This window comes from Pomacea canaliculata, linkage group LG12, assembly GCF_003073045.1.
Source record: "Pomacea canaliculata isolate SZHN2017 linkage group LG12, ASM307304v1, whole genome shotgun sequence".
Lineage (NCBI taxonomy): Eukaryota > Metazoa > Mollusca > Gastropoda > Architaenioglossa > Ampullariidae > Pomacea > Pomacea canaliculata.
In genome coordinates, this window is record NC_037601.1 from 22,023,967 (window position 1) to 22,095,581 (window position 71,615).

The window sequence follows — 71,615 nt, forward strand, 5'->3', positions numbered from 1 at the left end:
GAGCTCACTTCAAGATGTTAGAGCCTACAGAGGAGCAGACGTTGCCAGTGACCACACTCTTGTGATAGCCACAGTTTCTCTGAAGCTGCGTCGATCACGAGGAAAACAGGCACGTCAGCAGAGAGTGGACTCTGGCAAACTGAAAAATCCAGTCATCGAAAGGGCCTTTGCTATGGAAGTAAAGAACAGGTTCCAAGCACTGGGAGACCAACAAGAGATGACCTTAGACGACTTCAATCGAGTCTTACAGGAATCAGGAGAGAAAATACTGGGCTTCCAACGGAAAAAGAAAGAACAGTGGATCAGAGAAGAGACATGGAAGAAGATAGAAGAGAGAAAAGTCAGCCAAACAAAGAATCAACAGCACCAGATCTGAACGCCTGAAAGAACAACTCAGACAAAGATATGCAAAACTAAACAAAGAGGTAAAGAGGATGGCAAGAACCAACAAAAGAGACCACATAGAGAAACTGGCAGATGAAGCAGAAAATGCAGCAAGTAAAATGACCTGAAGACACTGTACAAGATAAACAAACAGCTAAACAACGGGTTTAAGAACAGTGATGTGCCAGTGAAAGACATGAACGGTAATGTCATCGAGGGAGAGGCAGAAAAACTACAGCGCTGGAAGGAACATTTTGAGTCGGTTCTGAACAGACCAGATCCCCTCAGCTTGCAGACATCCAGCCAGCAGCTATAGACCTTGACATCTGCACAGACCCACCAAGCCTGGAAGAAGTGACAGCAGCAGTCAAGACAATGAAGAGCGGCAAAGCACCAGGGGCAGATGGAATAACAGCAGAGATGTTGAAAGCAGATATAAATGTGACAGCTCCCAAGCTGACTGAAATCTTCAAGCAAGTTTGGGAATCAGGGCAGCTCCCTGTTGCTTGGAAGACAGGGCTCATCTTCAAGTTACCCAAGAAAGGAGATCTTGGAGACTGCAATAATTGGAGGGGCATAACACTTCTTTCCCTCACCAGCAAGGTCTTCAGCAAGATTGTTTTGTCAAGACTGACGGCAACTCTTGAGAAAGACCTCCGACCACAGCAAGCAGGATTTCGCCCTGGGCGATCCTGCTCCGAACACATCTTCATTCTGCGACAGATTCTGGAGCAGAGCAATGAATGGAACACACCGCTGTACATCAATTTCATCGACCTGGAGAAGGCTTTTGACAGCATCCACCGCGAGTCCTTATGGAAGATCCTGAGGCATTACGGAGTCCCTGCAAAACTTGTTCAGGTCATTGCAATGCTGTACAGCGATTTCAAATCCCAGGTTGTCTGTGACACGGAGCTCACAGACCCCTTCAACGTCAGTACCGGGGTGAAGCAGGGCTGCATTCTGTCGCCGTTCCTCTTCATCCTGGCCATGGACTGGATCATGAAGACTTCCACCGACAGTGAGAGGAGAGGGATCAGATGGACCATGACTATGACAGCAACAACAACGCTGGAAGACTTGGACTTTGCTGATGACATTGCCCTGCTGTCACACCGCCACCAAGACATGCATGAAAAAACAAAGGCCTTCTCAGAAACAGCTGGAAACCGTGGCTTGAAGGTCAGCACAAAGAAAACGAAAAGTATGAGAGTGAACGCCAGAGTCCAAGACAGCATCAAACTAAATGGAGAAGAGATTGAGGAAGTTGACAGTTTCACCTATCTTGGGTCCAAAATGTCAAACACCGGGGATGCGGAGGTGGAGATTCGAGCCCGACTGGCGAAAGCCAGCCAGGCCTTCGCCTCACTCAGGAGCACATGGAAGGCAAAAAACATCAGCCAGAAGATCAAGCTGAGAATCTTCAAGTCAAATGTGATCAGCACCCTCCTTTACGGATCAGAATCCTGGAAGATGACCAAAACCATCAGTAACAAGCTTGACGTCTTCCAAAACAGATGCCTCAGGCGCATACTTAACATCTTTTGGCCAAACACCATCACCAACGAAGAACTCCACCGAAGAACTGAAACTGAGTCCATCACCACGCAGGTTCAACGAAGGCGTTGGCGATGGATTGGACATGTGCTCCGCCAGCAGACAGCAGACCTTTCCAGAGTCGCCCTACGATGGACTCCAGACGGCCGAAGAAAACGAGGCCGCCCAAAGGAAACTTGGAGAAGAACAGTGGAAAGGGAGATGAAGGGAAAGGGCTGGACATGGGGTCACCTAGAGCGGGTTTCAGCCGATCGACATCGGTGGCGGACTCTGGTTGAGGCCTTATGTGCAACCTGATGCACGAAGAGGAATAGATAGATAGTAGTTTGACTGACAAAGGACAGTCCTATATTGTTAACATGCCAGAAAATGTCAGAGTAGTTTCATGCTTGATTCGAATGAGAATTCAATTAATTAACGAACTTACACTTACTTAGTAGCTTGCTTAAAATGAACACTTTTTGTGTATTTTGCTTCAAAACACCTAAAATTATCTCCAATATCCCGAGCTTCAATATATGATAATAAATAACAGATTATCGGAGAGAGACAAGCTGAATATGAAAGATATTTCCACTAAAAGTATCGACACACTGCTTGTGTAGGTTTTATATTATGATAAGATTACTAGACAAGCCGCAGTTCTGCAGTGTTTAGTGCTGGAATTCATGTCCAGTCTGTAGCCAATGCCTGGGCTGGTCAAGACGATGACCTGCGTAGCAAGTGGTGCTGCCATCTAGAGCACGGTCGACACTGTGGGCTCGCGTATAGTGCTATTCACAAACATTAATACATAGGTTAAAGGTTGTCTATATGACAAGGCGTTAGATGGGTTACATCATCGGTAGAAATGTAGTCCAGAGGTCTTAACTGTGCAAGTTGACCTGATGGAGCGTGGAGCGGGGTTGCAGAAGGATCAGGGTGACATCACGTGTCATCTTGGTGACATCACGAATATTTAAAGTGTGCGTGCACGATACAATACAACTTTATTGATCCCCAGGAACAATTCAAGATAGTGCTCGTACCAGCAATAATATATAAATATACAGGATATAAAAGATGCACGTCATTAAAAGTATATTCTCTCTTTCTATAGAAAAACTTAGCAATATCTGTTTTTTCCACGGACTTACGGATAAATGTTGCATTAGAGTATGCCTGAGTGAGATGCTACACAGAAAAACCATAACAAATTGTTCTGTTTCCACGGATAGACTGCTGTGTTAGACAGTCAGGACGAACAACTGTCCTTTCTTGTAATTTGTCTTTGTTCTTTGTATGGCTGTTAAAAATATGTTATCAATACCATTTGTCTGCAAAATAAATTATAAAATTGCGGTGGGTCTGAATTGCGTATGTCTTACGACAAATATACCTAAGTCAATATTTAGAACAAAAACAATTTAAAGGCATACAGCTAGTTCACAACATTTTTCGGACTTAAAGAAAACTAGACAACATTGCGAATAGAAAAAATAAAACGTTTTTCATTTCCACAAGGAAGAGCAAAACTCTTCTTTGTCCTTTCATTAAACGGAACTTGTTGTGCGACACAAGCATTCTAAAGCAATTATTATTTTTGCGAATGATGTCAGAGATGTCAGAAAAGGAACAAGCTTTCATACCAAAAATTTTCGACATTTTCAGTGAGGTAGCCATGCCAGTGAAGGCGGTATCCAGCAGTCCTTGGTAAATACAAAACGCGCTGTAGGTCTCAACCTCATGTCGCTACCATCGTAGCTTTAATTTTATTTTAATTCTACTTCCTTCTCTCACTCTCATCATTTATTTCAATTATCAGACTGCACTTTCTAAGTCATTATAATCGTGTGAGCGTAGTATGTTTACATAGACCAGGTCGTTATTTGCTTCAGGAAGGGTTGGCAATGAGCAGGCGGCTAATGGCGCCCCTTAATTAGGTGTTAAACTCGGGAGACAACAGAAATTGATGAGTAAATAAGCTTTTGCGGAAAATATCGCAATATAACATTCATATTTATTGGCAATATGCAGCTAGTAACACTGTGGCTCGAACACAGGTCCTCCTGGTGCTGCGAGGTCATTAGACTGTCCGTACACATGGTGAAGCAGATATTTTCTTTATGTAATAATACGTAAACCGCTCTTAAAAGTCATGCAATTATCACTATGCAGGGTAATTTTTTTAAGATTATATATATAGTCACATATAATCTAGAGACTGATGAAGTTTTTCCAAACACGAGTCTTAATATCTTTATTTATCCCTGCATTGCATGACACTCACGTGATTGGTCAAACGTACAGGTTAATACCTTTGGCGGCACTTTTATGAAAAAGGTTCATCTAAATGATTGTCATCGAGTGGTTTCTAACATTTAATAAACATTTCAAAGCCGTTCTGATATAATTAAAATAATAAATTAAAAAAATTGGCAGGCGCATTGGCTAACCTAATAGTGATAATAAGATAGAGGAGCTCGCTGCTTTGTCGCGCAATAAAATATTAATTTTCATTTAGTCTTTTGTGGGGGAGAGAGACAGTGACATGCTCATTGTCGCTTGAGTAAACCCGGAGAGTGTTTGGATCTCGGTACCCATGCTCCTACTTTCCATAAGGTACCCTTTACTGTGTTTTGATTGAGATTCCTTTCCTTTGTGATGTTGGAATACGCGAGCAATCATCTTTACGAGTGTTGTACGATAAGAGGAGCTGAGGACGAGGAAGGTGAGGAGGTCAGTACACAGACTGATGCTGAAGGACAGCTGGCCCAGGGCGTGGACGGACATGAAGGTGTAGCGAAGGTTGGAGGTGTATCCGTAGGAGGGAACCAGAGAGTTGGCCAGTGCATTGCTGACAGGAAGCAGACTGAGGACCACGAAGACTAGACTGGAGGTCAGAACCGTCAGTGTCGTCTGCCGGACCTGTCTGAACATCCAAGTAATTTAAGGATGCTATAAAATGTATGATGAACAGCAATACTGTTAGAGATATGAGTTAGTTATATTTATAGTGTTAATATCCTTTTATTTAAAACGAATATGCAATATACCATTCCGCCTTCCGTATTCTGTATTATTCTAGCTTTGTTAAAGACAGAGCTGTTGTCAATAATAGAAAAAAATGTACCAACAATTTGTAGTGATATTGCTCGGGTAAATACACACTACTGTGGCTAAGCCATAACCCATCTGTCAAACAATGGAAACCATTTGGTTGCCAGGAATTTGTATATTAGGAACATTATAGTAACTTTCGACACATCACCAACTTTAAGAATCATGTCTGCAAGTCCATTTTTCTTGTACTACATATGATTGGCCGCATTAGACATCTATGTTTTGCTTCCATCAAGCCCTTTATGGTATTTGTATGCTCTTGGCTCGACTAACTCTCTGTTCGTTGATCTTCCTGACATGCTCCAGAGAGCTCAGACAAATGCAGAAATTTCATTATGTGTGTTTGTCTGATTGCGATGCGGAATCAACAACATATTAACATAATAGCATAAATATTGCTAAAAAAATTTCCAGCATAGGGAAGATATACAGATGATAGAGCACAAGATTTCGACCATATGATACACTGATTTATCAGAAGACAGAATAGAATCGGAAATATCAAAATCTGACAAACATCTAACTAACCCTAAACCTAACCATCGCTTAGGAGTATCACAAAGTCTTCAGTTTCTGCAACCTCTTTGACTTGCTGACCTCGGTGCCAGTGTCGGCAGGCATTTTTTTATCTACGATAGACTAATGGTTATGATTAGCGTAATACTGTTTGAAAACAGTACATCGAACACGTGGCCTTGTTTTCAAATCAGCAAAAGCAAAAACAGTTGGTGAGCCTACAAGGAAAACACATTTATGAAACCGCTTAGTTCTGACCTGTCTCGCTTGTCGCTGTCGCTGGTGGTGATGGCGCTACGCTGGCGGCTGTGACGCAGGAGGATGGCGACAAGCAGGATGTCTGTCAGCAGCCCCAGCAGCACTGCGATGTACACCCACACCACACCCGCCATCACTGACCACATCGCAAAGACACTGGGGTTGGCCAGGTACGTGCTGGTGTATCGCGAGGACCAAACAGTCTCACCTGTTCTTGAGGTAACGGTCTCAGCTCTGACAGTAGAACATGGGGACAGGGGGGCAGACACGGACCTCTGGGGCAGATACTTCGTATCAATACTAACATACCTGGGCGACTCTGATAAGGGGAGAAAACTACTTGCATCCGTGACACCGTCAGACAGACTCCATGGGGTTTCTTGCGAAGTTCCTCCATTCTTTTGTCTTGCGATGCCGAAGACAGTATCAACGGACGTATTAACTGGATCGGAGGTGACATCACAGTAAACAGGGGATATACTGATATTTGTACCCACCCCGAGATTCGATTCATAGACCTCATATCTTAAAGCCAGATAGACATGGGACACCACCACAAGTGAGTAAAGAACGAGAACAGAGATTACAGGTGTTTTGCAAACACGGAACAACTTGGATTTTAAAGGAAACGCTATTGCTAAAAACCTCTCGGTAGCTACAAGACAAATGATTCCATACATCGCACGATTGGTACTGATGGCGAGGAAGTGGCTGAATATCGAGTTGTAAACAACACAGAAGTAACAAGTGTTTGTCCACAAGTTAGCCATCGTTCCTATGGGAACCACGAGGTTTACGAGGATGTACGCGATCTGAGAAAGACTCATGGCCAGATGGTAGGTAGAGGTAGAACTGCGCATGTTCCTCTGCATGTAGACAAAAATGTTTAAGATGTTCATGGGCAGAGCAGTCAGGTGTAGCCCTAGTCTCAACCGATCTACAATGTCTTGAATCGTCTGGTAACCCGTGGGGCCAAATAAACCCAGACTAACCTCTGGAACAGACCCATTGGTCAACACCGCCTTTGTTGTAGCTGCTGTGTACCACTCGTTACTTGGTGTCATTGTAAAGGCTGACATGTTTACAGATTTATGTTGAATGTTTATATAATTAGTTGTTCTTGGTTTTTAGAGTTGCTAGACATAAACTGTCGTTTTAGTACCACACTCGCGACATGTTATATTATTGCTTTGATGAAATACCTCTGAGATATTCATCTTTCATGATCGGGAGAATGAAAAGACAAATAATTGACGAAATACTGAAATTTGAAGAACCTATAGTTTGGGAAAGAAAAGACTTGTTACTATTACGACGGAGATATAGTTTTATTTTCTAATCAGTCTTTAAATCAACAGGTACCGTTTACAAGACAAAGCAATATTGAGATCAGTATTCAAGCATTCAATGAATCAAAAGATTTACTGGTTTTCCTACAGACTTCCTTAAATTCACAACAATACTATTGCACTGGCCTTTTCCTAGGTTCATACATACAAAAGATGTGAAAGAAAAGTCAAGCAATTTCGAGAACAGCGTAAAACACAGATTCTTAAACCTTTTTATAACCATCATCACATTCGGCTACACGAAAATGTAAATACCTATTAATTAGGGAATAAAAAATTAACATCATAAAAATGTGGGACTTTTCCACTTAAAAGTATTAAAAATTTTTGCGCTTATAATTTTAGATAAAAAATTTACACTCTTCAATTTTTCTTTATCTTTTAATTCAGATGCATTTAAAATAAAAACTATTTTATTCTTTTATATTATTGTTTTAATTTCTGTAATATTCGTGTGCAAGAGAATAAATTTGTTTACCTGTACTCTGTGGAATTGACAGTTGAATTATGAACTCAATTAGTACATTGGGGAAAGTATACTACAGGCATTAAATGTGTGATCGCTGCTTGAATAAAATGTTATAATAAGGGAAAATAGTTGTGAAAAAACATCAGTGGTCGTTTATTTGAGAAAAAAATAGATAATTACTATGTGCTCTGCATTTAGCAACACCCCTCTTGTCAATTTTCTTCAAGAAAAAAACCGGCACAAATTACCTCTGAAACCCTGGAGTGTCTCGATCAAATATAAGATGACTCCAAGGACTACCTGCCGACTTGGCCGACAAACAGACGAGTTGAAGACTGACAGGTGAGCTGCCAGACACCACATCAACAAATGATTTCCAGGGATTTAAGGCTTCGGTGCGAGCTGCTTTGTTCAGGAGTCAATAATAATCATTTTATGAAACTTTTAATTTTAACTGAATGAAAATAAAGATGATGGCGGAGAAATGTCCGAGGATGTCGATGAACTAGAACGATTAGTGAAGTTTGTTTGTATCTTTAGAAGGTAAGTAGTGAACTTTGCTAGGTAGTTGGGGATACGGAGCAGACAGTATCACAGATCACCAGATCAGATCTCATTACTTCCAAGTAAATGTCTTTCAGCCAACGAATTAAACTTGATATAGAAAAGATGACTTAAGATGTATTGTGTATCTCCTTTATTTTTCTATTGATTGTTTACTTTCACCTAGCCTATTGATAAAGTTGTATTTTGTAAGAAATACTTTTATTTGCTCCGGTGTGTCTGTAGGTGTTGCATTACAAATATAGACAGTCGTAGGTTATTTGCCGGATTTTCAGCAAGTAAATTTGTTCTAGGGCAATTAATTTAGTCGATGATAATACACTTTCTCTGTTTTCATCATGATTTCTTTTTTTGCATTTTACAGAAGGACATATTAACTTAAGAGCATAATGCATGGCACATGTATGAGTGATGACATGCTGCACTCTCTCTTTCTCTCTCAGAATATATATATATACATGTGTGTGTTATTGAAATAAATCATTAATTAAAAATGACTCAGCCGTCCAAATAAACAATGTGAAATCTTTACCTAATTTGATTTTCAAAGAGCACAAGTTAGAAGTTGAAAATAGACATAACTAAACATTCAGTGTTTTCACATGTTTAATGACAGAAGGATCACGAACACAATAACTGTTGGGCCGTCACAAATGCTGAGACAAGAAGCCAGAGACTGGTTACTACCCAGACGGACGGATCATTCCGCTGGCTTCTACTTTCTTCTTTCATTACGTGGTGGCCGGACCCGGAGCAAGCACCACTCCTCGGGGACGGGACAGGAAGGCTCGCCATCTGGGGCTGGTCTTGTGCCGCCCTGAGAAGTCTCTAACAGGACGGTCAGTCTAATTCTTCATATTTATAAGCCAATTTTTCTTTTCCTTTGACCCAGCGGCGACCACCTTTCACTTCTTGCAGGACCCAATGGGCAACGTGAAGACTCAGCTCGGGTAGATCGGGTGGCGTTCGCCTTGACTTTGGTCTTCTCCTCGGTGACATTCATACTGTGAACGCTTGTAGGCAAACTCTTGTTAACTGGCTGTTCCTTCCCGCCATCAGATCGATGCCATCTCAAAACATGGAATCCAGAGCTCTTACCTCTGACTGACACAGAGGTGTGATAGTCCTGAAGTGTATGGCGCCTGAGCAATCCAGGTAAATGTTGAACAGCACTAGGGACACAGGTAGACTCGGGCGAACGCCTTCTATTGTGAGAAACAGATTACTCCTTTGGTTGTTTAAGAACACCTTTCTTTGAGAGGAGTATGGCCAGGGATTGCATCTATTCCTAAGGCCATTGTTATTTTATAAAATTTTCCGATACAGGGTGACAGGTTCTTTCACTATCTCTTCACGCGGTGTATTTGCCTCCAACCTGCGCCTCATAATGTCAGCCACACGACGGGCTCGCAGCCTGTCGACATCGAAGTGAATTCGAGGATTGTGTGTGTGTGTGCGAAGCTTTACATTCAGCTTCAGCCTCAGGCTTATCAAAACGAGATTGTAATTATTATTAATTTTGTACCTGAATAAACTCTTCGCTTCGCCTTGTTGGCATCTCTACAGCAAGATGAACTCGATCTGGTATGGTTAAGCCGAGGGTAAGAGACCTGTTATTTAACCGTCTGAATTATTTAAATATTAATGACAACAATCACTTTAAGTCAAACCAAGGCATCGATACAAACCAAAGTTTATAACCCATATATTAAATAAATGAAAATTAATAAATACCGAGAGAAGCTTCAACGGCTTATGTTGGCAAAAGACTAACAACGAATCTTGCTCTACATTCACGAAAAATGAAAGACCTGCTTACTTCAATGTTTCCTTTAATTAATTAGTTTTTCTAAAATAGAGGTTTGTTTAATAATCACAATCTTCATCTTTTTGTGCTGAGAAAAAGTTATTCAATTTTTCTCATGGAATAAGGGAAATTGTTAGTTTGGGAATCATCGGATACCGAGAAACTGGGAAATATATTGTGCAAGAGTATACTCTGGAAATTTATCCTATTCATTAACTAAACTTCTTAAAACTGCAGGATGCACTCCGAACACCGAAAATGTGGAGAGCAATACAAATATATATTTCAAGAAATACATTTATTGTGCAAGGAATTTCCACAGATAGAAGTTCTACTGGCAAGATTATACTGAGGTATTTTCATGTAAACACATGCACCAGGACATGCTGGTGTAGACAATAACACATCAGGAGTGTAGGAAGTATTTGCATTGGTTCTTACTGTCACAGAAAGGTGACATGAGGTTAGCGAGTCTGCACAGCGCGAGTGCTGGAGCAATAAATATTTTGTAGGTACCTGGGATAGAAAGGGTGAAAACAATATAATCAGACGATGCCGGCCTGAGATTGATTACTTCCCAGGGAGACACAGCGAACTGCCAAGAGACTACTTGTAGGGGAGCGGAGGCTGCGTTCTTCCTAGAATGATACGAAATCATTTTGTGCACTTCGAATTTTTGTTCATGTTGAATTTTTCGTGTATTTTTGTATAAATTTGTGTTAGTAATTTATTTTTGTTTTGGTAACTGTCAATAGGCGCAGTCTGGGACCGGGAGATGGACCATGGAGTATGCGGTCAGGAATGATGGGCTGGGAGATGTGTTTGGTCCTGGCTAATGGCAGGGTGGGATGGACTGGCAGATGCCGGGTATTCTGCTGGAGATGTTGGCCCAGGAGGGTTTTGGTCGCTCGTCCCCAAGAGGCTTTTTTTTAACATCGGACCCCCTCTAAAAGCTAGTATTCTTCTGTTGACAATCAAACTGAGAAAATAAAACTTTCTATTTGAATGTTTGATAATTTTAGTTCCTGAATAATTAGTGAATTTCGAATTGCATTTTTGTAAGTACTGTACCATATTTTTAGAAATAGAATTAAATATATACATGGCCTGCTTACAACCGAAGAAAAGAATGCGCAAATGTCGAGGCGACTACGTGAGTGTGAGCGTCTGTGACAATTAATTAAAGCAGTAAAAGATACAAGATGTTTAGGATTGTTTCTTTGAAGTTTTGGTGAACACATTCTGGGCAAGTCGAGAAAAAGTCGCAGTTCAATAGTTCGTGAAAAAGAGAAAGATTACAATGGTTCATGGTCTCGGAACTATTAAAAACAATAATTATTATTATAAATTTCATTCTTTGGTATTTTTCAAGATTATTCCTGTACTAAAGTATTTATCTCTTCTAATAGTATTCTTGTAGGGAAGTAATCAGCACCAAAGGGAATACATTAAATAGAATTAAACTAAAGATTTATTAGTTGCCTATCTCTGTAAAACTCACGAACTTCCAGAAGCAGGCTGATTTCTATGAGATCTTGTCATGAAGATTGTTACATTTCTCTTCTTTATTCTGTATTTTGAGCAATGTTCCTTGGAAAAGATTTTGAAACACTAGTGACAGACAAATAAAAAATTAACCGGAAATTTAAGTCCTTTTAGTGGATGGAACGAGAATTATTTCTAGTTCAGCTGCCAACAAAACAAATGTATTCTTCTCGCAAGTAAATGCTACAGAAGCAAAAGGCACAGTCTACCTACGGATGCCGAAACAACACCTGGAGTAAGTTTTGGTATATTATTAGGCATTTATTATAAAAATTAAGCGTATTTTTAGATTAAACATCTCACGAATTGTTATATCAAGAAGATGCTTATAACATAAAGCTCGATTCCAAAGTGTAAAATAATGACTGCCTTGACGAAACTTTAATCAGCTGCAAAATTTACAGATGTCATTTTTTGGTTTTGTTTTTGTTAAAGCATTTCAAAGACTCAGACTTTCTTGAATAACCGAGGAGAGTACCTGGCTTTGTGTATATGTCTCACTGCGTCCTGTCAAACTTTCTTTCTTCTTAGCATCCTGTTTGCCGAGGCTGCACACATGCTGCTAATCAGCTTCCGGAAGGCCATGCGATGTGTGGAGCTGAGGATGAAGAAGGTGAGGAGGTCAGAACACAGACTCAAGCTGAAGGACAGCTGTCCCCATGTTGTGGACGAACAGGTAGGTGTAGCGCAGTCCTGGCAAGCTGTTATAAGTAGGAACCAAAGAATCGGCAATGGAGTTGGTAACTTGAAGGAGATTAAGGAATAGAAAGAGAAGACTGGACACCAGAACCGTTTTGGTCGTCTGCCGAACCTGTCTGAATATACATTTGCGCAAGATATTGAAATAGCTTCAAAGCTCGTTAAAAATTTATAATCAATCATTTAAATAATCTGAAATATCCTCTAGCATTTTTTCGATACAGTAAGATGAAACTCATTTTATTTTCACTTTTATAGAATTTCCATAGAATTTTATAAATTCTGTCAAAGTATTTGAGAAGCTGGTTATACCAGGCTGGACGCGATAGAATACACTTATTGCCGTTCATTGCTGGAATCCAGTTTAAACACCAGTCTACAAGTTTCTAAATGAGAGAGACTGTGCTAAACAGAAGAGAAAGTTTAAATTACCACCTTAAATTTCTTATTCTAAAAATTTTCCTAATTACAGCTATATCCGCTTGTAACATGATTATAACGAGGGCAGTAGCATGATTAGCAGAAGAGATAAAGACATCTTACTTTACCTTTTGTGACAATATATTACTCAGTGACAGACGAGACAGTTGTAGACGGTGGAAAAATTTTTATTCCTTTTATTGATAATAAAAAGAAAAGCTGAGTCCTGAGAACTCACAAGAAAAGTACGTTTGAAATGTTGGTAGGTAAGCTGATCTTCCTGGGCCGTAGTTATGAAGTGAGGGTAAGTGAGGACAGCTACAGGAAAATAATGGAAGTTAGAAAGCTGTGTTCAAACCCCTCAGACGTTTGGCCACGAACCGTAGTTATAAAGCTGTGACAAAGATGTCCTAGAGCAAAGAAACACAGGGTGTCCGCTGCGACTGGACACCGCTTGATAACTTCGGAAACGAGACTCTTCTCCTTGAGTTTCCCATTTTGCCCTGGGGAAACGACTTACTCTCGGTTCATAACTACGACCATCGGGGTACTACGTTGAGCGGAGGGATAAAGGCACTGGAGTGAATCGTGTGCAGTTTGAAAAGCAAAATCAGACAACGCCAAATCACCTGTCTCGCTTGTCGCCGTCGCTGGTGGTGATGTCTTTGCGTCGGCGGCTGTGACGTAGCAGGGTGACGGCAAGCAGGACACTAATCAACAGCTCCACCGCCAAGACAGAGTACACCCACACCACGCCGGCGACCACCGTCCACGTGACAAAGAAGTCAGGGTTCATCTGGTACACGCTGCTAAAGCGCGACGCCCACACAGCACGCTGGGGGCCGCAGTCGAAGTATTTGATGTTGGACACGGAGACGAGGCGACAGGAAGTGACGTTTGCGTCAGGTGAAACACGTGACTGGTGAGAAAACTTAGCGGTCTGTAGTTAGTAAGAGTCGGTTTTGCTTCTGGTACTAGAAAGACTCCACAGCGGAGTTACCTGCGAGGTTGGGGTTGTCTTGAGTTACATTACCTAACCAATACGCAGGTGTGCTTAGCTTAGGTGGGTCTGTGGACGATCCACAGGAAACTGAAAGAAAACTATCATTATTCACCTGACCTGTGGATGCTATATAAATCTCGTATCTTAAAGCAATATATGTATGTGACAGAGACACTAACGACAAAATAAAAACAATTGACTTGACTGGATGTTTCGTAAAACGAAATTGTTTGGACTGCAAGGGGAAGGCGATGGCCAGAAGCCTCTCGAACGACACGAGACAAACCACTCCGTACATGGCGCGAGTACTGGTGAGCATGATGCAGTGACCTATGATTGTACTATACAGAGCACAGAAGTAACAGGAACTGGTCCACATGTTCGCCAGCCTCCCTACAGGGCTGACAAGGGCGGCCAAGATGTAGATGATCTGCAGCAAGCCCATGGTCACGTGATATGGTGACGTAGGCATCCGCGTGCCCTTGCGGGTGTAGACGTAGACGTTGATGGAGTTCAAGGGGAGAACAACTAGATGCAATACCAGTCGTATATACTCGACTATGGTTTGAGATGTAAGATATTCACTGACTCCAATCAGACTCCAAGAACGGGCAAGAGGAGTGGCATTCATTTTTCCAGTTCTTACGAAACTCATATCTCAGAGTTTTAGTTGATGTTGAACTCAAAATGACCAGGCCTCTTTAAAGTTTCTTTTGTACATATAGTATTATTTTTAGAACTTTTATCTAGCATAAACCTGCTACTGACTTTCAGTTTTGGCTGTTGTCATAACCAAGCTGATGTTCTCTTGAGTACATTCGGTAGAGATACTATTTTCTGTCCGTGATCGGGTATCTCATTAAATCTTTTAACTTTGCTTAAGGATTAACCTTCAAAACTGGAATAAGTCGGAGTTGATCAAAGGAAAAAACAAGCTGTTTTCATCGACTTATCTGTCTCGTGCAGATACAATTGTCAAGAGAAGCGATGAGTTGAGAACTACCAACACAACCAGATGGCGCAGGAGATGAACATCTGACAAGCTCCCTTTCAGTTTAAAGCATTATTTTTTTTTTTTTGTCAGACGACCTTACACGCAGCTCAACCAAATGAGCAGTCCTACAGGAGACTGGTTAAGAGTTCCTGTTTTATACCTTTCCCATCAAAATACAGACTAGCGAATGTAAGTAATTAGTAAGTAATTACAATACGCGTGCAGCGCAGTTCTCTTAGAAGTTTTCGACTTTAGTGTGGTTTGGTGACTTTTTTTTACATTTGTGTAATGGTTTAAATCGGAGCAAAACAAACTTTCAGTCAGTTGAATATTAAAAGCGCAAAAAGTAATAAAAGACTATTTCTTTAAAGGAAAAAAATCTTTATGATTTTTTAAAAAGAAAAATATTTTTCTCGCGACTGCTTAATAGTTCACAAACCTCAGCGTGACAGGTATTAATTATAGGAGGTTGGGAAAGTATTCAAAATTATTTCAGTTGTATACGGTAGTGTCTTTTTAAAGAATTAAAATAAATAACTTTTTTCTTCAGAAATACCAATTATTAGAAAAATGTTTTTTGTTATTCTTTCTTTTGACGCATCTTATCAGTTTGCGTGTGGAAATAAGACAGTGCCTACTTTTTTAATGGTGTGATTGAAGCAATTTGATCAAATACTTATTTCACTGAATTTTGAGGACAAAAAAGATAGGTAAAGGTTTTTATTAAAAATAATATAAGGCGAACTTTTATTAGCAAACTTTCCTGCCCATGAAGACGAATGAGGCATCCGAGATGTGACTTGACATTATGCAGCGATGTGGTTGAGGAAGATAAAATTGTTGGCAACAAAGGAAATGAGGCTTGGAGTAGGTAAATTAACTTAGCATACAGAATGAAGATGGAGATTGATTTGCAAGACAGCACACACATACAGCAAGTACACAAATCTCGGATCACGCGGCTCACACAAAGACAATAAAAGCTGCTTTTAAAGGTTTTTTGTGATGAGCAATCTGTAAGTTCGACATTGATTCTTTCAGCACCTTGCATCACATGACGGGACTACAGACAGAAAATCGAACCTCAGTGGAATATGAATGGTAATAGAAGGAGGAGGAGAAAGAGGAGGAGGAGAAGAAAAAGAAGAAGAAGAAGAAGAAGAAGAAGATGATGATGATGATGATGATGATGATGATGATGATGATGATGATGATGATGACGACGACGACGACGACGACGACGACGACGACGACGACGATGTCTATTTAATATATATCAATACAATTTCAAAGAGCTCCCTCCATACAAGCAGCAGGAAGAACATGTTTGATATTCTCAAAGACTTTTTTTCTTTCGCACTCACACGCACGCGCACACACACACTGGGCACTCACATATGACTACACACGCGCATGCACACACCTGAAAGCTTAAAGTCAAAATCAAACGATATTTATATATATTTTAAAATTTTTTGTACAATAATACATCAGATTATACTTCTCTAATCTGAAAGCACAGCAGTTGACAACCGTCTCTCCGAGTACCTTGTAACCGAAAGGCGTGGGGTGGTTCAACTCCGAAGTTGGAAGAGAAAAACTAATTAAACAGCTAAAAATAGACTGGTCAGAGCTGTCAACACGCGGACACCATTGTTAGCATCGCGGTTATCCACATCCTTCACAGTCAGCTTTCAGGGATGAATGAAATGAATGTAGCACATCAAGGAAGACAACAACATAGCTCACTCTCTTGGTCTCAACACGAAATCTCGAGGACGCGCACGTGATGACGCTCAGTGCACGTGACGACGCTCGGTGCACGTGATGACACTCAGTGCACGTGATGACGCTTAGATGTAGAGAGGGTGCACTCCTTCTTATCTTACTTGTTAAGAAAAGTGACGCGTCCCTTCGAAAAAAGATTGCACAGCACTGTTTATCAAACTAGGTGTTTGCTATCAAATGAAGAACCTCAGATCATGTATGACCAGATACCAACAGCACATTGTCTATTGCAGTTAAAAAACACATGAATATAAACAAGCCACATTCAGCTTGCTCATCTGAGACATTAGCAGCATGATGTATATAGTCATGAAAGATATAATTATGTGTCAGTAACAGGGACACACAACATGTCCACGGGTCATCAGGCCGTTAAGACATCGAAAATAACGTTTGTTCTGAATTACAAAATTAACACTGCCGGACATCACACGTCCGTGAAGATGAAAGTGGGCTTGAACAGACATGCACGTACAGATCACAGCAATAAGTACAGTGACACACACACACGCAAGCACACACACACCTTTTAAAGCAATTAGTCTTCTCCTTCTTCCAGCCCCACTAGCTTTCAGCAGAATCTGACTGGTTACAGGGTTTCATAACAAAAACTTATAATGACATGCACTAGTCTTACAACAAAACGAGAAAACAACTCTGGTGTATTGATGACTAGATATTCCCCTTCTACGAGTCTATATTGCTCTGCTTTTATTAGAAAAGCAAATCTTATTTTTTTAATGACTTATTTATTAACTTGTTAAGACAGTTCTTTTGTTTAAAGTGGGTGTTATCAAAATAAAATACTGCCTTCTTGCGTAGGACATTCTCAGTACCTTTAATATATTTGTATTTTTCCATAAAGCTTTTCTATCTAGTCATAATAATTTCAAGAACTTCTTTAAATAATTATTAACTGTAAGAAATGTTTGCAAATAGGTAAAAAACAAATTCAATTCTGTTTGCTGCCTGCAGATATGGAAAAGGACAAGGTTATTATCTTGTGACTTGTTTAAACAAGTTTACTCCACCGACCGCGATATCAACGATGAAAAAAAACAAAAAACAAGACCAGACAGGAAATAAATGAAAGAGGAAAACAAAAACAATAAAACGAGTTAATAGCATACGAAAGTCTTAAATGAAATTTACAAACGATTTTGATTATCAATCAACAGATAATAAATGTTATTTATATAAAATATGTGAACTTGAAAAATGTCAGCTTCATATGGAGTCACAAAGAAATTATTTTTATTCTAGATATAAAAAGCTTCACTAAATTCTAACGGATTTACTTTATCGTCACAGTCATTATGTTGGCAAATTTACATTTCGTTTGAAGAAATTTTCCTGAGTAAATTGAAGAATATCATAAAAAATTACCTTGCTTCTCACACAAACACTGCAAGACTGCATGCGTGCGTGTGTGCGTGTGTGCGCGCGTGGGTGTGCGAGAGAGAGAGAGATGGAAGGAGAATGGGAGACAGATTTTCCATTGATCTCTTTTATATTAAAGCTTATAAAACGACATTTCCTCAGTGCAGCGGACACAGGGGATGATAACTCCACACGACACCAATGGCAACAGGAAGAAGCCAGAATTATCCTCAGCTAAACTGACGGTCACACTCAGGGGTGAAAGTTCACAGTTATTTAAAATCTTTGATGATGCAAGAGTTCACGTTGTTATTTATTGATTTCTATCACAGGAATGAACGATTTCTCTTGTAAGCCATTCACAGTACGACTTCATGCTCAGCAGGAATATTTAAAGGTTCTCCAGCCATTTGACACAGCATTAGTTGTCTCTTGGAGATTACAAGTATGTCTCAGGGCACTCGTTCAGGGTCAAAGTGCATTATTCATCGCCCACTGACTTAAGTGACTGTTGGGTCATATTACCAACCACGTCCAAAATACACAGAGATATAAAGGAAATAGTCCTTCATGTGTGTATAAATAATCTAAAATTTGTAAGCTGGAGAAAGCTTAAAAATCTCGGCCAACAAGATCTTTCTATCTAATTGATATATTAGTCTTTTATTTAATTATCATAGTGTGCAATTGTTTCTTAGTCATTGACGCTAACACTGAAGCCTCCAGTTCAAAGATCCTATCTGTACTCGCTGCAATATAATGTAACAGACTTTTTTCCAAATAAAGATAAACACAGAGACAGAGATGTGAGTATAACTTGATAGTCGCATTTAATGTTGATGTAAAAATGTCGGCTACCCAAAACGAGACAAACAACATAGTTTTGCTGTCACGTGACTCGAGTCCAAGTTTGGTGAGCGGGGAGGTATATTCTGCGACCAATGTCATTTTTGAAAATATTCGGATTTCTGCGGTAGTGGCCGCCATATTTGTGAACGCCGTCAACGCTGTGGTGCATTCCCGGAGGTCGATGCGAAGTCCCACCTCGTCCTATCTCATCGCCTCGAGTCTGACTCAGATTGCCTACGCAGTCCTCTTCCTCATTTCTCCAACGATGAACGCTTTTGGTTTTGTGGACACTAACTCTTTGTTCAGTACGATTAATTCCATGATAATTAGAAACTACTTCATGGTATGTCTGGCAGGTGTATGTACAGTTTAACGTGTCTGGTGTCGATAGAAAGATGCCTGGCCATCGCCTTTCCTCTCAAAGCCAAACTGTTTCGCGTGTCACGATCTCCCGTATGCTTCATCTTCACAGTCATCATCTTGATATTTATATCGCATGTGTACATCCTTTCAAATTCACTATATACGAGGCAACCAGTGGCGTTGGTAGCGAAAAAATATATGTACTGCCCAAGCTGGATGATGAAGTAGTAAGTAAGCATCCAAGTACAATAAACCTGACAGTTGAGACAAACACAAGCGAACCAAAGGTGTCAAAGTATAGCATTTTATCTACAACTTGTGATAATTCAATATGGACGATCACGACTTCCAGAACCCTGCTTTCAAATTCTGTAACGGTCAAAACAATGTCTGCTTCGAAGAACGGTGTGGACGTTCGCCATCAGCGCCATGTTGACGGAGAATCCCGAGGTGTTCGAAGTGTGGTCGATGATGTCGTCAGTGATTTGGGTGTACGGAGCGCTGCTCCTGGGTCTGGTGATGAACATCATGCTTATCGTCTCTCTCAGCAGACACAGAAGACAGCGCCGCGCCATCACCACCAATGACGGCCACGACGGCAAAGAGAGGTGAGTGGTACAGCGTGCAAGCTGATTTAGTCTTCCTCTGCTTCAGTATCTAGTCCTGCCTCTTCCAGCCTTTGCATTCTCAATGTAGTTCTTCTCGTTATTATTAAGCATGTATTTAACTGCTGCCAGACGTAAAAGTATAACATATACCAAATAGATATCCTGTGAAGGTAAACCGAGCAATAAGGTGAAACTAAACGCTGAGAAAATGTTATCGAGATAACTTATTTTGCAGACAAGTCCGACAGATGACAGTCACGATCATGGTAGCCAGCCTCGTCTTCGTGGTCCTCAATCTCCCTCTGGTCACAAACGCCATTTTTACCTACCTTTACTCGGACTACGGTTACTTCGGACCCAAGCGCTACACCTTCCTGTTCCTGCAGAGTCTGGGCACCGCCATGTCTTGTATGAGTTTCTGCACCGACTTCCTCACCTTTGTCGCCCTCAGTTCCGCTTATAGGGCCACGCTGACCTCGCTCTTAGCTTCTCTTTGTGAGATCTTCCCTTTCAAGAAGAAAGTATTCATTGGTTGGGATAATAATGAGGTGACATCCTCATCACTTTCAGGTAGATGTACAGAAAAATCTGATGTTGCTCAGGTAGACGGTAATATGTAATTTGCGGCTAATTGGTCTCGTGTGTAGGTGGGTAGGTCCGAAGATCGGTTATAATTAATGCCCTACCTTGGGTCATTACCCGAGGGGGTAATATCGGTCAGTATTATGGACTGAATACCACCGTTTCCTTGATTTGAAGACTTTTACTGTTTGCCACTTGAGCTTAGACATAAGTTTTAAAACAGCAACAAACTTTCGTGCCATGTTATATTCTGTAATCATGATAAATTCACTTTGACACTTTGTAGTCACGTGGCTTTGCTTGCCACTCTGTACAATGCCCTCTTTCAAATTTTATTTTATAATGTGTATTTTAAAAAACTTGTGTAAACTAAAAGTGGGGGTTATGGACTAGATGAAGAGTTTGCCATAGACGCTAACCATCTCAATTCACCCCTTCCATCTATTCTTATCTCTGAGCAAGGAATGACAGCAATAGCTGTCTTGTAGACATGAAGCAACCAGAGTTTGACTTATTCTCAGATTTGGAGAAGTGTCTTGCGCTAAGTGTCAACCAATTATTAGAACAAAAGTTTTATCTACTAGTCTCTAACCACCACGCATGGAACACAAGGGTTTTCCCATACTCACCTCGCTTCAACAGCTTAAAAAAACTTAAGTTTGCCTTTATTGGTTTCTAAAATACACGTTACAATTAATACATGTATAAGGGGTTAGTCTCAATTAGAAATAGTCTGAAGCCAAGATTATGTAATCAGCCATGTATCTATTGTTTAGTACTATATGGTACTGAAAAAAATGCCTTAGACGAAGACATTAGAAAAATTAATATCTTCATCGTTATCGTCGTCCCCAGCAACACTGGTTTTGTAAATGTAGATAAAAAACAACTATAATCAAAGTAGCCACCACTATCGTCACAAACAATCGCCACCCCAACCACCGTTGTCGTCACCACCACCAGACCAGACTACCACAGCCATTCATTAAATAAGATCAGACTAAGACACGTGATTGACATTAACAGAAACATCCTTCTTATTGCTCTTTCGACCAACAACAGCGATTATGGCCTGGCCCTGAAAAATTACAACCGGTTACAATAGCCGCCATCATCATCGCCAAGCTTCATCACCACGACAAGAACTACCATCACTCACGCCGCAGAGATGCACAACTCTCCGTTGTTGTAGCCGCGGCAACAAATCAACGCCAAGTCTCCCACCACCTCACTCACAGCTGACACCACCAGCAGCTACTCCACCTTGTCGTTGATGATAAATGCCGCCTGTGTTTCGATGGTCGATGAAGACGCTGACCTCTGACCTTGCTGCGGGTCATCAGTGTAACTCTTTCTGTGTCGCCTACTGAAACACTCGCATCAAATGACAATTAGAGCTTTTTATTATTTCACTTTATGTTTTGATCAGAAGAAATTTTTTGACAGTAATTTTTTTTCTAAAACATTAACCTCCTTTAGAAGTGTAATACATTTTTCGTCCCCCTTCCTTCAATCTCAGGATATATATATATATAAATATTTGTGAAGATCTATGACAGCCACCATTTCTTTTGTTTTAGGAATAAGTGGAAATTATGCCAGAGGTTGAATGAAATAAAAATGCTTGAGATACTTTCGTCTGTTTAATATTGTGTCAGTAATAGTATTTGCCGATCACCGTAATATTCTGATGTAAGAGCATATCCGTGCTCAGTACTCGGTTGGCGAGGAGCTCAGTAGATGAACTGTAAGGGTGAGCACGTGACGAGGGTTACAGGTGGTAGGTTAGAGGTTAAAACACTGGCTTGTCACCACTGCAGTGAGAGGCCCTGGGTTCATATCTCGTCTCGAGTCAATCTCTGAATTGACTGTTTTGACTGCCTGTTTGCAGGGCCGGTGAACTTCTGTTATTCAGGCTTTCTTCCTCCCTTTTCCTTCATAGGGCGGAAGCACTTTCCCGCCAAAATCAACCAGAAAAAAAAAAACAACAAACAAACAAACTGAAACCTCGCTACAACAGTTTTTTTTTTCCTTCATGAGTAACTTTTTTTTTCTTTCTTTCTTATTGTTAACACATACACACACATGCGCGTAAACACAAACGCCTATTGGAAGCTTCCTTTATATTTTCATAACAGATGTTTCATGAGACTACATCAGTGACTGATTGAATTTACTGCCTTCCAACCTACATGGTCATTCTCTTAGCCTTCAAATTCACTTACAAACCTACCTGTTTCCACTTGTAAATGTGGCCCAGTCTTCTATTGTTTTGTTTAAGTATATGTGAAATATATCTAATGCTGTCATAGCTGGAGGGCAGAAGCTTCATCGCGATTTTTTGAATAATGTACAAGACTGAATGAGTGGGTCTGGTACTAGTTAAACAAACGCCTCATTAATGGTACTTATGATTATTCTTTTCAAAAACGCCCAAAGTACACATGATGTACTCAAGACCAATATTCTATCTCATTTATTTCCCAGAGTTGTTTATTTTTCACTTTAAGATGAATTACTCGCAAGGAGAGGAAACCCGACAAGAGACCAGCTGATTGACAAGCGTACAATTTTAAAAAATGGTTTTATGAAAATATATATATATAACTTAGGATTTTGTTTCAGAGAATCAGTGCAATTTTCGCTAATTGTTATGACAGATGAAGGCGAAATCAATATGTGGGCGTTTATTCTGCGTAACATTTAAATTTATTAAAAACTGGAACGGGTTCAAATTTTCTTTTTTTTTTCTCTCTGTGTGTGCCCGATGTCGTCGTGTGACTAAAAAAAAAAAAAAAAAAAAGAAATAAATAAAAATAAAATAGCCCAAGAAAAGGAAAGAAAAATATTTTTTTTTGTTTAATGACTGGCCTATTATTCGGAGACTATTAAAGAGCAAAGAAGAGGAGCAGTTTCACCTGTCACTAAAGCCCTTCATGGTGAGGCGATTAAAAACTTTCGCCAAAGGTGCTTTTGTTCGTGTGAACTTCAGAGTTCATTCAGAAACCTTCACTACAGCCAGCACACAAAAAAAAAAAAAAAAAAAAAATTAAATGAGAAAATAATATGGTACTCACGGTACTGACCCGTATGGCGAGGGAACCGCGAGGTCACGTGCTCAGGTCACCCTGCTTTTGTAGCGAGTTCCACTGTTTCCAGAAACACGTAAAACAGCTTGGAAACGCACATGAACTAGTATTTGTCTTTCCCATCATGCGTTGCCTTTAAATAACTTGATCCGAGATATGAACTGCCGTGGCTTCTTGTCCTTGTGGGGGCGATTTATGTAGAAACAAATAATCAAAATATAATTTATGCTTACTCTGACTGATAGCTGGAGTTTCACCACCGGATTCGATCCGACTACGAAATCAGGAGTCATTCATTTTCTAAGGCAGGACCGCAGTAGCCATTATTATATAACACTGATCTCGAGCGAGAACAATTATCTGAGAAAGAAACATCAAAAAGAGGTGTGACTGATTTAAAAATGGGACGAACCGAAAATGAGACAATGACCACGACCTCGTCATCACTCGATTCCAGTTTGGTGAGTGTGGAAATGTACATGAAAGCCGATGTTATTTTTGAACACATCAAAACTGCTTCACAGGTTATCAGTGTAGTACTGAATATTATCAATATAATCGTGTATTCTCAGCCAGCGATGAGGAGCCCCACCTCAACATATCTCATCGCCATGAGCGTGACTCAGTGCGCGTTCTCAGTGCTGTACTTCCTCTCTCCCATCGCCAATGGATTCGGTGCGCTGGGCTTAAACACATTCTTCGGTTTGTTCCATGCTTTGATTATCAGCAACTATTTCATGTTATGTTTGGGGAGGTCGATGTACAGTATCACCTGTCTGGTGTCTATCGAGAGGTTCCTGGCCATTGCGTTTCCACTGCAAGCAAAACTGTTTCGCGTGACGCGATCGCCCTTGTTGTTCACTTCCACAGTTGTCACCTTGATATTTATCTCTCATCTGTTCATCGCCATAAAATATTCTATATATCAGGTCTCGAGTGAAATTGTTAGCGGCAATATCGAAACAACACAGACTGTAGTGAATAATCATATATCTAGTACACAAGAAAACACCGTCTACCTGCAAAACCAAGAAGACAACAGCCGAGAGCAAAACATGTCTACTATGAACGCGTTTGTTGTGACATTTGAACATTCACATCTAATATCAACAGCTGCACAGGCGAGAATGGGGTTCAACACTCCAGCACCGATAAAATCCGTATCAGGTATGAAAACGGTTTGGACGTTTGGTCCCAGCTCTGTGCTCAGTAGGAACCCGGTAGTCCTGGAGACTTGGGGGATGATAGCGGCGATAGTGTGGGTGTACGGGGCGCTGCTGCTGGGTCTGTTGATGAACATCCTGCTCATCGTCTCTTTGACCAGACACAGCCGTCAGCGCCGCACCATCACCACCAGTGACCATGGCGGCGAGAAGGACAGGTAAAAATAACTCACCTTTTTTATTTCATTAGTTGCTGCTGCTGCTGCTGCTGCTGCTGCTGCTGCTGCTGATGCTGATGATGATGATGATGATGATGATTCGCCTTCTAGATGAGACGAAATAACAGTCGCCAAAATGCGAAAAAATGATCCCGCTTATCTTGCAGACAAGTCCGACAGACGACCCGGACGGTGCTGACTGCCAGTCTGATGTTTGTGTTCTTGAGCCTCCCTCTGGTCACTAACGCCGTGGTGACCAACCTCCACCCTAACTACGGCTACTTCAGCAACAACCGCTACACCTTCCTCTTCATGCAGAGTCTGGGGGGCACGTGCCAGTGCCTCAGCTTCTGCACCGACTTCATCTCCTTCCTCTTGCTAAGCTCCGCATACAGATCGACTCTGGGCTCACTTATAGTGCGGGCATGTTCTTTGTTCACATCGCCAGTTATACACCAATCGAAAAGACAATCGACTAGTACGCAGAAGCATTTGCAGGGTCAGAAGTCTTCGGTTAACAAGACAGAAACATCAAATGTAACCAAAGAAACCGGCGAAGACTAACTGTGGCCTGTATTGAACTTTTAATGAGTTATGAACACTGTCAATGCTATAGCTCAGGGCTGGGTGCTGTAGCACTTACCTTTTCTCTACAAGAAAAGAAAGGAAGGCTTTGTTTAACGGTAACTCTTGTTTCTATAATTTTTACTTTAATATACATAAGTATTTGAATTTAGAATGTAATTACTTATATGAGATATAGATAGGAAGGAAAGATGAAAAACTGTATGATCAAATTTAAGATTTGTAAGGCACAAAACGGGTGTGTCACTACTACTAGCTACACCTTATAGCCATGTACTAGCCGTCATAGTAAGAATCATGGACGTGCATAGGTTCGTGAGATGAATGCTAATCACAAAGGTGGAACACAACCTCCTGCCTTCATAGTCGGTGTCAGTCTTGCAGTGTTCCTCTGTTTTCTCGTCAAACATTGGCTTCGGGAGGCCAATTAATTTTATTCTCACCGCCCTACTGATGAGATGAGCATCCATTCCTGCTCTTTATTTTGAGGTATTGAAATTTTTCTGGGACCAAATTGTAAATTGCGAGTGTTATTGCCTGTTCAATTTAATTGAGATCCGCTTAATATACAAATTGCTTAAGGTCATTCTTAGTTGACCCTAAGTCTCAATGTATTGACAATAAGATTTAAAACTCAGCATGTCCACCAAAATTTAAATGTTACTTTACACAACTTTGCCAAACTTGGCCAAATGTTCTCTGATATTTGACTGGTGAAGAATAGCCTTTAAATATATTTACATTGCCTCATATATCTAGACTTTGCCAGTTTATGTCCTAGATGACATTTTGAAATTGTTAAATTATGGACATAAAACAATACTTATGAATACGGTTACTTGTCTTTAGAGGAAAAATCTTTATTTTGACAAACTTTCTTGGATATACCGCGAGACGAGAAGTTCACGACATGTACGGCCATTTCGTGACTTCTTGATACAGAAAGTGAATAGTAACAACCAGTTACTCATAAACAAGTAACAACCATCACTTATAAACAAATAACAACCAGTCACTCATAAACAAGTTTGGTGCAACTCACAGGTCTTGATGTCAAATAGAGTGAAGCTAGCAATAAACTTAAAATGTCATTTTTATCAGTCTGTACGAGCTGGCTCGCCGTCTGACGATTTTATTTTTCATCCGCCTTGAAAGGCGATGGATTAAAAAAAAATGAAATACTGACAAGTACAGTCAAGCTTCTAAAGTGTCTCCTGAAAAATGCTCTCAGCAACAGCTGCAGGACGATCTGTACAATCAAGCCGTTCACATCTCTACTAGTCAGGTATCACTATCGTGGCAAAGGTTTTCACAGAGAGGCTGGGAGTAGATGACCATGGAAATAGTTTGTTTTCTATCTACAGAAATGGAAAGCTGATTAATTTGATTAGGTATTTTCCTATCATTTAGACAAATAATTTAGAGGAAATGAACTTGTAAAACAGAAATGGAGCAAAAGAAGAGTACACACAAAGGTGTGTCCATCAAAGACTTACCGCTTCTCTTCTGTGGAGTTCTGCTAGCATCTATTATCATCTCTACCGTCCTTATCTACATCTATGACCAAGGTTTTAGAATCAGCGTTAGAGATGTATTCTTGTTGTACCACTATGGCATCCGAGGTTCCAGGAGTTGGCAGATGGCGGACAAAGACCATCTGAAGGCCTGCGAGGGCCCAGGAGTGTCCGAGGCTAAACCAAGCACAAAGTATGACTTGACACTGTTTGTGAGTATGTTGTCTGTCAAACAAAGATACGATAATTTGACAATGCTATTTCTGAGCATGCTTTTTCTCAAATATACGGGTTAGATATATAGAGAGACAAGATGCCTATTGCCTCACCTCCATTGATGGTTAAGAAAGGAAACTAAGGTAAACATTTTTGAAAACGCCTCGTGCATTGTGCAAACAGTACAGTAACCTGTACCGACACTGTAAGGCTTTTCTTACCTGGATAAATATGGATGAACATTTGATCACAGTTAGCAAAGATCTTGTAGAGATATCACCAGCTTGCATGTCTGTGTATTCATGAAGACTCCGCCATAAGAAGGTGTGTAAAGCGGCTTGATCACTGGAGAAAGGTGCTCTATAGATATGATGATGATGATTATTACTATTATTATTACTTATTATTACTATTTTTATTCATGTATGGTGTGCACAAGTAAGGGGATACATCTAAGTGCTCAAAAGCTCATTAGGAAAGTGGCAATAATGTTACTCAGGGGGGGAAGGGAGAAGAACTGTTTACATAATTATTAATACGCGCTGGAGAAAATCTATGTTTGCTAAGTTTGAAAGACGAATAAGTGACACTAAAGATACTTATTACCCTAAAAGTCACAATGACTACTCGGTCAAAATGTTTTATAGAAAAAAAAATCCTTGAATTTACTTGGCAGGCAAAAACAGAAGCAATACAGAGCTGATCTACTTTCAAACGGGTTTAAATAGCTTAATGGCTGCTTGCTTGTGATACTGCAAAACATTGCACAGTAAAATAAAAATTAAACCTCTAAAGCTTGGATATTTAAGCAAAATATTTGTATACGAAACACGGTGTTAATGACAGTATTAAAATCTAGAGAACAGACTATTTCTGGGCCATGAAACCACCTCTACTACAGTTAATGCAAATGTCCTCATGTTGCAATAATCGGGACATTGATGAAGAGCAGGATGATGAAACAGCAATAGTGCTCTTAAGAGAGTAATTAGTAGTTCAGTATTTCTGTATATTAAATATTCTTCTAAAGTAAAGGGAAAGTTTTGGTAGCTGAAAGAAAGAAATGTTGTAGAGTTCAACCAATGAATCGTCATGCACGTTCAGCTCGTGCCCATGGCTGTGTTTTTCAAATATGATATTCGTGTTCTTTCTGCCAGCATTTTCAAAGTCGTTAGTTAATGAAAATACAATCGCACATTACTTGCTGGTGTCGCGTATGAAATAAAGATGATGTCTGCTGTACTTTGAAAACAAACAACAGACATAAATAAAGGTCAGCGATGCTGAAACAATGTTCATCAAATGGAACCTGATGAAGGGAACCGTTGAAAGTCAGCGCACAGGTAACAGTCATTCGATTATCGGCATCGCAACATTCGGTGTAAAAGGAGTCACTGAATACCCAGGTGACTGTGTGTAAGTGTCACAGAGTGTTCTTTGACAAATTTGTACTGTAAATGTTAATAAGTCATATGTATTTCATGAAGCAACATGCCAAAAAGCTAGAGGTCCTTCACTGAATTAACAATGCTACACAGAAAGCAAAAGAAAGGTGAAATAAAAATATATTTTTGAGGGACATAAGCTTGTTTTAGTTTTATTTGCTAGCTTTCATAATTTGTGTTGATTTGCACTGGTCTTTATAACTAGAGTTGACGCACGTTTCAACGACAAATAAAAATAACATAATATTTTATTTTTTTTAAGATCGCATGTGTTCTTTGATGTTAGTCTACGAGGGAACATTCGACTCTCAATGTTAGCCAGCTACACTTTCGGTAGTTAACAATTATACAAGATGTGTGTACACACATCCTAGATCGCAATATCACATCGTGGGCATGGAAATCAGTGAAAGAATGAAGCATCACCGCTTCAGACATTGCTTTAGAAATAACAGCTGGCGGAGAAAGCCTTAAAAGTGTGTTACTTAACTATTCGCTCATAAATATCCACAAAACTGTCGCACAATAAATATTTATTTATTACAGTAGGCAATCTTTGCATAGATAGAAACAGGAGCAAATTGATCCCTTCACATTGAAAATAATAAAAATTTATTAGAAAACTAACAATAATTATTACTTTTATTGCTATTTTTGCAACTACCCGATCTCTCTTCACACACACACACATCAGCTGATAACTTGTTTAAATTAATTATTCTCTTTAATGTATCAAGAGGGCTAAATCATGTTTTGCTTTCATCGTTTTGCCTTGTTTATGCTACACAATGTCTAAATTCATTGCTTCAGCAAAAAACAGGAAACTGTGAAAGAGAGTTTGTTAGACTCACAACTTCGTTTTGGTTCCAACCGACTTTTATCCATGCCTAGCGAGCTGAACTGGTGGAGCTTGTAGAAGACACAGTGAAGGGATCCCTGAGCCAAGCCACACATACACGCTCGACCCCCTTTTCCGGTTTGCGCACGGCTCTAAGCAAACTGCTACATGATGATTGGATGTTGCTATAGGACACTGATCTCAGCCGAAACAAATATATATTAGCACTAAATGCCGATACTTGCATGTCTGCCTCCACACCTACTCCCACATCAATGTCGCACTCATAAACAGTTAAATGCCTTGAAGCTCAGACATTTGCATGAAATCACGTGTAAACTAACAAGAAGAAGCTAGTATATGTTTCTAAAGCTTCCACTCTGGTACAACAGTGAATATACGTGCTTTGGACAACATGGTCACGAGGCAGTGTAACAAATCTCAAGTATTATATCGTTGCATGATAATAAATTACTATTTTTCTTTACAAAACTGTTAAATGCTTACTTGGCTTATAATTGACTGGTCGATTGGTCAGATAATGGTGATGGCTGCGAACAACTAATGAATAATGAGGATCATTATTAACTCATTATTATTCAGGGTCCCTACACCTTCGAACCAACTTTCCGTAACCCGTGTTGGTACCAGGTACAGGGAGGTAACCACTCTCTCGCCCCACACCTGCGTTGTCTCCCCTTCTTCTACCTGGCGGGGTTCCCCAAGTGTGGGACAACCGACCTGTACTTCAGGCTTACTCAGCATCAGCACATCGTACGGACTCCTAGGAAGGAGCCTCACTGGATCACCAGAGGGCGCTACGACAACCCAGGTGAGGCGGTGTCTGTAAAATGTCAGGTGTGTGTGTGTGCGCGCGCGCGTGCATGAGTGATGTATGAATTCACTCAGATTATTCTAATGATTATAACTTAGAAGGTTATCTGAGCTGCTTGACGTTTGTGTGAAGCAGTTTACTCATTCATAGTCGTATCACATTTGTTGGAGGTATGATGAGGAACTGTTCTCATGCTCTTGTCATTTCGTGAGTTTTATTATCTGACTTCATTTCTGACCAGACCTTCAGAAGTACACCAGTTTTTTTGCAAAGGCACTGAAGGCCGGAGTAAGATTAATGATTCACGGATGGTTGGTGAACCAAATCCAAACATTGTGGGTAAGTAGGTCAGTAGTCGTGAGTAAAAGTGAGCATTAGATGCTTTAGACTAACAAGAGTTTTGCCCAAAACATTTTGAGCAACTTTTGCTTGCATTATTCTTACTGTTATCTTGTGCTACATGTTCGACAGGTGTCGATTGCATGGGTTGAAGTTGCGGATAGACAGAGTGATAGAATGCATGAGTGCGCGTGCGTGAGTGTGTTTGTCTTTGTGTGTATTTGTATGTGTATGTTTGTGTGTGTTGGTCCCGCAAAGGAGATGGAAGTGCTTCCACTTTTTGGGATAACAACAGTTGGTACCTGTTGCCTGGCAACGAGAACTGCTCGGAGCCTAGAGTCATTAACGCTGATTACATACGTCACTTAAATCCTAATGTCAAGGTGGTAGTCATTCTGAGGAACCCTGCTGACAGGTGGGTGGCATATGACACGTCTCCTTTTTCATTACTAATACCTTGACACAAACATATTTTTGGGCTATAAGCTTTCGTAAACAGATATAAATAAAAGCAGAAAACATAATATACTGATGTATTTGTCATAGCTGTAGTTTCACTGTGGTCATGCTGTCTCTACTACATTTCATTCTGATAAACGGCTGAGACTTGTGTCCAGCACCGGTTGTTATGTTTGTACTTACTATCAATGTGTTAATCACACGTTCTATCTTGCAGACTGTACTCTGACTATTGTTATTTCACGACGAATCCTACAAAAGCGGAATTTCACACTAAGGTAGTGGAGCAGATCCGGCAGCTACGAGAGTGTTTTGTGTCTAACTCCTTGAGACAATGTGTTTACAACTCTTCCATAAATAAGGTAAGAAAGGACATAACAACCAACTATCATGATATCCTCCTCCTCCTGCTCCTGCTCCTGCTCCTCCTCATCATCATCTAAGCATGTATATGCTTGTTCAATATATAACCACACTTAAGTTTCTAATTATCTAAATGGTGTAACCCTTGATTCAAACAGTTCTCCTAAATGATGTTCGTTTGTAGCACTGCAGGATTCATGTTGGCCTTTATCACATCTACATAGAGGATTGGCTGAAACGTTTCTCACGTGACCAAATCCATGTGCTGCGATTGGAGGACTTAAGTGCAAATGTAACACAGGAGGTGCTCAAGATTTACCAGTTTCTTGGCCTTGGTGAGTTTGAATATGATTTGCCGATACATTAAAATGAAAGGACTCCATATCAATGGTATGTGGACCTGTGTGGCCGTCAGTAAAAGACTTCTTACATGGGTTGCCTCTTTGTTTTTGTTGAAACAGACTCTCCAACTGAAGAAGCCAGGGAAGCAATGCTTCATGGCCTGCCAAAGAACAAGGGAAAGAAACGAACTGCTACTGGTGCGATGCTGAGAGAAACAAAAGAGATTTTACTCAGTTTTTACCTTCCTTTCAACAAACGTCTCGCATGGGTCCTCAATGACAATAGATATCTGTGGAGCTGACAACTGCTTCTACAAATGCAGGTTGTGCCTCATTTTTGTTTGTTTACAGCTGATTTGTCACTTGCCGAACCCAGCGAAAGAGATGAAGGCAAACGTTGGCAAGCCTTTTTGTCCTTCTGATGATGTGATATATGAAGGCAACTGATTTTTTCTACCGGGGTTTACAATATAAACCTGGACACTGATTCTAATATTCCAGGGCGGGACACATCGTGTCGTATCTGTAACGGTAAACGCACGATGTACGATGTAAATGTACTGACGTCATGGTTGTCTGTCGTCTGTAACAGTCAAATAAAGTGTGTTTTTGTTTCCGTGAACAAATAAAGTAAATTGAAAGTAGAGGGGATGGGTAAGCCCATGATTATTTGTCGTTTCACGAAACCCAGAAAAAGTAATAATTATTAGGATTGTAGCGATAGCACCGAAGTGCCCTTTCACTAACGCCGGCTGTGGAAGTCCCATCAAACAACTAGGCAACAATACAGATGTTACTCTGGTCCCGGGTGTGGTTTTGGATTATTTCAAACCAGTCGACACGGTCTTCTTTGATATACAAGACGATCTTCCGACCGTGACGCAACTGTACGCAAGCCTTCAAAAGGTTACAAAGTCAAGAGACCTCGGTATTGACATGTCCTGAGTCTGATTTCAGCTCGGCGAAGAAAGGGCACACTCTTAATTTCTTAGATAACAAGAATATTTTTTGCAGCAGAGATTTCTGAACTATGAGTAACAGTAACTAAGATCCAACCATCGACAGCTGACGAACACAAACTGGATAGACAGAAGAAGACATAAAAATAAAATAAACCTAGACAGGAAATTATCAGTCGAAAAATCGAGATATCACTTACTAAAGCATTCCTCCCAAATAGTAACCTACTTTCAGCTACTTACAACATTCAAATTATAAATCACTCTTAAAAAAAAACAAAAAACACCATTAATTTATGAACATTCAAAAGACATCAACCATCGTTTTTAAAATAAATTTGACATAGACACAGATTCACCTCAAAAGGTTCAATTTGAACAATTTCCCTCTGGTTAGGACTTTTTTACACACCGAGGAGACAATCACTTCTACTCAGTCAAGGGAGACAAGCATGCGATTAAAACTAAGCAGAACAAAACTCTTTTCGATTTCTCCCTTTCTTTACATCACACGTCGATCGCTCGCTTTCCGCACCTTGCCTCCTCCTCCTTGTCCGATCCCTTTCCCAGCTAAAGATAAAACAGCAGGTTTGGGTCACCCGCCTTTTTGTGAAGATACCACACACAGTTTTTCTTCTCAAGTGTAGGGAGAGGGTCAGATGAAAAAAAAAAGTTTTTATTCATTGTATCATGCTCGTTGATAAGGAATTGCCACTGTTGCTTCCTCGTTATTGCATTTTGGTACACATTTTACATACGCATGCGAAGTCTAATTTTACAGTATGAAAGATTTTGTTTTCTAGCCTCACGATGATGCAAAAAATAAAAAAATAAAAAAGTGAGAAAAACGAATTTGAAAATGATGTAGAAAAGTAAGAATATTTTGCCATTTACGATATTGCTGAATACATTGTATACATCTATACTAGTTAATAATCGTTATATAGCTCTAGAACTTCATGTTGGAATCCTCCAGGGTTGTGAAGCTATAGAGCTAATAGTTAATCATTAGCTCTAGAACTTCATGAATCCTTCAGAACAGTACAGCTAATAGAGCTTATAGTTAATCATTAGAATTTCAAGTTAAAATCTTTCAGGACTGACGTGCAGCTTCCTTAATTGGTTACAACGGCCCGACTTCAAAGTGAATTTTCTTTGTAAGTTTATAAATTCACAATAAACATGCCCAGCGTAAATGAGCTCAGCTATCTTGCTAAACACCAGTCTTATGGTCACACTGAATGTCTGATGACTGAATACAGGTAATTTTAATTACTTTTCTCTTGTCATCAAAGCTTATACAGCCGAATAAATTCTCTGAAGTGGTAGAGATAACGTAAGCTGTATACTTTGAGAATTATTCCGTTAAACCATTGACTTTTTATTTAGGTATTTATAGAGATGAATAAGGCTGTTAATAAAATTTCCGCTGACATGAAACCTTCGTACGAACCTCATTACCTCTGACTAAACACCGTGTTTACATTGTGCTGATGACCCTGTGAACTCTTCCGCACTGACATCTCTGCTGTCAGCGAATCGCTCCGCTTGACGACCCGACACAGCGGCTTGAGGTCAGCTACAGTCGATGTGACGGCGATGGTTGCGAGTACTGTGCTTACCTGACTCTCTGTTCACGATGGGAGGGATTATGGCGAGGGAAGGGAGAGAGGAAGCCTGTAGCGAGGGCCTGTCAGCCCCAACTTGTCAATACTTGACTTCACCAGTCGACGGCCATAGCAGAGCGGTGAGTTGTCGGACTTTACATTTTTATCACGCCGCGAGAGAAATGAGTCTGTATTGATCTCACTTGTTTATCCAATACTGAGACCAAAAAAAAGAATCCTCTTTGCCGCCAATCTACACTGCAGCAATCAAAACTCGTGAATATACACTCGTTCCTTGCAGATCTGTTAGAATAATTTTTTGGGTCATATTTGATGTGAAGGAACGTGCTATGGGAGATAACTACTTTAACTATTTTACAGGGTCATTAGTAGCCTCCCTTATAATAACGTTGCTGTTGTAATAACTGATCAACAATCTCCACTTTCCTTCACCTTCGTCTAAGGGGGTTCGTCAAGGTGTCGTTTGTAATTCATCGTACGAATGCGTAAGTGTGTATAGGACTTATTGCAATAGACCAGAGAGTCTAAAGGATAGTTGATCAGCGAGTTTTATTTGTTAACGATGTTTTTTGTTGTAGTTTAACCTGTGTGTCATTGGAAGGATCCCTGGATAGACAAAGTCATAACTGCTCTCCTTTGAGCACTTGCCTCGGGAATATTAGGAAATGGGGTGGCTAGATTGTGCCTTTTCAGCCTAGATGTTAGTAACTTGGTTTCTGTTTTCTTTAGGCTGTCATGTGCTGTAATTTAGTTCTGAGTGAAACTCATTTGCACTCTGCTGTAGGAGGGCTCAGTCAGTGGTGTTGTGCATGCATTGTCGTTTCGTCTGCAAACGAGAGAGAGAGGCAGAGAAAATCTTACCAGCTGTCTTTTTTTTTTTTATATATAAGAGTATGTCAGTTAAATCACTTATTCTTTTTTGTCTTTCTTCTTATTTTTTCTTCTTATATCTTCTTCCAGCTGCAATGAAGGCTTAGCTCGGAAGCGCTCTGTGAGGAAGCTTTGCTGATGCTGATGACAACAACGACGATTAGCCTGTAATCTGTATTTGTACATCTGTGCAGATCAATATACTCAAGTTCGGCTGTGATCGCCCGAGGGCCATCAGTCAAATCAACAAAAACTATCTTATGATTTCTCAACAAACATCCCACTATAGCAGTTACTAATTCTCTCAGACAACAATTCGCCTCGGCTCTTTCCTCTTGGCAGTTGCCAGCTCATTCGTCTCCCGACATTTATCGATGATGCCCGAAAAGACTGACTATCTGTTCGATTTTCTTGGTCCTCAGGAGATGAAGACACGCTTTTTACCAAACAAATTACGGTTGCGCTTTATGAGGGTGGGTCTGGTGGTGGCATTCATGCTGCTTCTGAGCTTCATAAGCCGTCGACTTCTGATTTTCATGCTTCCCAGATCGTGGAGCACACACAACAGTTTGGTGATTCTCACAACGTTAATGGACAGACAAAATTTTCCCATGCAAAATCTCAGTGATTTCTCGCAGCAACGGTCTCCACCGACGGTTAACATGTCAGACATGGCAAAATTAAAAAACGACCTCTACCCTGAATTCTATGCACGTAGGAACCATCTTATTTATGAAATGCAGAACCATCTGGATGCTGGAAAGGAGGAGCTAGACATGCTAGACATATTCCGGCCTGTGATGACGTCAGACGAGCGCGCGCAGCTGCTGTTCACGATGGACGTGTTTAAAAAACATGCGCCCTCAATGGGCTGGTCTACTTCATCTGTGGCGGAACCTTACTGGGAGCGTACCGTCACCAGGGTCTCATCCCATGGGACGACGACATTGACATCGTCCTCAACGCCTCGCAGTGGCGGGAAGCTCACCACGCGCTTAGGTCTGTGCCCGGATTTCGCCTGTACGCCCCTCGGAACCAGCAATGGAAGTTCTTCATGATGGATGGACCCGGGGATTTCTACCAGTGGCCCTTCCTTGACCTCTACTTCTTCGCAGAGGACGACACCCACGTGTGGGCCCTGACGCCCATGATCAAGCACGAGCTGCTTGCCGAGCGTGGCCATGTCTTCCCGCTGACGAGTGTGCGCTGGGAGACCTGGCTTCTGCCAGCCCCGCGCTGCCTCACGCGAATTCTCACTGGAAGCTACGACATCAATACGTGCTTGAGGGGCACTGAGACTCACAAGCCCAATCAAACTGTTTACCTGCAGACTCACAAGGTTCCTTGCTCACGTCTTCATCATGTTTACCCTTTCGTCTTGAGACAGGCGATGGCAGACGGAATGAACGTGCTTGAGAGCCGGCGCGTGGGCCAGCACGTGAAGGACACAATGCTTGTTACGTCCGATCGCGTGTTGTGTAACTAATCATTAAGTTATCTTCGTGTCAAGAGTTTTCAAGCGGTATTAAACTTGTTCTATTTATGAACTCTGTGCCTTCAAATATTCTCACTTAGGTGCTGGATCACCAATGCTGACATTTTGAAATGACATTTTAATGAAAACGAAGATCCTGAGCATGGATCGGTTGATCAACTTGATGTACAAACTAATGTGTTAAGTTATTAAACATAAGACCAAAAAGCAGAAATAACTGCTGGTTATTGTGACTATTAATGAGACAAGTCCTATTGACCTAATGCATGGTTGCTGTAGTCAGCAAAGCAATATTCAGGCGTTTTTCAACATTCATTGAGTCTTTAATTGTTTTCGTTTGTGTGCTGTATTTTCAATATATATTCTAAGTTGATTGGTGTCAAACAGAAAGATTTAGCTTCCTTTGTGATTGTCAGAAAGGCTTCCAGCATTTTATCCTTACTAGATAATGTACTAGCAGGAAAATTTGTTTTATTGAGCTCAGGTAAACGTTGTGTCATTTTTGTATGCAGAAAACGCAGACATAAACAGGTGATCGTTTGTGTTTCTAGGTAATTTATCGGATGTTAAAAGAGTGAGAGTGTAACAAACCTACCGTAAACTTTTATATATTTGTTGAATGAGAATGGATAGCGTAGGCTGATGTGTTTTGCGTACAAGTGTGTGTGTGTGGGCACGAGCGTGGGTGTGAGCATCTCATGATGGCAGCTTTTTCTTTGATGTAACGGCGTTGAGAGACTTCATTCAAATAACTGGGAACAGTAAGGTTAAGAGAAAAAAAGTTACTTTTGCTGCCTGCTGCGTGTCCTTGACTGTGACAGGGAGGGGGACCTAACCGTTTTCTCCAGTCCTGTGTTTAAGTACTGACCAGACATAAATTATGTACATGTGAAACCTGTTGAGGTGACTTTGCCTCGGTTTGGATTTTTGACTCTTTAAATATAAGTTTCTGGATTGTAATTTTAATTAGCGAAAAGTAAAATATTGATTGCTAGATTTTTAAGGGGCTGTACTTTTGTGTCCAGTTTTTTTTTTCTTTTATTTTGTTATCTTGCTATGCTCGTCGTTGGCTGGTGTGCTGGATCTAACGGAATCTCGAAGGGCGGCAACTGTGAAAAGACTGTGTTGTGGTTCTTGAGTGGAGTTGCTGGACCTGACAGCTGAGGCTTAAAAAAAAAAAAAAAAAAAAAAAAATCAAAACAGACTTTATTGTCTGCCCAGGAGGACAGAAATTTGTCTTTGCTCACATACCCATACAGACATTTAACACACAGTTAGAAGTAAAAGTGAGGAGTAAAATAGTGTTGATTGCACCAGTCCATCAAAGCAGTGTATGTTTATCCTAACAACAAACCTTGGGTGACCAAGGGCCTAAAAGCACTGCTGAACAAAAAGAAACACTTGTTCATCACGGGCAGAAGCCCACGACAGAAGATTAGTACATAGAGAGGACCACGATGCTATCCGTTGGGTGGGCAGAGGCTCTACGAGCATACTAGTTAGTCCGCTTTCAGTAGTTTGCCGGTGGACCAACGAGTGTCGACGAGATTGAAACAGAGGTCGAGTTAGCTCTCGCCATAAACCCGATGTGTCAGAATGCGGCTCGTGGTTACATCTTGAGCTCGCTGGAGGGACCTGCAGACGTCGAGTTATGATGCTTCCGCATGACGCAAGAGATACGCCGAGAAAGATCTTGGGTGTCCTAGTGGAGGCGTACGGCGAACAAAAATGTCGACATCAGTGCCACAGCAACGTGATGAGGTGGTCGACGAATACGCCGCGAAGCTCCAGAATTTAAGCAGGCGAGGTAGAAGGGGCGCAGAGCGTCGAAGTGGCGGCGATTGACACCATCTCGGAGGACTGCAGCCCGACCGGTCAGGGGAAGTGACTGCCCCCGTTTTCCGTAACAGGATGACAGGGAAATAAAGTGTAGCTGGCCTGACTGGAAAGTGTCAGACGGCGGAGGTTGTCATTTATGGCAGTTGAGTGATGGCGTTGCTCGACACCGGCAGTGAGGTAACGACGGTCACTGACGAGTGGGCACGAGGGCACATACAGGACTTACAGCTAAAACAAACTCAGGAGTGGCGGTGGTGGACATGTTTACGGCCAGCGTCTGAGGACGTTCCTATCCTGGTGGTCAAGGACCTGGTCGATGTGGTCACAAGTGAGCGCAGGAGGCGCGTGTCGCTTCTACTAGGGAAGAACGTCCTTGATCGGATAATGGACTCTACGCAGATGTGGCGCAGGCAGTACAGGCAGCCGTGCATGAAGCTCATCTTGAGAAGACATTGTCAACAAAAGGACTGGCTAGGGCCCGCTGGCAACACGCCGTTCCAGGATGCCAATGGGTCTGACGTCCACACCAGCCACTTTCCAGAGGTTAATGCAGACCACCATGCCGAACTTTTTAATTGCAGTCCTTCTTGTGTACCTAGACGATCATTTGGTATACTCCAATATAAGGACATTCAACTGCGGGAGGCGCCATACCTTCAGGATGACGACAGTGAAGAGGAAACGCCAGGGTGGTATGCTACTCTTCCAAACCATCACCACAGAACTCTTGTGACAATGCCTGTGGTGCCAGAAGTAACAGTGTCTGTGGTGTCAGATGACAGTACCAGAAATGACAGTCCCTATCGTGTTCGAACCGCGCAGATCGCAGCGACCTTACCGCGAGACAGGCAACAAACTCGCACAAAGTGTAGATGAAACAGTTCGTGGCGACGCTATGCCATGGCAATATGAATACCATGGATATATTTTTTAGTTGCGGTGATCGGTGACACCGTAGATGACACGTACGCATTGATCAGTTGTTTATTTTGCTAATTGTTCATTTTTCTTCAACTTTACCGCGGCTGCGTCCAGAAAATGTCATTGACAAGAATGACACACGAGGTGATGGCTGACAATAGATGTCAGCACTCTCTCTTTTTCAGTCTCTGTTTGATTCCTCTGAGTCCTTGTGCCTTTATTTAGGATGGTGATGGCTGCTGGCAACGAAGGACCTCTGGTAGGCAGCTTTCCTTATGCGTGGTACCTTATAGCGCCTGCCTGAGGGCAACAGCTGGAAGCTGGTGTGGAGAGGGTGTTTTTCAGGTCCGAAATGATGTTATGTGCCATCCTTCTGACTGCATGAAGGTACAAGTCAGAAAGTGGCAGCTGTGCTTGACCAATAATTTTATTTGCCTGGTGGATGATTCTGGCCAGAATTGCCTTGTCTTTGACTAGTAGGTGACCATACAGGCAGCGATGTTGAATGAGAGGATGCTCTCACAAGAGACCTGTACACAGTCTCCAGCACCCCAGAGCTGACGTCGAAGCTGCGAAGTCTCCTCAGAAGGTACAGCCGTTGCCTGGCCTTTTTGTACACTTGGTTCACGTGAGCGCTAAAGGAGAGCCTCCGTCGATCACTGTACCAAGGTACCTAAACACAGCAGCCCTCTGCACCTGCTGTCCCTTGATTTGGAGTGGTGGGAGAGAGGGGTTGTGCCATCTCTTCCTTCGTAGGCTCTTCCAAAGGCCATCTCCTCCGTTTTGTCAACGTTCAGATCCAGAAAGCTGCGGTCAAACACTCCTCCAGCTCCCCCACACAGGCCAGGTACTGTGAACAGGGACTGCTCGTCTTTCAGGCAGCCCACAAGGGCCATGTCATCTGCATATTTAACAAGTTTGAGAATAGCACTGTTTAATAGTAATCCCATTTGTATAATACAGAGAACAGGATGGGGGAAAGCACACATCCCTGAGGGGGTACCCCGTGTTGAGGATCTGCTCAGCTGACAGAATCATTCCATCCCACTGACAAATAAACTCCGTCAGACGGAGCTGCTGGACCCTATAAGTACCGCTGTCGGTGGAACTCTGAGACCCACCCTCCTGTGGTCGGTCCTTCAGGAATGATCTGATCCATAGAACTAGGCCAGTGTTGACATCCAGGTCTAGTAGGCGCTGTACAAGAAGGTGTGGCTGGACCGTGTTGAAGGCGCTGGAAAAGTCCATGAACAGGACCCGAACATAGGTGCCAGAAGTGTCCAAGTGTTGTAGGATAGTATTTAAAAGCGTGAGAGTTGCATCAGACACCCCCTGCGTGGCCTTGTAGGCAAACTGCAAAGGATCCAGGCGATCAGCCATGGTGGGGATTAACAATCTTCCCACAACTCTCTCCAACATTTGGCACAACAGACGTGAGAGCCACAGGTCGAAAGTCTTTCAAGTTGGTAGCATGAGGCTTCTTTGCACTGGTATTATTGTGGATGTTCTCCACACGCGGGACACTATGAGAGTCAAGGGAGAGCTGAAAAAGTCTGGTAAAAACACCACTCAGCTGACTAGCACACTCTTTGAGTACTTTGCCTCTCACGTGGTCAGGTCCAGGGGCTTTACGTGGTTCACATGCAGAGAGAATTCTGACAATATCTCCCGTCACAGATGGTGACAGTGGCTGCCGACAGTGAAGAACAGATATTTTCTGCTTCATTGCTGAAGTCTCTCACATCAAACCGCGCGTAGAAAGTGTTGAGCTCATTAACAAATGACACTGGGTCATCACACCTTTACTCTTTGTGTCTTCGCGTTCTCTACCCATCATGGTGTCCAGGCCCTTCCCAAGCATCTCTTGCGTTGCCCTCATTAATTGCTTTTCTACCTTCTTTCTGTATTCACTCTAGCCGTTCTTGCCCTTCTGCCCTGAACTCCTTCTCCTTCACTTTTCTGTTTGTCTCCTTGCATAAAAGCTATCTTCTTTTCATTGAGACAGTGCTTCAGTCTTTACCTAGCCATGGTTTGTTATTTGGATAGCTGCAGATCTGCTTGGGTAGGATGACAGATCTTCACAGAAGGTGATGTAAGAGGTGATTGTGCTCTGCCAGACAGTCCAGGTCGTCTCCACAGGTAGTGAAGAACAAATCCCGTCAGTGACCTCTAGCAGTCCTCTGAGCAGCTCAGTTGCTTCATTTGTCCCAGGTCCTAATACATAGTGTTGTCGGCTTTTCACCGTTTAAGGAGCTGTCTGTATGTGGGTAGCAGAATGAACAATGTTGTGTGTCCGATCTGCCAGCGGCGGCCGCACTTGGAAACATAAGCGGCCGGCACATTACCGAAACACCTGTCTAGCGTTCTGGTCGAGGCGGGTGGGACACCGTGACGTATTGATGGAGACAGGGGAGCAGTTTACTGACATCAACAGCGGTTGAAGTCACCGAGCAAAAACACAGGCTGATCAACTGATCTTGTTGTCGCTCGATTATATGTGTCTGCAATGTGCTCAGCTGCAAGGTTGAAGTCTGGGCCGGGCACATAGACGAGGACCACAGTGATTTGGCCGAATTCACCGAGGTAAATAATGCGGCCTGAAGACACTGTCAGTATCTCATAATGGGGGGTACTAGTCTGTCTCGTACTGTGTAGTTCGTGGCCCATTTTCTCATTTGCAAGCATACACAAGCCTCCCCCTACATGCTTGTTTTGTCGCTTGTGCATTCTGTCAAATCGAATCGTTGTGTATCCTTCAAGTCCGAATGTCTCCCTCCTCTGTTAGCCATGTTTCAGTGAAACAGAGAGGTCACTAGCGTCGGTAGTCTCCATCGAATTTAATGAGCGCAGAGAGCTCATCCTGTTTGTTGTGGAGAGAGGCGCACATTCGACAGGGTGATGCTGGCAGTGGATGTCGGCACCCTCGTCCTCTTCAGTCTGTGTCTGAGTCTCCTCTAGATCTCTCAGTTTCTTTTTCTTTGCGCCCTGCCCTGTGTCGGAATGTCACTGAAATTCACATCCGGGGCCTGTGTGGCCTTCTGCCGCAGCGATAGCAGAAAGTCCCGACTGTAGATCAGCATGACGACAGCGCCACTCTAACACATCGAAGTGTGAAAGTCTGCCGTACAGGCACACACACACACGCATAGTACACTGCTCCACTCACACACACACGCATAGACTACACTGCTCATAGCACGATCATGGCAGATCTATCGCCGATTCAACTAGGTATTGGGATTGTAATAGATCTACCTGGTAGGGACGATACTCAGTCACTGAAGGGATTGTTGTAAACAGCCAGATAGTCCCGATTGGCCGTACATGTAGTCCGTTTCAGTCCGTTTCTGACTATCTATAGATCTAACCAACGGTCACAAAATGGACGCGGTTTGGTAAAAGAAATTTCTCCCGTACAGGGACACTCACACGCAGCAATACGGTGCTCCTCACAGTCAGACGTATTGAAGTAACACTTATAACCATTCATGCACAAGCTGGAGTAAGCGAAATTCCCGTAGAATTCAAACACGTCAAAAAACGTAGAGAATGATTGTGAGCCGGGGTCAAGCCACAGAGTAGCGCCCCCTTACAGAGCAGACTTCAAGTCTTTTCAAGTCTTCAAGAGCAGACGTGTGCTCTAAGACAGATTACCGTCTTAAGTAATAAACCGAGCTCATCTAGTAAGGGTCTTTTTATTACTTGATGTTAATAAAGAATGAAACTTAGAGGCATTAGGATTGTGAGTATAATAAGGCGATAAATTATTGTACGTTGGTCAGCAAATATTTTACTTTTATATCCTTAGTGTTACAGAATCTAAAGAGCCTTTCATTTCTATCGTCTCATTTTGTCTACATGTTTCTTGTATACATGTATTTGTTTGTCCGTTTGTTTTGTAATCTTCCGTGTGTGTAGCTCATTGAGCGCTCATCCACGTGGACAAGCGCCTTACAAGCTCAATTATTAATATTATATATATTTTCTTTTTTCTAAGTTGAAGCCTGAATTCGAATGAAGTTTTTTTTTTTTTTTTTTCAAAATTTATTTTGTCTCACAAATACATGAACTAGAAAATACAGCATCTTGCAATGTAATACAAGCATATACACATAAGGTAACAGTCATTCGTTCGTTCCAGAAATTGAAAAGAAATTGCCTGCAGGCAGTCCATTAGTACCCGTTACATATAGTGATGATGATTACGAGGGTGATGATGAATGAATGATTGATTTACTGGCTGAAGGGCTAGCAAAACAAGTATTTAGATTATAATAAAAGCTTGGAGGACTCACAGTGCAGACTCAATCATGCTGTTGTGATTGCAAAATTTTTTTTAACAAAGAACCTCCATCTTCATTGGTTGCATACCACAGACTGCAAAACACTTTCCAGAAATGTGCAGTTTGTTCCAGCATAAATCAAAATTTGAATGACACAAAAACTGCAGCCATATTGCTCTCACAAAAACTTATTTCTCCCAAGCCCTAAGCGCATTTATACAAATGGCTGATAATGAAACAAGTATTTACATATTTTAACAGGGAAGCAAGACAGATAAAGACTGTGAAAAGAAAGACTAACTAGACTATTAAAGAAAGTGTTGTGGAGACTGCCAAATGTTGGCAGTAAAGCACGAATTAAGACAGAATGGATAAAAAATTGCACCAAAAATGTAAATGAAAACAGATAAAGGACACCTGAGGCTTAACACAGTTTCAGCAGTTAAACACATGGTTGATGACATTGCCAATGGAAGTAACAGTAAGCAAGACTGTACATTTGTTCTACACCTTGAGAAAACATAAATAAACAAACAAAACAAAAAAAATAAAAACAAAAAAAACACACATAAATTTACAAAAACAAAACAAAACTATGGATTGTCACAAAAACACAAACACAAAGGAGAAAAAAAAAAAAAAAAAAAAAAGGGAGGAAGAGGAATGTGGAAAAGAACAGGATTCGCAGGCTTCTCATTAGACCACAATGTAAATGCATTCTCACTTAAAAAAAAAAAAAAAAAAAAATACAAAATAAAAATAAAAATACAGACAGAAACATTCAATGTGTGAAGAAAAGCTGCTCATATGGTATCCATTTTAGTGCAAAACATTCTGGCTTACTATTTATTGTGTAGTAATATTTTTCTACATGATATCTTTTCTTTATTTCCAATACAAATGAGTTCACACTTAGATGAATATTGAAACATTTGCACCGGTAAATATAAAACTTTGCCATAATTAGAATAAGGCTGAATATCTTATCTGTCATAAGCTCATTTTTGGACTCCAAATAGTATTAACTGTTTTCTTTACTTCTATCTGCTCACAATGAGCACATTTTTCTTTTAACTTAGTAAAGAGATCATTCCAAAATTTTTTAACAATAATACAATCAAAAAACAAGTGTTCTATAGATTCCCTTGACTGATTGCAGAAGGTGCAAAGATCTGAATCTCTAAGTTTTATTTGATATAATAGTGTGTTTGTAGCTAAAACACGATGCAGAATACGATATTGAAACCACTGAAGTTTTGAAGCCATTTTGAACCCCTCATTTAATGATCTTATTAGAAATATTCCTAAATCTTTCCAAAAGAATTTGAAGAACTCTACTGGGAAACCATCATTTCCAGGGCTTTTTTCATTCTTCATTTCTCTAAGAGCTCTGCATGCTTCTTTTTCTGTTATTAAACCTTCTAATTCATTCTTTTCATCTTCAGTTAGTATTGGGAAGTTATTTTTTTCCAGACAGTTTGGCTTAAACTCCATTAATTCAGACTCCTTATATTATATTATTATTGCCCTTCGCACTTCCTGGTGCATGGGCCATCGACGACAGTTTACTGTTGTCGATGTTTTAGTAGCAAGGATTTGTTTTTACGGGGTGGGGGTGCTGGCCCCACGCCCAACCCTCCTCCTTTTTCAGCCGGGCTTGGGACCGTCCTTGGCGGAGAGCAGCCAGCCCTGTAAAACAGGTGCCACGTGCAGAGAAAGAACAGCGTGCCCGAGACGAGAAATGAACTCAGGGCAGCCAACCTTCACTGTATTGGTGACAGGCGCTAACAGCACTAACCGTTGCGCCACCGGGCCGCAATTCAGACTCCTTACTTCTATACAATTCTCTATAATATGCTTCACATTCTTCTGTAATCAGTTTTTGATCGCAAAGGATTTCCCCATTTTCTTTCTCTATTGTCTTCATTAATTTACTTACAAAATGTCTTTTCTCTAAATTACAAAAGTATTTAGAATTTTTTTCTCCTTCGAAAATCCATTTTGCTTTCGATCGTATCCTCAATCCTTCAACTCTATGTTCCCTAATATTCTGTAGTTCATTTTGCAGTGCTACAAGCTGTAATGTGGAGTCTTCAGTCATGTTTTCTTCTATGTTACTTATTTGTTGTTTTAGCTCTTTCTCTCTTGTAATCTGCTTCTTCTTTTTGGCAGATGCATAAGCTATACTGGCTCCCCTAATCTGTAAAAGTAACATTTCAAAAAAAAGTTGATCACTTATTTGGAGGTGAAGATCAGAAGGAGATATGGAGTCCAGTGATTCACGACAATATGGTAAAAGCTGCATATTGTTCTCTAGTCTCGCTAATAACCTTCTTGGCTAATTGTATGTACTCCTCATCTTTAAGAAGGGATTTATTAAACTTCCAGAATGTCTTGCATTTTCCATGATTTTTTCCTAGCTGAAGTGATATCATTATAGGGGAATGGTCAGATCTATAAGATGGTTCTATTTTTGCTGAAGTAACTTCCCCGGCTAATGTTTCTGATATCAGAAAGAAGTCTAACCTAGCCTGTTGTAGTGGGTGTCTTTTCCGCCAAGTGAAACCTTTAGTCTCAGAATGCATCTCTCTCCAAATATCAACTAGATTAAACTCTTCAATAATGTTTTTTACTATTTTCCTCGAATTGGGATTATTTATTCTTTTATAGTTGCAATAGTCAAGAGTTGGGTTTAACACCAGGTTCCAATCACCAGTCATGATGACATAGACTTTTTCTCGATTATGCAGCTTTTCTTTAAGTTCACTGTAATAAGCTGGACTATCAGTATTTGGCCATGAAGGTTAACTAGCAGATAATCAGAGTCATCAATGCCCACTTTTAAAATCATAAAGTTTCCAGCTGGATCATTGTATAGATCTTTGTATTTGTATTCGAAGTTATTATTGATTAATATTGCCAGACCCTTAGCGTTTGAACTGTGAGAATTAAAGTAAACATCATATCCCCATTTTGCTTTGACAATATGTTCTATTTTTTTAGTAAAATGAGTTTCTTGAATACAGTATACGTTGTATTTTTTTTCTTTAAGGAAATGGAGAATATCATCTCTCTTATTCGGGTCTCCCAAGCCTCGACAATTCATAGAACATATAGTTAACTTATCCATTATTTTTAATTAGGAAAAAAAAAACCCAAACAAACAAACTGGACTGCCCAAAGAGTCATAATTAGACTGTTTCCTCTTCCGAAAGTAAAAAGTAACAAAGTACAGAGCAACAACATGTAACAACAAACAAAAAGGCTGGCACGGTGGCGCAGCAAGGCCACAGCATTTTGCCATGAGCGGCATTCACAGATGTATTGATGTCGATGATGTATACTGTTACAGAAAGGGATGACATAAAGGTCCCACTGTTCATCTATGTTTACGTCGGTGAGCTTTTTGCTGTGCATAAGCGCTACTTTTATTTACGGCTGCGTACTTTTTCTTGATGCGAGTACATGGGAGGGGGGAAAGAAAGCACACTCAATTCTAAGTAGTAAGAATTCGTGCAGTTAGAATTTAAATGCGCTAATAACTGTCTCTTACTTTTTTATTTAATAGAGAGAATCTCAAAGGGTGGGCTATTTAAAAAAAAAAAAAAAAAAAAAAAAAAAAAAAAAAAAAAAAAAGGTAACCCATCCTTGGCTCTGCGTATTCCTACTAGCTTCTTCACTCCCCTTATTAAGGTCTCAAAGAGTACAGAACATATATATATATGAAAGTTACTTACCAGTACACACTGGTTTTTGAGGGGAAATCAAATATATCCATGAATTTTCAGTTTCTACATACCGAGTATCTACTGCTTTTTGTTATTAGTATTTCACAATTACACAATGTTCTGCTCGTGTTTTCCATATCAATGTTGCTCACTTCACCTGCGGAAGGCTGCTGTTCCTTGTTAGCGTCATGCTGATGGAGGACCATATCTGTCTCTAACACAGGTTTCGGCGCATGTACCCAGGTAGTTGAAGGCGTCGAATAGGTGGTAGGGGAAAAGTGGGAACGTGACGGTGAGGCTCCATGACGGTCGTCCCCCATCCGTCCTGACCTCTGATGGTGTTGTCTTTGGTCTTGCTGCCGTCGTTGCTCCCCCTGACGATATCGCTGTTGTCTATTTGGTTCCCTGCTTTGTCGCTGTTGCTCTCTTGTAGCCCCCACCAGTTTCTTCTCTATGGGGTTGGTGTCTCCGTTTTTGATTTCCATTATTGATAGGTCTATCAGTTTAACGAATAAACGACCTCCTGCCGCTGACCAGGCATCTAACACGCCATCATGTTGCCGCAGACGATTTAGTCTTTGTACATTTAATTTAGTCAGGTCTTCTGTGATGACAACATTTGAGCTCTTAAGTCTATTTCTTGTTTTGATCATCTGATCTCTGTCCTTGCGCGACACGAATTTTATGATCACTGGTCGAGGTTTGTTTGTCGTCACTCTCCCCACTCGATGAAGTGTTGAAATTTTGGCACTATCAATATCTGTCAAACCAAGCACATTCTGAATCATATGCAGTATTTTTTTTTTCACATTCTGCAGGTGTTTCTTCTTTTCTGTCTCCCTGTATCCCGAACACACGTATGGATTCACGTCGTGAGTACTGTTCCAGCACGTTGATGTGTTCCTTCTGCTCTGCACATTGTATTCTCAAACTTTGTGATTCTTCCTCCAAGCTGTTTACTTGTTTTTGCGTTTGTTCTAAGATTTTTTTTAGCAGATCGTTTTCAGTTCTTAATTCAAACAAAGTGCTTGTAAGAATTTCTATTTTTTTATCAATTTGCTCAGCAAGTGAACATCTGCTGTTTTCTATCAGTTGTTTCATCGAATCGGTCGTTTTCTGTAAGGCCTCGAGTCTTTCTACAATAGCAGCATTGTCACCTTGTTTGACGACAAAGGCCTGTGTAAGTAGCGTTTGTTGCCTGTCTCTAGACTGCGACGGCCTACCTTTTTTGGACTTACTATCCGATCTCTCACGAAGACGGCCTGTTCTCTCTTCTCCGTCCGTTATTTTGGAGCTTTCCATCGCACTTTCTTCAGAACTTGAAGCCTTCTTTCTTTTTTTGTCCTTTTGTTTCATTGAGGCCATAACCTGGCCCGTGTTCACGAAAGCTTAGAGTTGTTTACGAAGTCGGCAGAAGCAGAACTCACCACGTCTCACAATCAGTTATTCTTTTGTAACACAGCGGGTGCAGAAATCTTTCATTTGTACATTCCTTGATTATTTTTTACTATTTTTTACTATTTTGTAAACATCTTCAACATCGATTGAAGCAGGTTTAGGGAAAAATTTTTTCTCCCATACACAGGAGCATGTCCGTCAGCCATGCTGAACATCGCTCACCCCCGAATTCGAATGAAGTTACTGTCAATAAATTCAAATACATGAAGTAATTTATAGGCTTAGTGTATCTGCCTCTTTGTCTCCTCAACACAACCTTGATCTGGCAATGAAATTTCGCTAGATGTTCGCCGATGCACGTGAAATGTTTGTCGGTGAGCTTGTGGCAGCCACGCGACCAATGCAAGTATCACACACCTTTGTTCAAGACTGATTCCCATAAAAATCTACACCGAATAGTATTTACACATCGACAAATGCGAACGTGGGACAGCGACCCTACAAACAACCCAGGAATTTTAACGAATTCAGTTAATCCTTTTTATGTCTAGAGACACGCTGACCGACAAACACTTTCTCTGTTCACAGTCTTTGGTATGAAAGATCCAGTATTGGATCTCATCGTTGGCTTGGTATTCAGATTATGCCAGTCGTGTCCAGATGAAGCTCTCCGTGGATATTGTCATTCAGACGGAATTCAGATGATTCCAAATCGTTCCAGATGTTTCCGGATAATCAGAGTTCGGCAGCCTTCTAGAACTCATCGAAATCAAAAATCATCAAATCGAAGCTCCCGAGGGCTCAGAGCACGGAGTGCTGGCCATCTTTCCTGGATGTTATCTGCTGACATATTTTCGCCTAGAACCTTCACCTCCAGGCGTTTCATTTCTGCAACATAATAAAGGAAATTTCAATCTATAAATCAAAACATTTTTATTGTTTTTTACAATAATAAGTTATTTGAAATCTTGTGCTGGAAGTCAAGGTAGCACTCAAAATAAAAGAAATAATACGAGACATCGTGGATAAGGACATCTTATAATAAACACAAAAAGGTAAAATTTACATATTCAGGTATCAGTAGTTAAAGTCTGAAATAACATTTAGGAAAGAGATGTAAATAACCATTCTGTAGGCGGGCGGCTGGAACACGTGAGAGTTTGTCCAGTGTTTCTGGCACCAGGGGGATGGACAACAAAAGGCGCTTCAGTCGGACACATGTCTCGACTAGCTTCATGACTGCCTCGTCCACCTCCATGTATCCCTCAACGTCATCGTCCACCTTCAGGAGTCTATAAGCCTTCACGCCCACTACCTCTGAAACAGGAGCAGCCCTGCATCACTTAGCAACTTTTTGGTTCTTCCTGCCTGTTTATTCATCTGTTCATTCGTGACCACGTGCTATGAACAAAGTTAGCAAATAAAGACATCACTTACTGGGATTTATTCTGTTAATGATGGGTGGAGCTTATAAGGAAAAGACCACACATTTCGAAAAATGTTTGACTAAAAACATGCCGCAGGTTTTTGTTTGTTTATTTATTTGTTCGCTTGTTTGAAAAACCTTCTCAGCATGGAAATACGATGAAGGAGATTTTTTTAGAGACAGGCTATCAGCGGAAAATATTATTCCACAATATGAAATTCACGACTGAACGTTTCTAGAGTTTTCTGTCCTTTCCCTGTCATCGTCCTCTCAGCCGTCATCTTCAAACGATTCCAACTCCTTTGATGCTGTTATCGGGTAAATCATCGAGACTGCAATTAAGGGAGGTCAGCGTAGAGGTGGGGGAGGTAATCAGAGTGTAAGAAGATATACGTCTAAGCAAGCGACGTATTTTTCTGGTTGCTTCTAGAAGGTCAGCAGAAAAAAGTTGGGGCTGTGGTTCTTCGCAAACCGCAGTTTAATGTCTGACAGTTGTTGGGTGTTTGTTACTTTATTGAAGGAAAGTGAGGGAGGAACTCTTACTGAAACGGTCGATTCGGCGAATCATTTAACCTTGTTGTTGCAAAAAATGTTATAGCATCAAAGGCGATCATCAAACTGTCATCTCAGGGACGGTGGTGGAGGCCTCCTACATCAAATAAAGGCTAGAGGGAAAGGAAAGTGTCTCCTCACCGATAGTTTTGAAGAAAATGTCAAAGACATATCGAAGGAAACGCGCCGCGTCAGTAAATATTATGTCACCAACCACGCTCCTGCCCCGTAGAATCACCTGCAAAACAAGAAGGGAATGTCTCCAGGAGGGTTTGTAAGGACACCAATTTCCCTCACCCCAAGTAAGGACTCTTCGCTCTTTCCCTTTATCAACTGCACGCAAACTCTTGTATGCCACGTCCATCCATCCTCACCCATCGGTTCTGTCGTTCTCTCTCTCTTCTCACACACACACACCAATTAGCCTTCATACACACGCACATGCGTATAGAGCACAAACATATGAATACACGCACAGGATGTGTTCATACGTTGAACACATGTTGTGGAGCTTTTCGAAACATGCCATAGAAATGGACATAGTGATGGGTCCAATGTGGACTGTGGAGTGTAGACCTGGACATTCTGTGGAAGACAGTCTTTTTTCTCACTTCGCGAAGTTGCGGTTTACACGTGTTCCATCGCTTTCTCGCCTCGCCTCTCGCTCCATTTCATACTTTTCTTTTAAACTTCGTAATGGGCACGAGAGCACTTTTTGCACCGGAAATCCTAACTTAAAACTGATTTGGAAGATATTGTCATTAATCTTCTCCCAGGCTCTTTGTTTTGAGTGTCCTCATTCTGATAACAACACTAGCACCGCAAGTGTTCTATAGATTTTCGTTGACCAGGAGGTTCTCTACAGACACATCTACTTAACTCACAAAACTCTCTTGTTTTCATTAAACACTGCTTTCTTCAAATTTCACTTATCTGGTCGAAAAACACCGATCTGCTTTGGGTAGAGAAGAGAGATAATTTTGTAAGATGACTGGTCAGATGGAAAAGACAACAATTCATCTCATGTGTCCCAGACATAAACGCTGACCAAAAAGAAGAGTTCGCTAAGATGACAGATTTCTTACTTCGTTTTTTTTTATTATTATTATTATTATTATTATTGCTGTTTTTGCTGCTGCTGTTGTTGTTGTGGCCACAAAAATGCCAACAAATCTCCGTTGAGCGTACTTACTCTGGTCAAAGGCATTGACGCAACGAGCACACGAGAGTAATCCTCGAAGGTGAATGCTTCATGTAACCTCACTGTGACAGTCAGTGACGGACACCGCTGGACAGCGAGCGACCAGGTGTGCGAGTCGATGGCGTGCACCACCGTCGTGTTCAGCACGATGTCCAGGTGGCGCAGCGTTTGTGCGCAGCCGGTGATGAGCTTGTCCAGCACGGCGTCACACAGGTAGTGCTGTATGGTTCAGGGGAAGAAAAGTGAAGGTGTTAACGAGTGAAAAAAAGAAAGTGTCTAACCTTAATAATGTATGAAAAAGCGGCATTTTATAGAATGCCTTGGCAATGTGTACAATTCCTGTCGTTTTCAGATATGGTATGAAATATCTGAGTTGTTACATACTTTTGCTAGGCATCATTAAGAAAGACAAGTACTACTTTAGGCTAAGTGTTAGATGCCCAGATTGGAAAAGTCTTTAGTAACAAACTGTCTAAAATGAGAAAAAGAAATACAAAATGGACTACAGGACATCTGGGAAAACAAAGGTATCAGAAGTGTCGGTTAGCTCAACACCTGCATTGCTCGTCCTACGAAGCTTCCTCACTTATCTATGTGTAGTTGTTTGTTATGGATGGAGAGGGCGTGAGGAAGTGATGGAGAGGGCGTGAGGAAGATTCATGGGACCACTTCTGCTACTTGCGACCCCGTAACCCCGAGGTCATCCCCGCTATCTGTACGGCGAAAAACGTCTGTAAGAAGGGAATGAAGAATTATTAAAGAATCGAGGCACATGAGGGAGTCACATTTACAAAACACCCCACGTCTGACATGAAAATACGGCGAAGGTCTACCTGGTCCAGACGCAGAAAAGCGAGCGCGGAAAAGCGACCCATGACCTCGGTGAAGGTCCTCAAGCTGATGTCAGTGTTGCGCTCGAAGAACTCTCTTATTATCATAGTGGTGATATTCCGCCTGGTCTTCAAGCGCAGATCACCTGTGACAGCCTTCAGCACCTGCAGACCCTCGTTGTGTGTGAACTGGCAGGAGTAAAAGTCGGCCTCTTGCAGCATGGGTTGCCATTTCAGCAGCAAACACAGGGCTCGCACGATCTGGGCAACGACAGGGAAGCTGATGATACCATCAACATCAGAAGCAAACCCAACTCAAACACACAGTTATGCTCAATGTTGTTGGCATGTTAGCAGATTGTGTGGGTGTCGAGAGCTTGTTACAAACAGGCTGCGAATTGGTATTTTTATTATTTTTGTAGAAATATTCTCATTGGTTGACCTAAATTCTAATTGTTGGTGTCACTTAATGGCGCAGAGAACTTCAAGCAGATAACAAAGACTTGTTGTCAACTGTGCATCTACTTGTTTCGTCGCGCAGAAAAAAGATGAAGTGATCTGTAATTTCAAACGATCGAGCTAGTATTCAGCGAGAGGTATAGGTAAAGTTCGTGTTTAAAACATAGGAAAACTAAAGGGCTGATGTTGTAGTGAGGTAGCATTTTTAGTATAGCAATGCACTAACTGAAACTCAAGTGACAGGCCTCACTGTACCTCACTGTCTACTGCTGCTATCTTGTACTTCATCTTTATGTTGCTCAGTGGGTTTATAGTACTTCATCTTTATGTTGCTCAGTGTCTATAGTACTTCATCTTTATGTTGCTCAGTGTCTATAGTACTTCATCTTTATGTTGCTCAGTGTCTATAGTACTTCATCTTTATGTTGTTCAGTGTGTCTACACGTACCTCACTGTTATCTTTCATTTATCCTTAGTGGTCTGCGCACACAGTGCGATCTGTCTTGGTCGTAATGCTGCGCGTTATCAGTTCCCATTATCATCATTAAACAACTGTCAAAGGATAAACTGATCCAAGGGACGTAGTTCATATAAAAAGGTAGCGCGTGTTATCTCCCATTTCTGTTTGTTTTGGTAGTAGCGTTATCCGCAATCAAAGTTGTTTTCTCAATAAAGATATAAACAATTAAATCTATAAAAAAGAAGAAAATAATCTCTCACGCACACCACACACACCACACACAACACACACACAACACAACTCACACCACACACTCACACCACATGATATGATATGAAATGAAGGAGACTTATAACGCGCAAAATCCGAATCCTTGGGAAACGCTCAATGCGCCGAAATGTTACAGAAAAGTACACCAATAAAACATTAGCAGCTGCAGAAAACCAAAAGGAAAGTTAGAATCAAACGATCGGACGGCTAAAAAAGGACCACAGTTGTGAGCGAACGATCTGCTGCTACAAAGCGCATGACCACTACTCACAACACAGGACCACAAATCAGAAAAAGGAAAAAAAAGGTGTTTGCATGGGCAAAAATGAAGGGTTAGATCATCAGGTGCTTGGCCCTGCAGTACAATCCACAGTCCTCTTGACGAGTGCTGAGCTACATGCACTGTGGTCGTATCTCTGTGACCTGTATATAGCTGATCGATACAGGCCACACTGTCAAACTGCACGATGACCTCCTCTGATGATTGTGATCAACATCTACAAGCCACATGATGTAAGTGTCTTTGTGTTGTCATCAACATCTACAAGCCACCTGATGTAAGTGTCTTTGTGTTGCATTCTACGAACTGACTGGATCTACAGGCTGATGTCGATCTCTCTCGCGTGCTTCACTCACTGTCACAGCGAACTTGAGTTGTAGTAAAGAAAGTGAAGCGACGATCCCCTTTGTCATTGTATAATATGATAAGATTCCTTCATAGTCTTAAGATGTTCTCAGTATATTCTCAAATTTTCCGATGTCATCGATCCTTGTTATCTGGAGTCGTCGCCGTTAGATCTACAGTGATCGCCCTTAGGAACCACAAATAACCACAAAACTACAAATAGTTTGCACTTCTTTCTCGTGGAACGGCTGAGACTCTCAGCTGCCAGTGTTAGTAGCAGCTGCGCAAAGGACTGTTAGAGTCCGCCATAGAAGCAAACTCCGAGAAAAGCTCTTGTATCGGAAATATCGTGTGGCAACAGCCTGTCCTCAGTGTTCACAGAACAGGAAAACAGGGTCTTGTTATCTGCCAATGGTGGGGAGGTGATGTCGATGGTAAGGCTGACTTGCTGGTGTACAATCAGGCAGTTTAGCAAGTCGTCTGCCCTGGGCCCGTACTGGATCTCAACGGCCCTGAGTTCAGATCTACAGCTCGGAAAGCCATAGTGTCGTCATAGTGTCGTCATAGTGTCGTCATACAGTAGCAACGCAGAATAGAGCAATGATAAAATCACAAAACAGAGGAAAACTGCATGAACATTTTGAAATCAAAGGACTGACTTCTGTGATCTTCAAGATCTTCAGAAAAAAACCGTTATGCAGAGAAGACCAGAAGTCGACGGAAAATCCGAAATCGCAGAAGAAACCAAAGACAAATAGTCTTGCACAGCAACGACGAAACGAAAAAAAAAAGCACCGGGCTAACCAATGGGCACCAAAAACACAGCAAACTATTAAAAATGCAAAAATTGCGGAGAACCGCCTCCCTCAAAACCTGCCAGGCTAAGGGACGCTACTCTCCATTTACCACACACACCACACCACACACAACACACAGAGTGAGAGAGAGACTGAGAGAGAAATAGCACCTTTGTTCGATAACCGGACCATTCCTCCCGCTCGAAGGCTAAGCAGAGGTTCCGAACCTTGATTGTTAGAAGTCTGAGTGCAGCGCACTCATTCGCTGTTGTAACGAACGCTTGGAAGCACTGTACAGCGTCGCTGTCCGGTGTAGCAAACTCCAGAATACACGTGCTGCAAGTGCTGTCCGTGCTCGCGAAAGAAGCCGTCATAGAACACCTGCCGCATCTGGTAATCGTTCTTACAACGAAAACAAAAACGGCGGCGACGCCAGAGGCAGGCCATTCGAAAAACCCCATGCCAGGCCTTACAGGCCAGGGACGCTTCCAACCTGTCCCCATCACACAGGTAGCTAAACACTTTTACTAGAGCTTCCTCTGGGAGGGTGTCCCATGGTACAACAGGGTCTTGGCGTCTTTCCCCTGGCATGAACCTGGCACTCATGGTAAAAAGGTTGTAGCAGCAGGTACTTTTCCTCTCACGTGTGACCAGACGAGCGTTGTTCCCACATACAAGTCACGTGTTCATTTGTCGTCATTTTGTAAAAGACGCGTCAGAGCACAGAATACGTCAGAGTTAAAACTTAATAATACGTCACTCTTGACGGAGAGAGAAGATGGCGGTGTTCGAATAGGTCCTCAAGGTTGTCAAGTAATATCCAAGATACATGTACAAACTTTTAATGGACGTCCGTGTCTACCATATTTTTCGTTTCGTTCAATGGGTTGCACTCAGTGCAGACGTCGCTCTGCCTTTGTACTTCGTAAGTTAGGCTTCTTCTACGTCAGTGCAAAAACTGGAGGGAATCCGTGGCTACAAGTAAGTAGTCTATGTACATCAATGTTTGTGGACGTGTAGTCAAGTACGTCAGTGTCTATGCGGGCATAGTCCAAGTACAGAAGTGTGTGTGCACTCATAGTGTAAGTACAACAATGTCTGTGGGCGCGTTTGTTTGTTTGTTTGTTTGTTTGTTTGTTTGTTTGTTTGTTTCTTGGTTGGTTGGTTGTTTCTTTTTGTTTTTGTTTTGTTTTGTTTTGTTTTGTTTTCTTTATTTTTTGGCTGACCGGTCTCAAAATTATAAGCGGCGGGCCGGTAGAATACCAAAATCCCATGCCAGGAGACTACACAACAAACTTAGTGATGATGGAATAGACAACAAATCAGTGCATAATGGAGTTTGCTTACAGAATGTTTTGTGTAAAGTGAAGCTGCTTGAATTTGATCACAATAAAACTTTGATCCACCTTTCCTTTGAAGACAGCCACCCTCGATGCTCTCGAGTCCATGAGACATGTCAGACTTTTATTTTTTACCTTTGTACTTTGTCTGTGCTGGAATGTTACTGACTACCGATTTCGAATGCAAAGACAAAGGAAGACCACTGAAAGGTAAATGTTAACAAATATAAAGGTAAAAGCGGAAGGTCATTCCCTAACCTTTTCAGATCGTTGGGGGGTTGAGGTGTAAGAGATTCACTTTTCTCGGGGCTTGCTTTAAGTGAGGGTGGTGTCCATCTCCTCTCCCTTGCTGCCTTACCTTCTCCAATTTTCAATGAAGTCAGGTACCCGTTCCCCCAGATGTGTGGACTGGAGGAAGTTTGCAGCGCTCATCGGGGATTGAACCTTCTCGCCTCTCAGTTCGGACTACAGCGCTCTAACCACTCGGCTGTTCACTTTATCATTTGCAAATGTAGTCTGTGTTCAGTCAAAGGTTTATTAAATTCGCTATATCACTATATCAGTACCCTGATAAAGCATTATTACTTAAAACAATTGAATGATTGAAAACGAGTGACCATTTGGTACACACATACCTCCTCCTTGGGGGAGTGCATGATATTTCAAAATATTAACTCACACTAAACATACATACTGGCATTTTCAAAGTGAAACATTGAAGTATATGTTGAAAACTGCTTAATATATTCACTGAGCATGGTGATTTGAACATACCAGATGTAATGTCTTTGACAAATAACAAACTACCATCATTAATACCAGAGGATAATTTTTAATGTGCAAGACTGAGTGGTACATCATAAAAGAACGCATGTCTCGATAAAAAAAGTAATTCCTACATTTAAGACAATACCTTTCACACACACACACCTTTCACTTAATATGGAGCAGCTCAAATGTTGAAAGAAAAATGATTTTATAGATATATATTGCTTTAGCATTTTGACATAGCATTAGGTTTGCATGAATTTAATGTAAAAAAAAAAGTTCTCCTCCGAGGACATGTTTAGGTATTGACTAAATGATAATTTCCCGACAATTGACTAATTGCAATAAGAACTCAAATTCCTCTGCTTGACACCAATGATCTTATAACTAACATGAGCAATATTGTTCAAACTATTCCTACCATGGACAGACAAGCACAACCATTGGCATTTTTAACTAGTGTTTGTATTTGTTGACATTTGATTTTCCAAAACTTTTAACTTATTATTTAGGAGCTCTTCAAGGTATAGTTTGTATAATCTAGAATTATTCCCTTCACCCCTTACATCTGTAGAGGGCCGGTTGCCCAGCGCTTGTTAGGCAGAAAATGCTGATGCACGCCAGTAAGTAAAGGACGATTGCAAAAGAGCGCGAAAAGTAACCCACCCGCGAGGTATACAAGGGCAGAGCTGAGACGTAAGGACAGGGGAGAAAACTCCGCAGAGAAGACGCGAGACAAGCGACGCAGCCGTGACTGTAGATCTATTGGCATTAAAAGAATTGTGTAACTGTTGACAGGCTCCTGCCTTTCTGGTTTGAGTGCTGGACTGTTGTGGTCACTGTTCTACTCCCCTCACCACGCACCACTCGGTTACACATCTTCCTCCATGCACTTAGTTTATGTCTGTCAGGATGTCATCAGCTTCTGTCGCTTATGATTTTAAATTCTGTATTCTCTCACCTGTCAAGAATATTGGGATATTCCACATGTCACTGCAGATGTAATCAAATAAATCAAAGTAAACAAACACATGTAAATAATGAATAAACTTTTGCTTTTGCCACGCTCTCTCACTTTTACCTAAATCACAGATGCAGATATATGTTCACTCGTATCTGATTATATATTTTGTGCGCGCGCGCGCACATACACACATATTCTGGTAATTCCTCTAGAAGTCTAAGTGAACGTTTAATCAACGACTTTTATCGCGAAAAAAGGATTTACTGTTGTGTCTTTTGATGCATAGTTATGTTAAGCATTTTGTTTGTTGGCTATTTTTTTCTGCTATTATATTCTTTACTTAAATCCAGATTTTTGTTGGCGTTTCGATCTAGCTGTACATGGCTGTAGAGCAATAAGTTACAAAGAAGGATGTTAAGCTGGTAAGAAATTAGTTCATGAACTGATTATAGCGTGTATTTGGAGCCTGTCTTCCACTCTCTCCCATTCTGTGTCTCCGTCTGTCTTCCTGTGTGCGCATGCATGCCTTTGTGTAGCTGGGCCAACTCTCTGTGAAAGATAGATGGGCGACATGGCAAAATTAAATGAACCTGCTGCGTCCCTGGCGTTGAGGCCGATTGTATCTGAAAGTAGAATTTTTACAGCTTGTCGCACACAAACGAACTGAGTGCCTCACACGCACCCTGGTGTCTGATCAAGGTAGTACATAAGTCTGTTTTCATCCCTGTAAGCTGTGCCGCCCATAGATTGCTTGCCGCAGATTGCAAACTGTAAAAACGCCGCACGGGTCAGTCGCCAAAACTGCTCGCAGCTCCAACATCGATTAACACTTTTCGTGTCAAATTAGTCCGACTACATCACGAGTAACAGCCACTTTGTTTTCGTTATCCAGTAAGAACAAAATAATGACTGTGTTTGTAAATCATGTTTTCCAAAGTATTGCAAGTAAACGATTCTTTTGCATCAGAAATATTTCAGAAAACATCTATCATTTAAGCTGTACTTGTTAGCCCCTTAATGTGATTATGATACGACGAGATAGCAATGACTGAGATAAGAAAAAAAGTACTTGTTTTTTCGTATCGAAGATATTGTGTTGCAGGGCTAGATGCCATGTAGGTGTTTCGGCCATCTTTAAAACACTGTGTATTAGAGGCAGTTATGACCACACCTCGTTGTATCCTGTTTTTCCTCTCATCTCTTGCGATCTTCACCAGGTTCTGCCCACCCTCGAGAAATCATTTTGTTTTGCGTCTTTGGTCCTTGTGTGTGTGTGGGTGGGTGGTTGCTATTTTGGGGTTGACATCTTTTCACAGATTATCATGCGCAAGAGTTAAAAATCTACAGCTCGTAGTTCTTATCTATAAAGTTATTATTATCAGTTTTTGATGAAAGCAGATTAATATGTATTATTATATATCAATATATTTGTGCAAACCCGCTATACCCCTCATTGTATCCATTATCAGTGTATTCTCTTCACTAACGATTCACGTGTATGCTCCATGTTCGTGATGTTTATTCTGCCTGCCCCAGGCTACACTTCTCCGGCTTCTGTGGAGAATCCGCCTTCTTGTTTACCATCATCTTAGTGCTACGGCCGAGGAATTTAGATAACAAGAACAGCATGTTACTGTTGTGGTTCGCAATAAAAGCAAACCAAAAAACCGAAGTATTAAGAAAAAGTGCAGACAAGACTGAGACAATAACATAATGGTATACCTGCTATACATGAATGTACAATACAGCTGACGTACTAAGCTATGACATATAAGAACATAGACAACACTGGCAGACTAGCTGAGGTAAATGGAAGCTATTGACTTTTAGCTGTTTCTGACTTTTTGCAAAACCTGGTTACCAGCTGGAGACAGTAAAATGTGATATCTCGCTGGGTTTCGATCTCGCTTTCGCTGCCCTTCTGTGGATCTCTTAGTGTCTTCTGTTACCCGGATGTGATCTGCGTCTGGGTCCCAGACGGCGTCACCCAAGAAGCCTTCTGCCTCCACAAAACTTTGGCCATGCTGACCGACGACTTGATTCTATTCTTACGTGAACATTCCGTCTGCCAGCGTGGTGCAACCATCTATTTGCTTCTCTGTTCTCACATTGCCTCAGAAGTTCCGTATCAATGGGCAGATAACTGGACAAAGTTTCGTTTTCTCTGACTCCCCGACGCCTCCGCAAAATATTTGTCTCCCTCTAGAGTTTTGTCTATGCACGACAGCACTGGCTCGATGGTATCAGTATCTCCTAAACATCCACAACAGTCCGCAAAGAACTTTGGTAGAGGCATAGATAAATGGAAGTCGATATCGTGAATAATTTACTTTACCATCTGCATGGAGTTCCTTTCTAAATACATGCACATCTTAGTGCTCCTGCAGTCTTTTGACATTAAATTGAAAGTTTCATTAAGAATGTGCTTACTCGTCTTGCGAGAACGAGAGGCCTGTCTTGCGCTCCTCCATTATTGATCACATCGAAACACAGAAACACTGCCCCTTGTTATCTCCTCCTTGTATCTTGGATGACCGCCTGGCTTGTTGGAGCTTCTTCAGTCTGCCAGCCTTCCTCCCTCGCGCTTTTCTTTCCCTCCCTCCACCATCTTCTAATCACCGCCCACTTCGACTTGTACCTGATTCTTTTCCCTAGCTATTCTGGTTATATTTAGGTTTGCTTTTTTTTGTCTGGATTTCTGAAACTTGAAATACTTCGCCTTTTTCTCCAACCACGAGTGTGGCGTTGCATTGCCTTAGGGAAGTTTTAATAGGATGCCGAGAAAGGGCAAAATGAAAAAAAAAAGTATTCGAGAAAGAGTAACATTCAGTGGTGAACCTTCCAATAGTAGTAACACAGTTCTGGCTAAAAGGGGACAAAGCAAAGCCATGAACATGAGTAGCCTTTGAACTTCTAAAACATCATAAAATCCCGTAAAAGCCTAAACACCGAGGTTAGTACTTATTGCAGTCCTAAGCTCTATTTTAGTCTTTCTCTTACTTTGTAAAGTTCAGCAGCGTACCGCCGGGACAAATACCACACTTATTCGTAAAATAACTTAAGCAATGATGTGGGCACAGCGATAATTCCTCCTACCACGTCTAATGCCCTCGTATTTACAGGCCCATTCATCTACAGATGCAGACGGTGGATGTTGAAGTCATCAACTTCTCTCAGCCAGACGTTTCCGTCACTTTTCATAGCTATGGAGACTGGGTGGTGAATACAGTTTATTTTCAATCGGCAGTTCAGAAAGTGCAGAAGAAACTTACTCGGTCAGTCTTCTTAGACGTTCTTAGTGGATCTTTGACTCCACATCTGCTCGCACGCCACGTGCAATTTCCTGCGCGTGCCTGGTCATGTCAAAATAACCAAATCGGAACGATGGGTCTTCAGGTCTCCCTCTTTAAATAAATAAAATATAAAAAAATTCCAAATCTTAGAACACCACGCGCACCAACACCCTCACAATACAGAATGACTTTATTGGAAAATGGCCTGCAGGCGGAGCCACTGAGACGTCAGATCACAGACAAGCGGACCAAGAAAACGCAAGAGGCGAAATGGAGGTCGTCCAGCGTTTGGGAGTCGCCCAAAGCCTCATCAGCTGGGATCGATACCCCACTGGCGGCTCCACAGCAGACAGGTCGCGTCCGAGGAGACCCTTGGCGACAATTCGGGATTAGGAGCGACTTATACGTCCCTGTCATTAGAGCAATCGCTTCTTTTGGGTTCCATCAACAGTCTAACCGTTTCCAGGAATGCATGTGACAGGGTAATCGTTTACAAGTTGTGTTTAAAAGACTTTAGAAAGATGACCCGCCCTCAAAACACCTATTCACTTACACAGAAATATATGGGTGGAGCAGACCACTTTGGTAGCTTTCCTTTGTCTTACTTGCTATGTTTGGCAGGAAGTCTGTACTTCATTGTTCTTTACCTCACGTACGATGTCCTTGACTCTTCACTACAGACTCGCAGGTTTGAGTTTTCACTGCCTGCACTAGCTTTGAGTGTCAGCCTGAAATCCCTAAAGAACACAACTAGGCATGAGATGCCAAATGGTTTGAGAAAAGAAAATTAAACACTGCAAACATTCGCGAGCTCCTTTAAGCGCCAGAGATCCTCTGAGCTCTAGCGAGCAGAGCATTTCCTTCAATGGTGATGGAGGCGGAGGCTTCTTAGAGTGGGGTTAATGGACCGTTGCTTTTTTATTGCTTAGTCATAAGCAAGCCTTCGCGAACTAAGCTGGAACTTGTTCTAAAAAGACTTCTTAGTGACAAAAATTCTTTTTTTGTTCTGCTGGAGAATATTGCATTACTTTGTCTTAACCTTGCTAAGATATTTTTATTTGACGAAAATCCAGCTCTCTGCGCAGCATAAATAAAGAGATTTTGGAATCTGTAGACAGAAGTCAAGTGGGTGGAGAAATCAATCGATGGAAACCTAATGCTAAATCTTCCATCCACGTGTGGTTACAATTTCAGCAACAAGGAAACAGCAGTTAAAATAAAATTAAACGAATGCAAAGTTTATGACACCGGCAGCCTAGAGAGGTAAAAAATTGATAATTAAAATAAAACTTTAGAGCAGAAGAGAGACTTGTCCTGTGGTTCAAACGATATTCTATATTTCCTGTCACTTGACTGCAAGTACAAATTTATGTTCATGCATGGTTAAAGTGTATACACACAGTACACAGAAAACGCAAACCACTTTTAAGGAGGAAACAAGAAAAATTGGTAAAAATATTGTTTACCAGTATAAATAATGAACTGTGAGCCAAAGTTGTCCATGTACCGGTAACATACAGGAGGCAGTATCTGAAGCTTTAGGAGGTGAGGAGGTATAACTCGTGTATTTGACTAGAAGATTTCAGACAGAAAAACCTGTGCATTAACATCGATCAGTTGAAACAAATAAGTAATACAAATCCCATGACAAGGACTAGTACATAGAGAGGTCCGCAATGCTGTCCCTCAGGCCAGGCTGACATGTCAGACTAACGATTCTCGGTTCGACACAGGACATCCGAGCAGCTTGGCAGGGACTCCAGAGCATGGACAATGTTGAAGATCGGCTTAGGAGGCTATAAAGCCAAAACATCTAACTCAGGAGTTGACAGTAAGGCCATACCTCATGCATCTAATGCTTTCTTTACTCGTTCCGAGACACATGAACATCAAAGATGTGCCTCAGTTCTCTTCATCCTGTCCAACATTACGTTTCTGCACAACAATGTGTTGATGGTGCTAAACTGAATAACACTGTCTAAAGTTTTAAAATGAATGCAATAAACTTAAACAATACAGCTAAACGTATTTAAACCTCACAATTTGCATGTCTATATTTTGTGAGATCACACATTCTAACATTCTGTATAAGGACACTTCATGTAGACAAGATTCCTCTTTTCAGAACAACACGTTTGCCTGGAACAGGTTTCAGCCTGACGACTCAGATTGTTGTCAACATCCCTGTATCCTGTCTGCCTGCTAAAGATGAGCAGACCTGACAAACAACTGTTTTGCTTGGACTAACGTCCTTCGCGATGTGAAGACTAAGACTATAAAGAGGTCGGCGCGTGACTGCACGCGAGTGTCTCGTGTCCACGATGGTATGAGAGGCTGGCACTAGAGCCTGGCCTTAGAGAAGACAAAGCATCACCGTCGGCAATCCGCCTGGGAGGAGAAGGAGAAGGAGAAGAAGGAGGACTACGGAGTTGTCGACTATGTGAACCACCATTGGGGAGGCACGCGCTTATGTTTGCACGCTAATGTTGCCATCGATGTGTTTGTGTTTACTTTAAAGTAAAAACTCACCCAGCAAGATTATCTTGGTGTACCTCACACAGACAGACAAACTGTGCGAACTCGCTGAACTTGGCCTTTTATTATCTGTCCACTTTACCAATGTCCGGCCACACTATACTCCTTTATTGCAGACCAGCAGGAGACAAATCTGTTAGGTTCGCCTGTCTTGCGTTGTTGTTTCCTCGCAATTTCCTTTCTCAATTATCTCCTGTCACGTGACTTTTGCAGCTACTGAGACGCACACTAACTCAGTAATGAATATAAATGGACCTCCGTCAGACATACCAAAGTACTCTAAGGTTTTAAAATGAGAGTCACAAACACCTGCCTTTCTCCTGCTATTGAGCAGTGTGGAGGTAAAGGTCAACTAACAAAATTCTTAATTAAGACAGCGGAATGACAGTTTAGTAATTTCCTGAAATTAAATGTCCAGTAGGCAGAGGGCAGTTTTACCTTAATATTTTCATTTATTGTCTTTTGATAAAATAAACCTATTCTACTGCCCTCGACCAGATATTAGTGTAACGGGGGAGAGGCTGAATAGGCAACTAACGATGTTGATCGTTTCTAGAAAAAGGAGAAAAACACTTCAATGGTGTCGGGTCAAACGCATCTATGCGTACATGTGTGAGAGAGGGAGAGAGAGAGAGAGAAGTGATATTTTTGGTCATACTATGTTTATTTTAAAGCAGGCAGTAACTTCTTATAAAGAGTAAAATAAAAATGCCTCGAAGCTAAACCCAAGAGCCAAATTATCCTTTTCATGAAAGGGCTTATAAAAGTTTGTTAGGGTCGTATACACGATGGCGGTTTGTAGTGTGTTTATGTACAACCACACAAACAAACATGCACACACACACACATATACACACAGCAGCACTACCCAAACTCTTGATTTCATTATGTGTTTGATGTAGGTCTTTCATTGGCCAACTGAAGATTGTCTCAGTAGTTCTTTCCTGTCTGGACGTCCGTGTCTGAAGATTCGCAGGCGTCCATTCTTCACGGGATAGAGAGGGAATTGTCCAAAGGTCGGCTAAGGAATATTGATATAGTGCAGCCGCGAAATCAAACAAAGCCGCTCTCTTGTGTTTCATTTAAGCGGAGAGGCAAGCCATCTTAACTGGCAGCATCCTCTTGAAGCCACCTCCATGCAGTGTTCAATCACAAGAACACACGAGCTGTTAACTTGTACACTGCTCTTTTCTTTGCATGTAGTCTCTCGACGACAAATCTGCTGCCTCGGCTTTCAGTAAAATCTGTCAGTTCTTTGATATAACTCTTTTCTTACCGGAATCAAATATTTACTCCACTTGTTCTATAAATAGATATCTCCTGCCATCAAACCGGATGCACTGAGCATCTGTAAGAGGAAGCGCTTCCGGCTTCTATTTTGAACAGATACGAATCTCAAACTTTTATGATTTCTGAATATCTTCTCTAGTAAACTAAGTTAAAAGTGCAATGGTTTATTTCTAGTGATTCATATTTCATGTCATTCACGGGAATACACCCTCTTGCCAAATGTATTGAACACGCTTTTTTAATATATCACACATAATGTTACAATAATTAGGTTCATGTAAGAGTTGTTTTAAAGAAGCAAGGTGTGATTGTATGTATTCTTCAAATACGAGGATTTTGCTATGAGCTTTAGTGTGCATTTTAAAGCTTTGCTCTTCAGAGAATAGTAAAACAATTTATACAAGTTTATGATGTTTTACAACTATCAGACAAATAATGTCAGTGTGGTGCGTAGAGAAATATCTAATGGAAATGTACCATCGGGACTGGGAGTCTTGCGGAAACGTGCATCGTACATCTTACAATAACAAGTAGAGTGGCGGTTGTGTGTGTGTGAGTGAGAGAGAGTGACAGTGAGAGAGAAAGAGAGGCTAAAATAAAAATAAAGCAAGCTATAGTAATCCTCCTCATCATCATCATCATCACATCCGCAGCAGCAGCATTAAAGACATTAATTAGCTCCAGATTCAGAGAACAAAACTTTGTGCAGAATTTGTAGAGGAAACCACACGTCACACTGCTAGACACGCCTCCCAAACACGTGACGTAACGGCACGTTGGGGCCACGTAGAACGGCTGCTGACCAGCGACCCCCAGTATGCAGCCATCACTCACATCGACAGCAGTTTTGGGAAACAATTAACTGATGTAGACATTACTTCAGCAATATTTCTTTGAGCGTGCCAGAATAATGTCTGCACCTTTCCCCATGGGGACGTATTGTCAACCACGTTTGTCTTGAGAACATTTACTAAATCTCGCCAAAGTCTCGAAGCAAGAAGAAATACTCCGTGAGAATATTTTCTTTTCTGGACGATAGAAGCAGACAGTCTTAATAGGCAAGCTGGGGACTGTTTGCAACTAATGATGTGGCTAGGTGTGTCTGCTAGGTAGCTAGCTTGCACTTGCTGTCCTCTCTGACGGCTAACGGAAACAAACGGCTTAAGGGGGAGACAATCAGTGGTCACAACGTCTCATGTTTGGTGGAAGTGTCTCAGGAAAGCATTGCTAACCCACCATAAAACTGGATAACACCCTGTCAAACCTTGGTTTTTAAGGGTTTTTGAAGAAAAAAATAGTGCAATAAATAAAAATGAAAAAAAACTCATTTTTCTCTGAGGGCAAGATAAACAAAATCAACCAATGTAAACAGTGGAGTATAGATTGGAAAATAATCAGATAAAAGTGAAAGAAAATTTTAATTATTAGATGAAAAAATCCAGAGATGCATGAATGACATTGCAAAACAAAATGCAGCAAAAGAGAAAACTGATTACAAAGCTGAGAAGAATGGATGGAAGGTTTAAGGGGAGATAAAACTGCGGGGAGTGTGCTAGAGCAGAAGTGAGACAGGTTTTCTTTATTTGACACATATAAACACAAAGAGAAGCGATTACAGAAACAAAATGTTTACTTTTTATAATTCAAAAACATATCTGGGAACAAGAGGAGGGACTGGAACAGGTTTTGCTGGCACAAGTAGGTCCCAGTTCCTGTCACTGGCAGAGTAAACCATCGAAGTCTGGGACTGACCATGCAAGTCTGTATTTACTGTCCACACTTTCTATTCAGAAGCACGATGTGCTCGCAGACATCATCTCACATCAAGGCACCGAGCAGGGACACGAACGTGCTACCTGTCAAAGACTCCAGTCCACCCGGAGAAGTCGACAAATCGGATTTTATCTTAGAAAGTTCGATTACACGTGTGTGTGTGTGTGTGTGCGTGCGTGAATTTGGGTGTGTAGATGAGAGAGAATTTCGGGAAGTGGCAAAGCGTTTTCACAATTAATAGTCAAGAGCTGTGCACAATGACATGCACTCAAGATGTCTGAGTTAGAAGAGAATAGAATAAACAGAAACTGACTGACACACAGACACAGGGATAGTAAGGCTGGAGGGTATATGTCGGGTGGATGAAGGAAGAGAGGTAGAGAATAGGGTGATAAAGACAGGAAGTATTTTGTGTCAGATGTTTTACTCAGGCAAATTGACATTTATTGGTTCAACATGTGAAAGCAGGCATGTAAGAAATTGTTTAGAAAGAGTGAACACTTCACACAGTTCTGCAAAAAAAAGCGTGGCAGGAAATTTAGCACCACATGTACTTCTACCTTCCAGACAAAGAGTTTATTAAGCGGATTGTTATCTAAGTCTACAACTTGTCATTAGTAGCGACCAAGTAACTAGAAAACAAAAAAACACAGGAAACATAACCTGACTGCCAGAATACAATTTTTCTTTTTCGGTATCTCAAAAAGTGTCATTCAAATTGTACACAATAAATAACTATAAGATCAGGAATGGAAGAGAAAAAAAAAAATACTGAAAGTTGCTATGATCGTTCTCATTTTAAGGAAGTTCCTGGTCAAGATTAATTTCGGTTAGAACTGGTGTGACAGGTTGAAGCCAATATTACACTTTCCAGTAGCTGAAGTAATCAAGTTTGGCCAAGCAGTCTGTGAATATAATGAGCACATGCCAATAAAGGCTCTCCACTTTGGACGCAGTGACCTTCTTCTTAATGTGGCAACCATTCAGATGAAAAGATTTTTTTCCATCTGGCCTTCAATGTTTTATATTGAGGTCTGTCTGTCTTTGTTCTCTTCTTTAAAATGCCTCGAAATAATAGTGCATTCCAATTAGTTGGATGAGACGGGTATGCATACTGGGTAGAAAAGGTTACAGTTTGCAGCGAGAGAGCTCTTACTATTCATTCTATCAAAAAAGCAAAAAAAAAAAAAGCATCAAACCACTTGAGATGCCATTCCGAAGAAAAAAAAATTGAACTGTTACATTTCTTTCTTAGTAAACTAAAGTGTCTACCTACTTTAAAGTACTTAATTATTCAATAATATAATTGCACAATTTTATAATTATGTAGTTTATGTGATTATGTAACAAAACAAAGAACTACTTGCGCTTGGTATGACAGGAGCCGCAGTTTCTTGAAGCACCACAAAGCATGTTATGGATGAAAGCACGTTCTCGAAACACGGTTTACTCACGTGCCACTCAAAGTCTTGTCTGGAAATTCATTCTGGACTAAACCTGGAGGCCAGTATCAGCCGTGAATACATCAGTCTGGTAACTGAAAGCAGCTGAGGTCATTAGAGATAACGGACGCCATTATCTGGGTCATATGTTCCGGTTACAGGAAGGCAGACACCCTTTCATCGTTGGGTGTATTCCCTGCGGGTAGATGGCGCTCCATTAGACACTGTGCACTACAGGCTACGGACATTGCTTCACTTTGAGTTATTCTTTCTACTATCCTGCCTCCACGGGCGCTTGCTTCTTTTCACTTTTCTTGTAACAGAAAAGTATTTAACGGAGTAGAAATAGAACATCATAACGAACTTCATAACTAACTTTATGGAGAGGAGTAAGATGGGAGAGAGAGAAGAAACAATGAGAGGAGGAAGGAGATAAAGAGACACGTAAATGCCAAGGATGAGAAGGAGAATACAAACACAAACACACTAAGAATCTCTCTCTCTCTCTCACACACACACACACGCACCCCCACACACAGAACAAAAGCGATGATAAGGAGGAGAATGCTGCAGAAAACTCGGGTGGAAAGAAAATATTTCGTGAAAGTGAATTATTAAAATGTCCAATGAGAAATGAGTGCTAGGTAATACCACGTGAAAAATTAAGTATGCATGGGGTACAGGAGTTTTATGTTTGCTCTCCAGCACATTAGCAGAAGGGAAATTTTGTTAATGTTTTTTTTTAAATAGTTCTTGCACTGCTTGACCTCAAAGAAGCTGAACTGACATATTTGTGGACGGCAAAGTCTGCATCATCTTTATTGCCAGCCAGCCTCCATTGCGGACAGCCGAGGGATATACAGCATCCTCAAAATAATTAATATTCGTTTAGCTCTTGACTGCCAATGTCCACCCACATGATGGCCACAATTTCTATTTTAATAGCGCTTAGGTTTAATGTCCTTCTTGATATTCTTGCTATGTAGTTGTTTGTATTTGTATGTATGATAGACGGATGGCTGGAGGGACATTTAAAGTGTTTTTATAATGAGAAAGCATGCCATTTGGCAACTAGCTTCGCGTGCAAAATTTTATTTATGAGGAGACATTACGAGATTCAAAAATCCAACTACAATCGTCAATGCACAACTACCGATTTTTTTTCGATTTTTAAACCTGACAGATTTTAATCAACCTTAAAAGACTCGCAGGAAAAATTATTTCTTTCACGCTGTGCATCTTTTGAAAAGAAAAATACTAAGCAGTGATTTTAAAATTATTTTGGTTTTTTAAATTTATTTTTAATTAATATTTATATATTTCATCATATAAATTAATGGATTAATTAGTTTATGTGTATTCTATTTCTACTCTGTGTTTGAAAATATCTCATTTATATGTAATGTGTGGGTGCCGAACTTTATTTTGACGAAGAACATTTTAACTCTCTTACATTTGGGTTACAACAGCTGCAAAAAAAAAAAAAAAACAAAAAAAAAAATAAAAAAACAAAAAACATATACTTCAAGAGCATCAAATGCAGATGAAACTGCTCAAGAATGGAATGATGATTGTAAATGAAAACTTACCACGCCTAGCACTAAGGTCTCACTACTCAAAGCTTTGTGACCAGAAACACATGATTGGAAGGTTCTTGATCATCTTGACATCTGACCTTGAAGTATGGCCGGCGATAACCGACCTGGCATCATCTTTGAAGATTCATGTGTTTGCGAACACACGCGAGCTGCTCTGGTGATGTCGGCCCAGAAGATCAAGGGACTTGCTCGGAATTAAGCGGCTGCGACGAGGCAGAAGGAGGTCGGGTGGTTTCCATATGGCACCGGAAGGTGAGTGACACGGTGCTCTTGGCAAAAACATGAAAGCGGAGGAAGACTGGTTAGCATGCAGAAAGTTTGAAGATGGTAAACACACATTTAGTCTGGTAAACCCAGAAAATGAACGTTGAATGTACACGTTCACCCGGTCATTACACACAGCCGCACTGATCATCCAAACATCGCCACCCGCCAACTCACACACACGCACACAAACAAAAGAGAATGATAGGCTGTTCCGAAGAGGCTCGAGGAAGAAAAACATTTTTTTTGCGGGGTGAGAGGGTTGTTGTTTACAAAAAAAAATTTCATGCTGTGCGAACTTGTCAGTAGACTGCAGGGAACTTACCATTTTCTGCTTCTCAGATTTCTTATACTCTAATTTCATCTTTGAAAACGTTTTCAAAACCTGAAGTCATATGTACACCTGAAAATTTTTAATTATCAAAAATTTCTGAAGAACGTGAAGGAACGGAAGAAGTTAAGAAGCGTTTTTATCTCGAGAACCCACGGATGCCTGTATCCATCTTCTTGGCCATTCAATGCCAGTTGGGTTCTTGTATCGTAAAGACTCCCGCATTTGCGACCAACCATTCACTCGCTGAGAAAACAATGGCACGCTTTCTATCATCTACAATTACAAAAATTATCAAAGGACTAAAGGAGACTGACCCAACTAAGCCTCCCTCGATGTTCACCAACCTTCTGGCTGTTAGTGTTGTAGTCTATATGCCATTGCAATATTTATAGCAAGATAAAACATTTAGTTAACTGTTGTCTGGGAACCTTACTATGATACATGACAGCTTCAGAGAATCAAAATTGCTGGAGAAATGTTGGAAAAAACTATTGCAAACACATGACGAGAAAAAATATTTTTGCTTATACAGTCTTCAGGAAGCAGAAGAGGAACCAAACTTCTAAGCAGTGTTTCAGTCTGAAGCACGATGCAGGAATTTCCTGCAAAAATGAAACTGTAGCTCTGTAGG

At 41.2% G+C, this 71,615-nt stretch overlaps 5 protein-coding genes across 5 annotated transcripts; 2 read left to right on the forward strand and 3 right to left on the reverse strand.

Annotated features, from left to right (window-relative positions):
- Positions 1-3,997: 3,997 nt before the first annotated feature.
- Positions 3,998-6,966, reverse strand: LOC112553180. The gene is made up of 2 exons (XM_025220234.1): positions 5,818-6,966; positions 3,998-4,852 (listed from the first exon to the last, which is right to left on the reverse strand). The coding sequence occupies exons 1-2, from the start codon at positions 6,894-6,896 to the stop codon at positions 4,441-4,443; spliced, it is 1,491 nt and encodes a 496-aa protein (XP_025076019.1). The 5' UTR covers positions 6,897-6,966; the 3' UTR covers positions 3,998-4,440.
- Positions 6,967-11,526: 4,560 nt separating this feature from the next.
- LOC112577388 lies at positions 11,527-13,636 on the reverse strand. The gene is made up of 2 exons (XM_025260453.1): positions 13,300-13,636; positions 11,527-12,366 (listed from the first exon to the last, which is right to left on the reverse strand). The coding sequence occupies exons 1-2, from the start codon at positions 13,464-13,466 to the stop codon at positions 12,174-12,176; spliced, it is 360 nt and encodes a 119-aa protein (XP_025116238.1). The 5' UTR covers positions 13,467-13,636; the 3' UTR covers positions 11,527-12,173.
- A 10,707-nt stretch (positions 13,637-24,343) lies between these two features.
- On the forward strand, positions 24,344-25,271 carry LOC112553134. Its single transcript, XM_025220159.1, has 2 exons — positions 24,344-24,707; positions 24,875-25,271. The coding sequence occupies exons 1-2, from the start codon at positions 24,382-24,384 to the stop codon at positions 25,269-25,271; spliced, it is 723 nt and encodes a 240-aa protein (XP_025075944.1). The 5' UTR covers positions 24,344-24,381.
- Positions 25,272-26,612: 1,341 nt separating this feature from the next.
- On the forward strand, positions 26,613-32,800 carry LOC112553135 (carbohydrate sulfotransferase 15-like). Its single transcript, XM_025220160.1, has 7 exons — positions 26,613-27,018; positions 29,909-30,137; positions 30,382-30,479; positions 30,689-30,894; positions 31,156-31,300; positions 31,486-31,636; positions 31,763-32,800. The coding sequence occupies exons 1-7, from the start codon at positions 26,740-26,742 to the stop codon at positions 31,942-31,944; spliced, it is 1,290 nt and encodes a 429-aa protein (XP_025075945.1). The 5' UTR covers positions 26,613-26,739; the 3' UTR covers positions 31,945-32,800.
- A 14,451-nt stretch (positions 32,801-47,251) lies between these two features.
- LOC112553364 lies at positions 47,252-56,171 on the reverse strand. The gene is made up of 6 exons (XM_025220532.1): positions 55,554-56,171; positions 52,776-53,033; positions 51,934-52,161; positions 50,883-50,979; positions 49,889-50,080; positions 47,252-49,651 (listed from the first exon to the last, which is right to left on the reverse strand). The coding sequence occupies exons 1-6, from the start codon at positions 55,884-55,886 to the stop codon at positions 49,533-49,535; spliced, it is 1,227 nt and encodes a 408-aa protein (XP_025076317.1). The 5' UTR covers positions 55,887-56,171; the 3' UTR covers positions 47,252-49,532.
- Positions 56,172-71,615: the final 15,444 nt, after the last annotated feature.

What these genes read in the sequence shown, in the direction of transcription:
- LOC112577388 (XM_025260453.1), bottom strand. Translation starts at nt 13,466, where the DNA reads ATGAACCCTGACTTCTTTGTCACGTGGACGGTGGTCGCCGGCGTGGTG. An exon ending in GACGGCGACAAGCGAGACAG is followed by an intron (nt 12,367 to 13,299) that starts GTGATTTGGCGT and finishes ATGTATATTCAG; the next exon opens with ACAGGTTCGGCAGACGACCA.
- LOC112553364 (XM_025220532.1), bottom strand. Translation starts at nt 55,886, where the DNA reads ATGGGGACAGGTTGGAAGCGTCCCTGGCCTGTAAGGCCTGGCATGGGG. An exon ending in GGTCCGGTTATCGAACAAAG is followed by an intron (nt 53,034 to 55,553) that starts GTGCTATTTCTC and finishes GTCGTTGCCCAG; the next exon opens with ATCGTGCGAGCCCTGTGTTT. An exon ending in CGTCAATGCCTTTGACCAGA is followed by an intron (nt 50,980 to 51,933) that starts GTAAGTACGCTC and finishes CTTGTTTTGCAG; the next exon opens with GTGATTCTACGGGGCAGGAG.
- LOC112553135 (XM_025220160.1), top strand. Translation starts at nt 26,740, where the DNA reads ATGGAGCAAAAGAAGAGTACACACAAAGGTGTGTCCATCAAAGACTTA. An exon ending in CTGAGGAACCCTGCTGACAG is followed by an intron (nt 30,895 to 31,155) that starts GTGGGTGGCATA and finishes TCTATCTTGCAG; the next exon opens with ACTGTACTCTGACTATTGTT. An exon ending in ACAACTCTTCCATAAATAAG is followed by an intron (nt 31,301 to 31,485) that starts GTAAGAAAGGAC and finishes GTTCGTTTGTAG; the next exon opens with CACTGCAGGATTCATGTTGG.
- LOC112553134 (XM_025220159.1), top strand. Translation starts at nt 24,382, where the DNA reads ATGTCTACTATGAACGCGTTTGTTGTGACATTTGAACATTCACATCTA. An exon ending in CATGGCGGCGAGAAGGACAG is followed by an intron (nt 24,708 to 24,874) that starts GTAAAAATAACT and finishes CTTATCTTGCAG; the next exon opens with ACAAGTCCGACAGACGACCC.
- LOC112553180 (XM_025220234.1), bottom strand. Translation starts at nt 6,896, where the DNA reads ATGTCAGCCTTTACAATGACACCAAGTAACGAGTGGTACACAGCAGCT. An exon ending in GACAGCGACAAGCGAGACAG is followed by an intron (nt 4,853 to 5,817) that starts GTCAGAACTAAG and finishes TTGGATGTTCAG; the next exon opens with ACAGGTCCGGCAGACGACAC.